Source organism: Sturnira hondurensis, unplaced genomic scaffold (assembly GCF_014824575.4).
Source record: "Sturnira hondurensis isolate 20B ecotype Veracruz unplaced genomic scaffold, ASM1482457v3 Scaffold0008135, whole genome shotgun sequence".
Classification (NCBI taxonomy): Eukaryota; Metazoa; Chordata; class Mammalia; order Chiroptera; family Phyllostomidae; genus Sturnira; species Sturnira hondurensis.
Genome location: NW_028080766.1, coordinates 100,534 through 161,481, shown reverse-complemented (window position 1 = coordinate 161,481; position 60,948 = coordinate 100,534). Strand labels below are relative to the sequence as shown.

General features: G+C 44.1%; 1 protein-coding gene and 1 pseudogene across 4 annotated transcripts; both read left to right on the top strand.

Annotated features, from left to right (window-relative positions):
• Nucleotides 1-230: 230 nt before the first annotated feature.
• Nucleotides 231-6,153, top strand: LOC118992191 (protein SET-like; annotated as a pseudogene).
• On the top strand, nucleotides 4,572-55,782 carry CLCN4 (Cl-/H+ antiporter 4). 4 transcript variants are annotated; one of them, XM_037053866.1, is made up of 13 exons: nucleotides 4,572-4,724; nucleotides 5,902-6,165; nucleotides 22,093-22,248; nucleotides 22,894-22,993; nucleotides 27,901-28,088; nucleotides 30,806-30,928; nucleotides 36,397-36,603; nucleotides 36,718-36,798; nucleotides 37,692-38,237; nucleotides 39,807-39,993; nucleotides 41,691-42,089; nucleotides 48,075-48,291; nucleotides 55,195-55,782. In XM_037053866.1, exons 3-13 carry the CDS (start codon nucleotides 22,123-22,125, stop codon nucleotides 55,283-55,285), a joined length of 2,265 nt encoding a protein of 754 aa, XP_036909761.1. In that variant the 5' UTR covers nucleotides 4,572-4,724; nucleotides 5,902-6,165; nucleotides 22,093-22,122; the 3' UTR covers nucleotides 55,286-55,782. The 4 variants fall into 4 exon arrangements, with proteins under 4 accessions (XP_036909761.1, XP_036909760.1, XP_036909762.1 ...); XM_037053865.1 differs by having other exon boundaries at nucleotides 5,902-6,199; XM_037053867.1 differs by lacking the exon at nucleotides 5,902-6,165.
• Nucleotides 55,783-60,948: the final 5,166 nt, after the last annotated feature.

Genomic DNA, 60,948 nt, shown 5'->3' with positions numbered 1-60,948 from the left:
TCACCTTTAGTAATTCTAAAGCAGGGTTTCCCCACCTCAGCACTATTGATAACCTGGCCTGGAACATCCTCCGTTGAGAGGCTGCCCCGGGCACTGCGGGGTGCTGAGCAGCATCCCCGCCTACCACCCCCTGAATGCCAGCAGCACCCCATCCTGTTGTGGCTGCCAGAAATGTCCCCATACATTGCCAGGTGTCCCAGCAGCAGATAAATAAAAGGAAAAGGATTCAAATGGGTGAAAAGCAGAAATCCACGGAAAAAAAGAAGGTGCCGGTGTGGAGAAATGAAAGCTCAAATGTATGACTTAAGTATTGAAAGAATCTGTTCATACAGGATGGGGACCATGAACTTTCTGTCCACAGGGCAGAAGAAGAAGTGAATTTAAGTGGAAGAGAACTGGAGCCTGGTCCTCCACACAACTGAACATTAACACCAGCTCCTGGCTTGCATTTCCCTTCCTGTAGATGTTTCTGAGCAGCAGTTCTCAGGGCTTCTTCCAAGTATGTAACTTCCCTGTGGTCTCATTCTCAGACTTGCCTCCCAGCAGGGCCCCCAAATGCCGGTCTTTGCTCCCACCTAGATCAAAGAAGGGACTGCCTCCTGTCCCCAAGCTAGAGAACACTGGGACCTCTCAACACTGAAGGGAGAAAAGGGACAGCAAGAAGCAATCGAACATATTGACAAAACAGAAAATGAAATAGACTTAACAAACAATCCAGGGAGGAGATTTTGAAAGTAGAACAGAATATAACAAACTCTGCCAACCATTTCTTTTTCCAGAACAGGTCAGAATTGATCACCAAAATCCCCAATTTCTGAGTAAGAACACTTGTCAACCATGCACAAGTGTCTGCACTACTTGGAAAAGGGGTGGAAACAATTATTTGACAAGAGTTCAAGTGACGGAATTTAAAGATAGTAAATCAGATTAGAGAATACATCATTATTTTCATGAAAATCCCTATTTCAAAACCAAAATTCTCTCTGGAGAATTTTATCTGAATGAGAGTGGTGATTTATTTTCAAAGCCCGCTGACATCAAATGGAAATCTTGGAAGGATATGAGAGAATGTTCAAGTGGAATGCAGAGTGAAGGCAGGCAGCGTAAGGAACCAGAGAACTTCTTCGCCCGCTTTACTGACCGTCCTGATGCAGGTGCAGATGAGTCAGGAGAAGCCGTAACGATGGTGCGTGGCCAAACCCGTTACAGTACTACTTGGTCCCTGACATGGATGATAAGAAGGGGAAGGAGAAGATGATGGTGATGAAGATGAAGGAGAAGAAGATGAAAGAGAAGATGACCGATGGGACACCGATGGATCCCAAGGTTCGTTTCTAACTTTCTCCAGTCCCTGGGAGCAAGCTGCAGTCCTTTTTGGCTTTGTTTTTTCTCGTGCTCAGTCTCCCTGTGTTTGAGGTCTCTTTTCTCTTCTTCACACCGTGGCTCTTGCCTCATTTGGGGGGTGCTGTGCCTTCAGCAGAATATGGGGGTGGGGAAGAATCTCTGCCCCTTTCTGTTCCAAATTCATCTTTGTCCCTTCCTGTCTCAAGAAAAACATTATGGAATCAACACACTGTGGGAAAAAAAGAAAAGCCTTCTGTTTCCTTAGCTCTGCTGGAAGCTGGAGGGTGCTAGGCGCCTGGGAAGCAGCGAACAGAATTCCAGTTTTTCCTCCTTTCTCTGTGTATTGGACTCAGGGATCACACTGTGTCTCTAAGTGAATATGGACAGTCAGCATTTACCAACATGTATCTGTCTACTTTCTCTTGTTTAAAAAAAGGAACTGAAAAATAAAAGGGGTTATAGGCCAGCTTCTCCTTTGGCATGTTTCACTGTGATGTTTAGTGGACATCCTTGCAATTGAGGATGACCCTTTTAACATAAAATTCTTTCCCAATGGAGACTTGAGCACTGCCACTCAATGGGAGGGTCAGCAGACCCTGTGCAATCTTATTCAGGATGGCCACTTCTCTATTGTAATTTTGTTCCTGTTCATTTTAAAATTTCTGTTTCACTGGAAAGGCAATGCTCAGTTTTAAATGTTAAAAGTGTGCAAGTTGCTTTGTTACAATAAAACTAGATGTGTACACCGAGGATGTGATGCTTCCCTCTCAGAACACATATGACTTTTCAAGTTTGAATCGCATAACTTATTGTCAGATTGCGTCAACCTACCCCTGACTGGTGTGGCTCCATTGCTTGGGCATCGTCCTGCAAACAAAAGGGTTTCGGGTTCAATCCCTGGTCTTTGCAGGCTGACCCCAGGGCTTATGTTCACGGACTAAAGGGATTGGAATCAATGCACAGCTGGAAAATATTACAAGTACAATTTGCTATCAGTTTCAGAAATCTCTAAATCATTCAGGATACCAGACTGCTTAAAACTCAGCTCTGAGTGTATTGTGCTCTTAATTTTGTATTTCAAGTTGCTATTTTAAAAAGGTGGGTGTATATATACCTGGGTATAATAATAGTGCCCGCCACCACCATCAGACAGACCTGCTGCTCTGAAGCTGAGTTACACACAGGGCTGTTGCCGGCATGTCTCCTTGGCTCTATAAAATGTGGCCAAGAAAACAGGTTTTCAGTGAGAAGTCTGAATTGGTGGCTAAGAAACTCAGATCGGGAGTACTTTTGTCCCTAAGTACCAGCTATTTAGCATATCATTCTCAAACGAGACCCATCTATGTGAGTCTGGGCAAGATGGTAGACTCTGCTCCGTCTGCTAAATGCCGTTGTGCACAGAGCAACATTACATAGAGCAACATTTTGAGAAGCTACCTAATACCTATGCTTCTTAAAAAAGATTTTGTTTATTTATTTTTAGAGAAGAAGGGACGGAGAAAGAGAGGAAGAGAAACATCCATGTGTGGTTGCCTCTCACACGCCCCCACCTGAGGACCTGGCCCACAACCCAGGCACGCGCCCTGACTGGGAATCGAACTGGCAACCCTTTGCTTCACAGGCCAGCGCTCAATCCCTTCCTGAGCCACGCCAGCCAGGGCTACCTATGTTTTTTAATGCTGTAAAATATAGTAGCTAGAAATGAAATGCCACTTAACTTTTTCAGAGATAAATTTATGGGCAGGCTGGTCAAATTAAAAACTATTTGCTGTATAAAACTTTATAAATGAAACTATCCCATCAGTAGGCAAAGTGTCATGTGAACCTATCTTGATGGATAGTATGTAATTTTGGCACAGGTCTCTGCTTAGTAAATATATCACTGTATACTGGTCAGGAATCTTGCTCCAGTAAAAGAACATAGCTTTTTTTTAAAAAAGATTTTTATGAGCAGAACAATCTAGGAAGACTAGGAATTGTTTTCTGGGAGCTTTGTGGTTAAGATCTGAGAGTCTTCAATTAAAATCTGCATTAAACAGTACCCCAAAATGTTTACTCTATGATCACATGTCTACTATAGTGCTTTTAAGAAAACAAGCAACAGTAACTGTTTCTTCTTACAAAAGCAATACATGTTAATCCAGAAAAATCAGAAAATGTAGCTAAACTAAAAAGAAGAAATGCACAAAATACCCTTCATTCCAGTAACCAGTGAAATACCACGCTTGATACTTTCATGAGCTCACTTCCTAATTGTTTTCCATGTTCATATATTTCAGTCTTTGGGCAGATAGAAATATATCACACCCAGTACCCTAGAAGGGTTGATCAACACATAATACTTTAGAGTTTGCTTTTTTTCCCATTTAATAAACTGTGAAGGGATTTCCACGTCAAAAAGTATCGACTTCCGTGTTCATTTCAAGTCTTCCATTGAACAGATATCTTATAATTTAACCCATCCTCTGTTTTTGGAGGTTTAACTCGCCTTCAGTGCTTTGAGATCATAAATAATAAATACCGCAGCAAACTTTTCCAAAGTGGTTGTTTGTATTCCCTTCCTGTTCCCCACTGTCAAAATTCCACAGTCATGGGGACCACAGTATTTGTCAAACATGCAGAGTTGTAAGGCTCTTGGTAAAAAAAAAAAAATGCTACACAGCCCACAAGGAAGATTGTTCAATTTGCATTCTCATGGGTGGTATCTTTTTCTTTTAATTAAAAAAATCTTTGCCAATTTGACGAGTGTCATGGTGGGTATGGAGGATGTTGGAATTGTTGTGTCATTCTGTTAAAAATTGCAGTTTTCCGGCCTTTTCTGAATTGCCTATTTGCTGTAATGCCTTTTACACTTGAGCAGTCACCTTGAAAACGGAAGGTGAAACTAAGCAATGGGCAAAACAGTCACCCAAAGGGAGGAAGGTGGTTCTACTTTCGACATTCGCACCAATTTGGAACACAAAGCAAATCACCTCCGACCGCAGGAGGGCCATTTTATAGGACGCCCGCCCCACGCTGATTCTTGGAACTGCGTCGCAGTGGTCTGCACAACCCCGCAGGGCTTGCTGTGCTGGGGACGCTGGGTGTTCTCTGGGCAAGAATGCCCCAGTGCAGGCGAAAGAAATTGGCCTGCCCGGCCTCCAGAGACAAGAGGTGACAGAGCCGAGTGGGCAGGGCTGAGTGGCTGGGCGGAGCACGTGACACTCCCCGGCTGGCTGGGGGTGGGGTGGGAAGGCCTGGTTGTGTGAGGCTGAAATCGACTGTCACCTGTGGCAGGAGAGTGAACCTGTCAATTTCTATCTCCATCAGACCCTGAACCCACAAGAGAGGGGATTTCGGTAACATTTTAACTCTATATCTCAGGCATCTGAAAGCAGAAGGTAAGTTGCTTATCACTCAAAGAAACAAACTTGAGAAGAGTAACCTAGGAAAACCTCACGGCCACTTTGTTGATCTTTAAAATCTGGTGTTGAAAATAATCGGTGGCTGAGAGAGGGTCATATTTACCCCCAAATTAGAGACTGGCATTCTGAACAGAAATTGTGTTCATCTGGAGGGAATGGCAGTCAAATGCCTGGGGTTAAATATAGAAGGACACGAAAGCTGCTGGAATAAATAGCAAGTAAGCCTGGCCTGCTTGTAAAACAATCCATTTCACATCCCCTCCAGGGGCACGATGAAGGGAATGTGAAAACGGTGATTCCAATGTAAGTGCAAGCAAACTAGTCTATGTGAAACTGGAATACAAACAAAAACAGTTCTTGCTCTTGTCCTTTCATAGTTCAAAAACATTTATGTGGTTTGGCGAGCCAAGTTGATACATTCACTGTTTGAGTTTGAAATATGCCATTTCTAATTTACAAAATGACCACAGTTGGAATTATCTCGGGCTTTCTAGGCAAGGCTGGTGTTGATTGTGCACGAGGAATGTTGACATTGTACATATTTTCTAGAATAGTACAATGACTCACTTCTGCAGAATGTGATGAAAATCAGAAAATGTGAAATAATGAGCTACTGTGAATTAACTCTGCCATGTCAAGACAGATCAAAGTCTTTGCCAGAAGATTTAAGAAAACACACAGACACGTGGACAGCCATGCTCATGCAATAGGACTTTATTTTAAATAATCAGATGTTCAAGGAAGTAGTATAAATATATGTTGTCACTACCTTTTTCTTTGGCAAATACAGGTTAATGCTGGAATGTAGCTATTGGGAGTCATTAAGAGCATTATTCATCGGTGCAATTAATATAATATTCCATAATGAATATGCTTCAAATGCAAGTGTTTGCTATCCTGTTTCACATGTGATTTGAAACATTGGCCCTCTATGTAAAGTATGTCCATGCACTCTATATTTTCACTGTCAATTTCATTTACAGAAAATATACTTATTTCTCCACTGCATTTGATAAAGACTTTTTAAAATAAAATGCTAAATTATTTCCTTTCATTACTAATCCCCTTACTGCTAGCTCTCTTGAAGTCCTATTACGTGCGCGGAGCCTGTAATAATTTGGATTTCTCCCCCTTTGCCGTTTGTTTCCCATAGTTGGTGGAAGGCCAAGCCAGCGGCGCGCAGCGAGCTCAGAGCCCAGAAGGGAGCCTGGAGCTTCCCGGCCACTCGTCCCTCACCTCCAGAGACACCCAGGGTCTCCCCCAAGCCCAGCCTGCCTGCCCACCACTTCTCCCCACCTCCCGTGGGCCGCCCCCATCGAGGGTGTCACGTGGCGGCGTGGGACCCGCCTCCGGTGACGTCATCGCGCTCGCAGCCTTGGCGTTGAAGAAAGGATGCTCTAGCTAGGATGCTGTGCAGGTGGGTGGCCAGGCTACGCCATGCGGCACTGCAGGTAAGGGGCGCGCGTCTCCTCGTCCCATCCGCGGGTCTGCAGCCTGGCAGCGCCCCAGGAAGGCAAAGCGGGGTCTCCGGTTGCTCCAGTTTTGCATGCACCAGGTGTGGGGCCGGGGGAGAGAGGGGCTGCTGCAGGCCAGCGTGACTTGGGTCTTTTGCATGCCCATCCCAGGCAAGTGGGCAGGGGCCAGGCAGGAAGACTTGGTCTCTTGCTCCGGAGGGGAAAAATCTGGAATGATCACTAGTACAGGCTTTAGAAGGAGAGAGTGGGGCCTGGTCAAGATAACTATCAACTATTTCCAGCTGTCATTGTGCTTCTTAAATAACGGTCCATTTACTAATTCTGACAGGGGTTTGCCCTCAGAATTGAGCCTGATTTCTTTCAAGAAAAAGCTGCTTTGCTTGGAATGGAATGGAAACTTCTTCATTAGCAGTTTAAAGAGCTAGGTATGCAATCCAAAGCATTTTGCCTTATTTTGCAAGGTTTCAGCCTTTAAAGGGGGTATCTCATAAATGTATTTTACCCCCTTCAGGTATTTTAAGTAGATTTAAAAATAACAGTATCCAGTAATATGAAGTACAATACAATGCAGCGTCTAAAGATAACACGTGAGGGAAAGAGAGAGTGAATCAGCTCTCTTAAGAACAAAATGGTCTTTGGAAGAGGATGGGGGTGGAGGCGAGCACAAAAACCCAAGAATTCCCAGCGTTGTTGTGAATCCCCTTGCAGAATAATGAGCTTGCTGACAGAAGGGGCCGACGATGACTCAGCGGCAGATGGAAGGGGGGTCAGGTGACTTTTCAGTTCAGTGGGATTTTTATGGACTCGAGAGGTCCAAACCTGTGTGTAGACACCTTCCTGTGCTTCAAAACCCACCCAAAGCTAGGACAGGGGTGGGCACACGTAGGAGGAGAAAATAGCTTTCTTTCCTGTAAACCGGGGTGCCCTCTGGGAGCTGCAGCGGCAGTGAACTCTATTGGAACTCACACGGTGAGTACTGTGACCCGCCAGCCACTGTTGGGGGACCTGCAAGGCAATGCCGTTGTTATTGATGAGTGAAGAAGGCATTCCCCATTAGCGCAGGTTGACTTCCTTTGGGTCCCCACCCTCACTTGTCCCCCAGCCCAACCCGAGCAGAACAGACAATGGAGACAGAGGTGATGGAGACCTGGATCCCACATCTGGCTTGGTGCTGTGTAACCTTGGACAAGTCACTTTATGTCTTTGGGCCTCAGTTTTCTCATATTTGAAGGAACCCAGGAATTTAGAGCAGGGTTTCCCCATCTCAGCACGAGTGACATTTTAGGCTGCATCATTCTTCGTCATGGGGCTGTCCTGCACACTGTATGATGTTTAGCAGTATCCCTGGTCTCCACCCACCAGATGCCAGTAACACTCCTTCCCGTCTCTCCAAGTTGTGACAACGAAAAATGTCTCCAGACACTGCCCCTCTGGTGGGGGTGGGCAGGGGGCTCCATTGGTCAGGTGAGAACCAATGATTCAGAAGGTCTCTAAATGTTCTTCTGGCTCCAGTATTCTAGAATTGATTTTCCCGTGGTTTGTTTGTTGCTGAGCCCTTGGTCGGAGTTCGAATTCCCTTCTACAGTGTTGTATATGGAGGAAATACAATGTGAAGGCTTTTATGTGCTGTGGGGTCCAGGAATAGCCTCTGTCAAAGAGGGGCAGCTTATTTGTGTACTAGTTGTAGCCGGGAAGCCACTTCAGCAGAAGGGGTACCAGGGGAAAAGGAACCTGCAGACAGTAGGTCAGTGTGTGCCCACCGAGGCTGGACTCAGCATTGTATGGGGCCACTTGGAACCTGGTGTGGACTAACGCTGAGTTCCTCTCTCTATCTGCAAAAGCGGGCTGAGTGGTGCTGGCAGAGGTGTTGTAAGCAGGGGCCAAAAAGACACGTGCTGCCGGCACTGATGGTGGGATGAGGCAGTGTGATGTAGACCACAGGTAGGGTAGGTCAAGGTGCACTGTCCCTGAACCTTGATGTGGGTACCCTGTCTGGGGAGTGGAGGTCACATGCTTTAAGCTTCCACATGGGACTTTTGTCTAAAGTCTGGCTTTGCCACTTGGCAGGGTGGCTTTGGCTGCAGCCCTTCCCTGCAGAGCAATTGCCTCACCCGAAAAATGGGACCAACTGCATGTGCTGGTCCTGCTTCTGTGCCTTTTTGCGGGGATCAGATAGAGGTAAGGGGTATACATGCTGGAAAATTCCCAAGAGGCAGGAAGCAGTGATGGCAGTGGCTTTGTGGGTGGGGGCATAGTTGTCCTTGTCCCCCTACTCGGGCCTGGGACTGTAATGTGTCCTTCTGCCCATTCCGCTGCCATCAGCTCTCTCTTGGACTCTCTTGGCCCCATAAAACTTGGTCTCCCATAGAGGGCCGATGTTCAGGGTGAAAGATGTGCAGAAGGATGGGCACCAGCAGCCCCCTTATCCTCTGCTGGCCATTGTCCTTACAGGTCACATTCCAGGCTGTCCAGGCAGCTCCTCCGTATCCTGTACCCCAGAGTGGCTCCTTGCACCCCTGTGTGCCTTAGAGGGCTTGGCACCTTCAGTGAGCCATTGGGCTCTGTCTTTGCAACAAGTCAATATCAGGCAAAAAAATAAAAAGGGAAGCTTCTTCAGCAAATGAGACTTAAAAGACTAACTGTCATGCTCATCTCTGCTTTTATGGGATGGTTCCAGAGACTGGGTGGCTTAACATCAGCATTTGTTTCTCACAGTTCTGGAGGTTGGAAGTCCAAGATCAAGGTGCCAGCATGGTCCATTTTTGGTGAGAGCCCTCTTCTGGGATGCAGATGGCTGACTTCTTACTGTGTCTTCACATGGCGAGAAGAGACCCAACCAGCTCTCTGGCCTCTTAGAAGGGCACCAGTCCCATTCATGAAGGTTTCACCCTCATAATCTGATTACCTCTCAGAGGCCTCGCCTCTTAACACCATCCCATTGGGTGTGAGGATTCAACATGTGAATTTGGAGGAGACACATTCAGTCCTTGACAATAATCAAATATCATTTGTAGCTCTTGATTGGCTTCTGGCCTGAACGAAGATCTATCATAGGCATTTAGGGACAGCTGGGTTATGTTTATGTGAGTGCCTATTAGCTGATATGAGGAAACTACTGGAAATGTTATGAGATGTGGTAATCTTATGGTGTGGTGGACACCTAGCTAAGCCCCTCCTGGATGGCAGGCAGAAGGAGAAACAGCCAGATGTTTGTTTCTGGTACCATATTTCAAGACACTTTGTTACGCAGCAATAGATAGATACGCTCTGTGTATGTAGAGCCTTCCTTTTTGGAGTTGCATATTGTAGTAGTCAGGGATGAAGTGTCGTGCTAGAATAAGTTACTTCTTACATTTTAAAAACCATTGATGAATGGCTGAATAGATGAACTCTCATACCTGCTTCTACATTCAACTTGTTGCAAAATTATGCGTCATGTAGCCTCTGAAAAATTCTGCCGTACACTCACAAGACAATGAGAATGGAAAGGGTAAATAATTTAAGATTATTATAAAAATATTTTGACAGCATAGAACCTCATAAAAGGTCTTGGGGACCCCCAAGGTGTCCTCAGATCATACTTTGAGGACTGCTGCTCTAGAGCAACAATTGGCTTTTAAATGATTCTGGTAAATAGAGACAGAATGAGATGAGGCAAATATGGCTCAAGAGAAACACTTGTTGGGTCAATCAGTGCTCTTCATTGGGCTCCTCTCGATGATGTTCTGTGTACTTGAAAATGTCCACAAGAAGTTTTTAAACAGGATAGGAAAGAAATGTAGACTTTTTGGACGTGCAGGAGATTCTGAATAAGGAGGTCTGGGGGTGAGGAGTGTTTTCCCCCTGAACTCCAGGTGCCTTTGCTTGGAGATCACTTTACAGCAGAACACTCACAGTGTGTCCTGTCAGGTGTTCATTTATTGAACTAGTTCCCTATTGCAGGACATGTGGCTCACTGAAGCTTTTGTAATCAATGCTAATGGTATTGTATGCATGTAAAAATGCTCAAGAGGAACTGATCCTCTATGATCAACTAAATCATAGACCTTAGATGTTGGAAGTGAGCTTCAACATCAAGGCAACCCTTACATTTTATGTGTGAGGAAGAGACGTCCAAAGAAGTTGGGTGACTTATCTAGGGTCATGTGACTGATAGTGATAGAGCTGGAGAAGCACCTAGGTCCCTGGATGCCTGTATGGAATCTTCTTTTTTCCCTCCAGGCTCAGAGGTCAGGGCCTGTGTGTGGCCTATTCACTACTGCACACACAGCGCAGAACCCTGGGCATAGTACGTGCTCAGTGAACATTTGTTGAATGAAGAGGTAAGTGAGATATTAGTATCCTGAGAAGAGACCATCGGTGTCATGAGAACTGCACAGGCATTTCCATAGATGTGAGCCTCAATGTTCATTATTTATTCACTCAAGTAGCAAATATTTGTTGGGTCCCTGCTGTGCATCTAGGTCAGGCTTCCTTAACCTTGACACCTGGGGCATTTGGACTGGATTTTCTATGGGGGGCTTGTCCTGTGCACAGCCATGATGTTAGACCGCATCCCTGGTGTCCACCCACTCAGTGCCAGTAGTAACTGCTGCCCCACCCCATTGACAGTAACTGCTGTCAATGTCTGTGACAACCAAAGGCCAGACATTGCCAAATGTCCCCTGGTGGGCACACTTGCCCCCGGCGGAGACCTACCACTCTAGGCAGTGGGATATACTAGAATCAAATGGGTAAGGTTCATTCTCCTGTGGAAATGACTCTCATGTTGAGGAAAGAGAAACTAAGTCCATTTTCTATATTTTGCCATCCAGTGAAACACAGGAGGAGGCCAAGGACTGACGGTGATGGATTGAGAATGCTAGTTAGGGTGGTCATGAAGGCCTCTTTGAGGACTAGCATGGGAACAGGGACCTGAAGGAAGTGAGGAAGAATTTTGTGAACATCGAGATAGCTGAGAGCTCAGGGCTGAGGAACGGCCTGTGCAAAGGCCCTGAGGCAAGACAGGGCCTTGCATGTTTCAGGAGCCACAGGGAGGTCAGTGTGTACAGATGGCGCTCACACTGAGGGGTTGCTGGGGCAGACCCTGTGGGAGCTCAGCAGTAGGGCTACTGACCCTGGATCATTCAGGTGTGATGGGAGGCCACTGGGTTCTTTTGGGTGGGGGAGTGACATGTTGAGACATGTGTTCCAAAGGGTGGCTCACTCAGAGGTGGCTGAGGGAGAAAGGGTGGCTGGCGAGCAGTGAGCTGGCCTGTGCCTCCCACTTACTTAGCAGCAATGTTGTGTTAGGCACCCGAGGGGCCTCCCCTATCAAAGGGGGCAGATTTTGCTCCTATAATTACCACGTTTCCAGGTGGGCCTCTCCCACCAGGTCAGGGCAGCATTATCCTTGAGGGGCCATGGCCATAGGGACAGCAAAGGAACTGGCATGTATGTCCTCCATATGATAATAGAAATGTCTTCTTCTGTCTGTCCTGTTGTGGATCACAGTTATGCCTATAGACAGAGTTCTCACTGCCCCTTGAGCACAGGACATTCTGTGAGTTCGCTGTTTTCAGGGCCTGAGGGCTAAGTCCCTAGGCTACTTACTGGCCCACCCAGATCATTCCTGGGCTATTGGGGCCTGACCTGAGCTCCCCCTCCCCTTGCTGGGCATGGTACAGCATCATCTTGGATTTCCTTCCTCCTGGACCTATTTCCCTCTGCGGCTTTGCTCACAGGGCACGTGCTTCCTGTCGTGCTGGTCTTTTTGCGGTTATCAGGAGCGGGGAACCTGGCCATTGGTTGGATGGGTGAAAGCTCCAGGCCAGAGCCTTCCCTGCGGGAGGTGACTGAAGTCACTCATGGAAGTCTGGGAGGGCCAGGCCAGGGCTGCATTCTGCTCTTTCCCCTTCCTTGGTAGCCTTGGTGGCCTTGGTGGCTGTGGTGGCCATGGTGGCTGGGGTGGTGACCAGGCCTCTTTCCCCTGTGCCCACGCAGCGGTTTTTGCGACTGTATATGGGCTGACTGTGCTTCCCTGCCTTTTGGTTCTTCGTTTCTTTTCTGGCTGTAGATGACTAAATGTGAAACTTATTTTTCCCCTGCACTGTAACTCTTGGAGGTGCTGGCTGCTTAGAAAGGCTTTGTGGTTAATAGTTAGGAGGGCTGACCTCCTCGATGACGGATGAGTCATTTTTCCTCTTAGCTTAGTCATGCCTTCTACCAGCACGTCTTTGGCCTCGAGCTTATGAATTGACTGCCACTTCAGTGCTGTCCTTGGCAACCCAGCTAGAATATGGTTAAGCCACCCTGTGGCCATGTTCCTCTGTGGCCTTGCTCCAAGGACTGTGGGAGGAACACCTCAGGGCTGTACTTGATGACTCCCTGCACTTAACCTTTACAAAGTTGCTAGCGATGAGGAGCTGTTCAAACCTGAAACTTCCACGAGGGGGTGTACCCCACGTGAGCAGAACAGAGATTGTTGTGGAAGAAAATGGTCCATGACAGGGTCAGTATGCAGGAGTTCCAGGTGAGTGAGGGACACAGAGCAGCTGTTATGGGCTGAATTGTGTCCCCCCAAATTCATATGTGAAGGTTGCAGCCCCTCAGAGTGCAACATTATTTGGAGACAGTGTCCTTACACAGGTGATCAAGTTAAAATGACATTATTAGGGGGCCCTAACCCAGTCTCAATGGTGTCCTTAGAAGAAGAGGGAGTTTCCATACACACAGGCCCAGGGCAGAGACCCTGTGAAAGGACACGGGGAGAAGACAGCCCCACAGGAACCAGGGAACAAGCCTGCCGCCACTGTGACCTCAGGCTTGTGGCCTCTGGCACTGTGAGGCCATCGTTTCTATTATTTGAGCCACCCAGTCACTGGCGCTGTCTGGCAGCCTCAGGGGATGAACGGGGCAGTGGTTTCAGGGAAGTATGAGCCATCACCCACCTGCGAGGTCACAGGAAGCCCAGCAGGCCTTTACTTGTCCCCAAGGCCTGCTAGGCTATTGTGGAAGAAGGGCCTTTGGGGCCTCTTATCTGGAGCCTTTGGGCCTGTGACCTCACCTTTCTTCCGCCTCAGTTTGCTCAACAGGGCTAAGGGTGACAGCCTATGGACTGAATGTGGGAGATGGGCTCAGAAGGGTGCCCTAGACCAACTCATCGTCATTGGTATTATGGTGAGAAGGAGTCTCTGGGGCTCAGAGCCCTCACGCCCCTCTCCCTGCCCCCTGGGGTAGGGATGTGACGGCACTGACTCCATCGTCCCACCTAAGGCCACAGGATTTCGCCCGAGTCCCTTTTTAATTCACACACCCTGTTCCAAAATGAGACAGATAGCCACGTGGCCCTGGAGCTATAGGAACCGTGCCCCAGAGAAAGGGCCATGGGTCACACCGGCTCCTTAGTCATGTGGCACCCGGCTGGGGCTGAAGGAGCACAGAACACCTGGGCCTGGGAGGCGGGCCAAGGAGGAAGGAGGAGGAGGAGGAGGAGGAGGAGGAGGAGGAGGAAGTGACCCTCCCCACTCTACTGGCTTCAGGCCAGATTTTGAAATGGGAAAATTTTAATTCTCACATCTGTTTTTGCACGTCCTTTGTCTCTCAGCTTCCCTCTTATTGGGACTTGAGACTGTCCTGGGTCCTGTGGCCCTTGGCCCCTCACCACGTGGCCACTGAGCTCTGCTCTGTCATTACCCCTTGGTCTTTGCCCTCCTGGGGATCCCAGCTTGTGGTCTGGAGGGTTAGTTGCAAGGGGCAAATGAACCGCGGCCCCTCAGTATTCTAAAGGTGTCTGTGTCGAAGAAAGGGAGGCTCCACGATTTCAAGTGAATAATGAAATTGGTGACATTGCCGGCAAAGCAAGGGGAAAAGATGGGCTCTGATGACCCTGCTTCCTGGTGCTCATGCCCACAAGTAGTCCCCTCCCACCCTGGTCACTCGGAGCTGACCTATGCCACCCATAGGATATTGTGGAAGTGATGGTATATGACTTCCAAGGCTGGGTCACAAGAGACCCTACTGCTTCTGCTTTGTCCCTCAGATTACGTGCTCTGGAAAAAGCCAGCTGCCGTGTCCTGAGGACACCAAGAAGTCCTGTGGAGGTGCAGGGTGGAGCATAACTGAGGCCTCCTGCCAAAAGCCCATGCCAACTTGGCAGCATGTCTGGGAGCCACCTAGAAGGTGGGACCTCCTTCCCCTCTTAACCCTTTAGATGGCCATAGCCAGGGCCAGTATTTGGACCACAATCCCCTAAGAGACCTCGAGCCAGGAAGACCCAACCAAGCTTCTCCCAACTTCCTGGCCCACAGAAACTGTCAGATCACACATGTTTATGTGTAGCTACTGAGTTCTGGCCTAACTTGTTATGCAGCATTGGGTAGCGAATACAACTGGTAAGAGCCCGAAGTTTTCTGGGGGAAGAGGCCAACTCCCCAGCCTGTGGCTACCGCACTCTTGCCTTTTTGGAAACTCTGCCATTCTCTGGCGGCTCCATGAGTGTTCCTGGTGTGTGTCCTGTCCTCAGCCAGGGGAGGAGAGGAGCTTCATGCCAGGTCTGAGTATATTGATGCTAAGTTAGGGCATATTGATGATGACCCTGAGTGTATGGATTTGAAGTTAATGGACAATTGCCTATATGTCATGAAAATGTATATCTGCATATCCATCTTCATGGCCTGGAGACTTTGGTACAGTAGTCCCCAAATGCCAATGGGGTTTGGATGTCTGGCCATTCCTTCTGTCCCCTGGCATTTCTATGTAGCATTTCCTGTGTTTTCCTCCTCCCTAGTGAACGTGACCCGACCTGTAACACCATGTCCTGAAAAAAAAGTGTGCCAACCCCAGCTTTTGACCTGAATCATTTCAGTGGGAGATCATGTTTGTAAGAGATGATGGGAGAGGCACTTTACAAGAGAAGGAAAGTATTCCACGGGCACTTCTGTTGAATAATTGTGCTGGTGCACGTGTCTTTTTTTCCCCTTGCTGCTTTTCAGCTATCTCCTTTTTCACTGATTCAACAATTTGATCATGATGTATCTTGTTGTTTTTTTATTCTTTTTTTTTTGTGATTGGGATTTGTTGAGCTTCTTCTATCTGTGGGGTTGTGGTCTAACACTCTGAATCTTTGTATAGGAATGAATTTCCTGCAGTAATGTTCTAATCAGCTAATCCAAACTGATTTCAGAGAAACTTCTTGAGAAAGTTTTTCTTGAGAAACTTTTACACCAGTTCCCCTCTCACGTCCTCCACCTGGATAAGAACAAAAGAGGCCTCAGGCCTCAGGCCTCAGGCACTGGAATGCATCTTTCTGTATCTCTTCCTTGTTTGTTCAGTTTCTCAACTTGTCACTGGTGACATTTCAGATGGGGTCATTCTTTGTATGGCACTGTCCTACGCATGGCAGGGGGTTTAGCAGCATCCCTGGTGCCTATCCATTAGATGCCAGTAATGCCCCTGTTGGATGTGACGACTCTCTCCAGACATTGCCCAGCATCCCCTGGAGGCAGAATCGCCTCTGTTGGGTATATTTTCATTGGTCTCTGCTGCCTGGCTTCCTTCCCCTTCCTGTAGACACCCACTATGGCTGGTGGCTCCCGGGTTAACTAGCCCTAGGAAGAGAAACTTCCTTTTTTCCATCGCACTTGCGTGGCCTCATGTGGGTCTCACGTGTACCCCATAGGCATTGTGCCTGGCTGTTGGAGCTGTGGAATGTTCACCTGTAAAATGGGCTGGTGATTCACCCGCACGTGACTGCAGGGCCCACACCTGCCTGTGGGGCTCCGGGGCTTCTCCGCCCCCAGCAGCCCCACTCTCAGCGTTGGTGCTTTCATGCCCCCTTTACGTCCTTGCCTTCTCCAGGCCACACCCCACGTTGCTATCAGATGCCCGTTTTCTTGAAACAAAAAACCTCAACAAATGACAACAAAAGTGTGCCTCAAAAGAAACTGAGCATTTTTTAATCTTAAAAAGTACATATTTTATTTATTTTTAGAGAGAGGGGGAGGTAAAGAGGGAGGGAGAGAAACATCCATGTGTGAGATGGACATTTATTGGTTGCCCCTCGCATATCCCCAACCGGGGACCTGGCCTGCAACCCAAGTACATACCCAGACTAGGAATCAAACCGGAGACTTTTTGGTGTTTGAGATGATGCTCAACCCACTGAGCCATGCTGGTGAGGGTGAAAGTGAGCATTTTTAGACGGCCCAAAATGTCTTCCCATATAACCAGGGGTTTTCTTTCCAGCATAGACCCCTCTACCTGAACCCCAAGGACCTAGAGAGTGGGGACGAGTTTGTGGAAGAAAGATGACAATACTGGTGCCAGAAGAAGGGATGGATGCCCCCGAGCAAAAACCACACATAAAAACAGTGCCTAATAATCTACATTTACTGATGGGCAGGCCACACTTTCACACTTCTTAAAATTGCAAAATATCACAAATTTGCCAAAAAGCACATAACATCTAAATGTATGGCGTCACGGATTGTAAGAGACACATTTGTGTGGCCACCTGACACCTGACATCACTGATAATGATTCTATGTAGGTGGGATCCCACACTGTATTCTGATGGGTCTGACTTGATCGCCATGCTGTGTTTAAGACTCTTTCGTTACCAGTACATTTGGGGGACCATTTGAGGTAGAGGGAGGCAGAGGAAGAGAAGCCACTGAAGTGTGTGAAGGTGTCCTGCCATGTCTTGAGTGGAGGTTGGAGTTACATATTGGAGCACATGGAGAAAGGAGGAGGCATTCCCTGCCTGTGTTTTTCGCCCCTCCAACCTACTACAGGCAGAAGAATTGCTTGTAGGGCACCATCTAGTGGCCATGTGATGCAATGACACCCCCTGTGAGACCAAGAGCACCCAGCATGGTGGCCTTCGGAGGAGCAGCAAGCACCAAGGAATTGGCAGCCAGTAGATGTCAGCCTTTGAGCTCAATGACGTGTATGATCCATGTAGGTTGCAAGGAAAGCGGGTCTGTAAGCCATGCTCGTGATTTGTTGGTGGAGCTTCTGGCAAACCTGTGAGAAATGAAGCTTTTGGGAAGTGTTTTTTTTTTTTCTTTAGCAGCAATTTAACCAAGGTCTGGCTCTGAACTCTGTGTTCTCAGGTGCTCTCCTCCCTGTGTCCAAACCTTTCACGGTGTCTTGTACTGTGGGTGACCTCCAGCTCTGTGGGCTGTGAACAGTTTGTAGAGCAATGGTGTGGTCATATTTTTATTTATGAACCAAGGGTATCTAGGATCTTGCAGCATTTAAATAGCTAAATCATTGGAGAAACTTTTCTGGTTGTAGGATATACAAACCTCAAACTGTGTGTGTACATGTATGTGCAGGTATGTATATGCATGTGTATGTGTGTGCTTGAGTACCTTTAATTTTCCCAAAGCTTCCAGGTTGACATATTGTGACTGGGGTCTTTTAGTTGCATTTCTGTGGTCTCATCCCTCCTGCCGGTACCTCTGTGAGGGATGACCGTGCCTAGTCACCTCTGGCCTTCTCCCAGTGGGTCATGGGGCTTTCTTTGCTGGCTTCCGTTGCTCGGTGAGGGTTGTAGGTCTGCCGCATGCTCTGGTGTCTTGGCCTGGGGCCTGATGAGTCACAGATAACAATACACGCTTGGCCTAAGGCAGGGGCCGTCGAACCACAGCCCACCCCACCCTGAGTTCCCGTAAATTCTGTGTCACAGGCACACAGCCACGTGCCTCCATTTACCCCTTGTCTAGCGCTGCTTTCCACTCCCGTGGCTGAGTGGGGTAATTATGACAGAGACTGTATGGCCCACAAAATGGAAAATAGTTCCTGTCTGGCTCTTTGCAGGAAACATAGCGGACCCCCACAGGAGAAAGGCGATGAGGACAGCTTTTTGGAAAGGCTTCTGAAACCAGGAGGAGATGTTGGTGGCAAAGGAATCTGCTGGCATTTACCCCTGCGGTGACCAGTCTTCCTTGCTGATCAGAGACTTAGGCTTTTAATCTGAGTTCTGACTTTCCAGTCCATTTACTCAAGTCATCTGGGGCTCAGTGAAGAGAGCAAGGTGGGAGATAAGGCGACATGGCCTGGTTTGGGAGAGGGACACCGGCATAAAGGCGGTCAGGTTCTTATGGCACCTGGTCACTGTTGGGCCAAGAGAGGAGGGGATGGCGGAAAGCGTACAATGACACGTCTACGGGTGGGTGTCAAAAACGCCAAATGATGGCAGCCCACATGTCATGGTTCCAAGTGGAAAGGTATGCAAATCTCTTTCTCTCCAGAGTATAATGGGGAAACCCACAGGGGTTTATTCCCGCACTCGATCACCCTGAGGGCCCAGGCGAGTCCTTATGACTCCTGAGCTATGAATGTTTTTTACAGTTTTTAATGATTACAGAACAACTGAAAGATTTTGTGACCCATGAAGATTATATGAAATTTAAATGTCAGTGTCCATAAGTCAAATTTTACTGAAACAGCTCCAGTCATTGCTTTGTGTATTATCTCTGACTGCTTTTGTGTGACAGTGGCAGAGCTGGGTCATCCCAACAGAGGCCACATGGCCCACAAATCTTCAAATATTTGTTATCTGGCCCTAAATAGAAGACGTTTACAGTTATAGGAGCCAAGACAATGAAGAAATGATAATTACACTCAACAATGTGGATGGATCTTATTAAATAATGTAGAAAAAAGAAGAGGGTAATAAAACACTCCATTGATATGAAGTTCAGAAACACGAAAAATTAGTCTATGGTGTGAGGGTCAGGATAGTAGGTACCTTTAGGGGTGGGGCAGGACCTGGAAGGGGCCACAAGAGGGCTTCCAGGGCTGTTCATATTTCGATCTTTGATCTGGGTGGGTGTATTCTTTTTGCAAAAAAAAAAAAAAAAAAAGCTTAAAATGCTTACCACGAGCTAACCCGGCCCTATCTCCCGCATTCGGCTGGTTGAGTAGCTCAGAGTACTTTCTGCAGTGTAACAAAAATGGATGTGTTAGATTTACTCCTTGTGCTTACTAAAACTTTAATTCTACAGAAAACAGGACAAACTAAGAGGCTATGGAGAACTCGATCCTAGATGTGCCCTGTGATGATTTCCCAACTCAGTCCCTAGTTCCCTAATGTCTGTCTTCCTTTGGTCTGAGGAGGGAGAAATCAGAGTCTTTGTAGCAGCTATGGTGTGAATTCCCATTGACAAGCATGGCCATGGACTTGGGCTGGTTTCTACCATATTCTACAGCTTACCTGCCACTTGCTTTTTGTATATATGTGTGTGTGTATTTAGTGATCTCTTCTGCATCACACTTTTGTGTGCCCACTGCTAAGTGTTATGGTCAGTAAGGGTCGCAGGTTTTATGATAGCTTTTGAAGGAGTGGGATTATCACAGACGCTATCCCAAGTTTTAATTTTTCCAACGGCAAGGAGTATTATTATTTTTAGTATCTTTAGTGATTTTCTGCTTTGTCATGACTGATGTAAAGAGCTAGCAGTGAGGATAGCTCTGAAATTTCTGGAAAGCCCCATGGGCTTAACCAGTATCTGGGGCAGAGACAAATAATTTTAATTAATTAAAAAACATTTGCTTGTTCCTGAGGGGGTGAAAGGGGCTGGTACTAACGTTTGGTCTCTGTGTCATGAATAGATGGATTTCTTTTGAACAAAGAGAATAGTCTGTAATAATGTAAGCACTCTGAGGAGTTTTCAGGAAAAGATATTTAAAACGCCAGACATATTCATGTTTTCATGCTTTTGGATCGCAAGGGAGGAAGCCCCCGGCTCCCTCTGGAGAAGTTAATGCACATTCCACAGATGGGGTCAAACAGGTCAGAGTCACGAGGGTGAATAGGAGCTTTTCAGATAGAGGACAGGAAAGCTGGCCCAGGTGGAGGAAACAGCACGCTCAGAGCCAACTCTGCGCACACATAAACTCATCACTGAAATTCTGCAGCGCACCAAAAAATATATTCTAGTTCTGCTGATCTGACAAAAATAGGTGTAATTTTCATTGATTCATACCGGACGGCTTTGTTGTGTTAGCTGTTGTCATTTTTTTATTTGACAAACTTGGGGAAAAGAGGTCAGTGCCCCTAGCTGACTAAATCGTCAGCTATTGCGCGTTTTAAAAATTCTTGTGGCACTCTAGTTGAAAATCGCCATTCAAATGTATGGGCCGGACGTTTTCGGGCAGAGTGAGTTTTTGTTTCAACCATTATTGCCTGGAGTTGTGGCTTCACTAGAGATTTGGTTCAATCTTAGGTAACATGAACTCCTTTTTGATACAGTGCAAGTCTGCAATTTTTCCATCTGCAGGCCGAGTCTTCCTCCCGCAGGCTCCCCTTTGGGGGTCAACAGTCTGCCATCTTCTTTTTCCCATCAGAGATTTTCTTTACCACATATAATACCAGGCTTATTCCCATCTTGTTTTTGTAAAGATGAGAGTGAAATCTTTGCTTTCTAATTTTACTCTTTCCCTTTTATTATTGGAGGCTACTTACTTATGCAACATGATTCTTCCCTGGGCACTCATCAGCCGGTATATGTTTCAGCTTGGCATGGCTCAAGCCTCAAACTTTTAAAGTTTTAAGGCAGCTGAGTTGTGCAGATGGCCGATAAATCAATCACTATAGCCACTTTATTGCTTGTAAGGTGATTACCCCACTTTGCCCGTAGTGACTTTTCAATTTGATTAAAATGCAGTTTCATCAGGTCGTGGTTGAAGCCTGCACTTAAATATTTTTATAACTACCCCTCACCTCTTTATTCAGCACTTTTGTGGTTCTCGTCCTATAATTCGAATTTCCATACTCCTTGCCAAAGGAATTTTTATTTAGTGCTTATTCCAACCTCTTGTCTTTGTAAGAGTGCGATATTTTTCCTGCTAACTGCTGGTAAGCACTGGCCCTTCTGCAATGCATTTTCTCCCTCTCAAATTAGCTCTGATGTGATTTGTAATCAGGCTCTGATGGTCGTATAACATGGCTGATGTCTTGGTTTATTTGCAATTGTTTTTCAGAGAAGAGGAGCCAGAATAGTGGGAGGGGAATTGTTATGCAGGAAAGGAGTAAACCCTCAACTCTGCCACTGTCCTGGCAGCGAGAGCCCTGTTGACTGTATTTTAAGAAAAATGAAAACTGAGCACATGCACCCAGAGCTCCTGACCCGGGGCAGTGTCGCCTGCTTGGCATGGCTCTCGGCTCGTCTTAGGCCATTCAGGCCACTGTAAGAAAATATCATAGGCTTGTGTCTGATAAACAACAGATATTTATTTCTCACAGATCTGGAGGCTGGAAGTCTGATGAGATCCAGGTGCCAGCGTGGTGGGGCGAGGACCCTCTTCCCAGTCACAGACTTCTCACTGTGTCCTCAGATGATGGAAGGGACGAACAAGGGAGCTCCCTGGAGTCTCTCTTATAGGGACACTATTCCCAGTCATGGGACTCTGCCCGTATGACATGACCACCTTTCAGAGACCCCACTTCCTAATACAATCAGAGTGACAAAGAGGTTGAGTCTCCGGCAATGCAGATGACTAGCGGAGGTCGAAGAAGGCAGCACTCTGCAGTCTTGTTTCAGCTTCCACACTGTGAACAAGCATCTTGTCACAGTCTGTTTAGGGCCCCATGTTTTACATTTTTGTGCCTTTTTATTGGTGATTTCACTGTTGACAATGGTGCTGAAACTCAGTGTGGGAGTACCTCTAGCATTCTTAATGCCACCCAATCTAGGGTATTTTTGTCGTAGCAGTCTGTATCGACTAAGACAGACTGTGTGTGCATGCGTGTCTTTCATTACAGCAGAGACGCCTGTGCTGAAATAATTCTTCCTCTATGAGAAAATAGAACAAGCGGGTTATTCTGCTGGGTGTGTGCAGATATCCTGCTTGCGTTTTTAACCACAGGTTTTCTCTCTCAGGTGTAAGTAGCATGGTTCCATGCGTGGGTGATGAGCAGCTCTGGAAACCTGATGGATTTTCTCGATGAGCCATTCCCTGATGTGGGGACATATGAGGACTTCCACACCATTGACTGGCTGAGGGAAAAGTCACGGGACACCGACAGACACAGAAAGGTAGGTGGCAGTCATAAGAGACATGTTGAAGGGGCTCCCCTGCTTTCATTGGACAGTTATCGAGATCTGACTTAGGTTCCTATGTCATCCGTAGGCTGGGATCTCAGGAAGGGAAGAACTGTGGGAGAGGCAGCCTGAAAATATTGCCTCTCAGAAGAATGTGGGCTTCTATTAACACAGGGAGGCAAATGGGTATTCTTGCAATGTGTGCACCTGTATCCACCTACCTTGTGAGTGTGATCCATGCTGGAGACTCCAGAGTTCTTGTGTTTAACATTGAACGTGGGAAACAAAAGAAGTTAGTCATGTCTTTGTTAAGGAGGTTCTTTCGTGGGCAAGGTGTTACGATATAGATTAAAATAAGAATTCTATTCAAAATGGTGGCACTGAATCGATGTCTCCCTTTAAAGTGGCTTTTGAATAGGATCAAATCACATTTAATAAGTTTGTTTAAGTAAGTGACTTGTTTCAACTAGAAAGCCTGTTTTATCATTGTGACAGGTTACTGCAAGAAGGGTGTAGTGGGAAATTGGTTGGTCAGTTCCATTTGTTTTCTCAAGCACCTTGTTTCCTGAGGAAGGTTTCAGGCAAGGAAGCCTGAACTGGAAAAGGTACACAGATGATCCTGTGTCTTTCTGTTTCTAGATAACCAGCAAAAGCAAAGAGTCTGTATGGGAGTTCATCAAGGGTCTGCTGGATGCCTGGTCAGGATGGGTGGTCATGCTGCTCATCGGCCTGCTAGCAGGTATGTGGAAGGGGGCTCCGGAGCAAAGCTGAGCTACTGAGCCCCAAAGCGCTGGCTGTTTGGGTTGGTCCTCTGAAGAGGGCGTGTGTCTCTTTTACCCCATGCAAGGAATTTAGTGCTTGAAATGCCCGACAGCAAAATACATGACCATACGTTGAACATAAAATCCCCAACCCAGCCCTGGCTGGTGTGGTTCACTGGATTGAGCTCAGACCTGTGAATTGAGAGGTTGCAGGTTTGATTCCCAGTCAGGGCACAGGCCTGGGTTGCAGGCCAGGTCCCCAGTAGGGGGCGTGCGAGAGATAGCCAATGGATCTATTCTTTCGCACATCGATGTTTCTTCCCCTCTTTTTCTCCCTCCATTCTCCTCTCTAAAAATACATTTAAAAATAATAAAAAAATCTGTCATCTGTAAGGCATGCTCTGAAGGCAGGGCCCAAGTGTGGTTACTGCAAAGCAGTAATTGGGGAGCTGGCTGGTCTTTCCACATAGGATGAAGGTCTATGGGCCATACTGGATTTCATTAAAAGCACACATTTTATATTCTATACTACTTAGTAATGAATTAGTAAGACCCCTTAGGAGCTGGAGGTATGTCCAGCCCACACATTGTCCCGATCCTCAGGACCTCTATATCCTTCATTTTTATAATCCTAACACTGTGTTTCCAGAGTGAGTGGTAGAGTCTGTGGAGGAGAAACCTACCCTTTTACTATCCAATGCACCAGCTTTCTATGGAAATTCTTTCCTGAAGCTTACTTCCTTTTAGGAGGCTTTGAATGTTAATGTGTACAACAAAGAATTTGAGCACGCTAAACACATGCCCTGCATAAACCCCCTACCTATAATAACGTAAGAGTTACGGTTATAGGATTGACCAGACAATTACTGTAATACAGGCGGAATATAGCAAATGCTCTAAGAAAGACAGAATGCTAATGGGGCACAGATATAGATATTGTGATTACTGAGAATTTCAGTTTCTGGGTGCTTCTTCATTTGTTCCATATATAAGTGTAAGAGGGGCTCCATCAGCTTCGGCATGTCACAAAAAGCCAAGAGGAATGTGTAAGGGGAACTGCTTTCCTTCTAGTCACAGGAGCTGTTCGTTCACTGCTCCCAGTCTGTCCCCTCCCAGTGGCATTCCCAGTACATAACGGCAGCAGCGTTGGAAGGGAAATTCAATTTTATGGATACACAGTGTCTTGCCACCAATTTGTTTGACTGCTTCTCTGAAGACCTTTGAAGGTAGGCAGGGTGCAAGTTGGTTATGAATTTTGAAAGTCGGCAGGGCATGAATTGGCTATGAATTATGAAGACATACCCTTTATAACCCCCCCCAATTTAGAATAGATTTATAAAACCGTACACTGTATCATTATCTTTGGCTCCTAGGAAGGACACACGAATAGAGAAATGAAGAAATCCAGAATAGATTTTGTGCCATCCTGCTGGAGTAAACAGCACAGTGTAGATTTATTGACTAATCTAAGAGTCTGATTGGGCTGTCTTTGACCTGATATTAACCAGTTGGCTTCACTATCAACCTTATTTTCGTCACTTCTTTTAGGAAGAATCACCTGGGGAATTAAAAAAAATAATGCTCCCCGAGGCTTCAAATAGTATGTTTGGAGATGATGTCTTAGCACTGAGTACAGAACCCTACTTTCTCCTCTCCTCCACCTGTGATTCTAATGTGCAGCTTACACTCACTGGAGAAAGGTTAGCCCCTGGGTACTTCAGCAAATGAGTATAAGAGGAAGGCAAGAGTGACATGATACCAACAGTGAAGGTGGCCAAAGTGTTCTTTGGATCTGAATGTACGTAGCTTGAAGGGAAAGTCAGCAAAGTGCACCCCATTGACTTTCCCATTCCCCAGTAGCGCCCCGGACATTATATTCTGACTCCTGAGATGGAGAGGTCTGAAAAGGGTCTCCTCTGTAGAACATTTATGAGAACTTGCCACTGGGTGTCGCTATTGCTCCACCAAACAAAACTTCACTAAAACATTAACGAAGCATTTATTATGAATCACCACTGGGTGTCACTGTTGCTCCACAAAAGAAAGCATCGACGGAGCATTTATTAAAAGTAATCACTGGGTGTCGCTGCTGCTTCACAAACGAAGCGTTTATCAGAATTCACCACAGGGCGTCGTAGTTATTTCGTATTTAGAAGGGAGCTAAAACTCCCAGCTCTGTGAGAAGCGGAGTCAGCCTGGAAGATTAGGTGCAGGATAATGTGATGAATGAATGAATGGTGGTGGCATTTGGGGTGTCTGTTCCCTGGCTATGAGCAGGACTGTACCCTCACCTTCTTTAGTTCTTTGTTCAACTGTCATCTTTGCCTTGAGGTATTCCCTGATCACCTTTTCTAAAAGTACACCTCTCCTTGTCTGAGCCTCATCCCCCTTGCCCACTGGATATATGTGTTGTATGTATGTATGTAACAGCTTTATTGGGGTATAATTTACATACCATATAATTCATACAGTTTGAGTATACAATTCAGTGGGTTTTAGTGTATTCACAGAGTTGTACAGATATCACCACAATCAATGTTACAACATTTTGATCACAGTCAAAGAACCTCCATACTGTTTAGCTGTCAAGTTCCAGTGTCCCCAGCCTCTTCCCTGCCCCTGGCAACCACCTGTCTATTTTCTGTCTTTCTATGGTTTGCCAACTCTGGAAGTTACATGTAAATGGAATCATACAATATTTAGTCTTTTGTGATCAGCTTTCATTTACTCAGCATAATGTTTTTAGGGTTTATCCATGGTGTACTGTGCTCCACTCCTTTTTGTTGTCAAGCACTATTCCTTTGTATGAATATAACACATTTTATTCTTCCATTCAGCTATTGATGGACATATGGGTTGCTTCTACTTTTTGATGTTGTGCTGCTGTGAACATTTGTGTGCAAGTCTTGGTGTGTACACCTAGAGTAGAACTGATTGATCAGATGGTAACTATGTTTAATTTTTTGGAGCAACTTCCACACTATTTTTCAAAGCATCTACAGCATTGTAGTGTGCTATACAGGTGTAGGCAAAAGTAGGTTTACAGTTGTGAGTATACCAAACATAGAGTTTATTCGGGTATTATCATTTAATTGTTAATTATTATATTATTTATTTGTATTATGTAAATCTACTTTTGCCCACCCTTTTATTTTTCTCTCCACTACTAATCACCTTCAAACAGAGCTCTTGATTTACATACTTACTTTGCTTAGTGTTTCTTTCTCCATCCGTGAAAGCAGGGACCCGAGTCAGCTTTGCTCATTAGTGTGTGCTCAGGGCATGACATAGTGACTGGTATATAGTAACTAGGTGCTCAACTAGTGGCCAGAGTAAACTGATGGACCTGAGTTTTCTGATGTTTATTCATTTATTACACTCCTTCACTCAAAATGTATAAATCTTTCTAACCGTGAACCTGAAGGCACACAACAATGGACAAGGTACATGGCCTTTGTCCAGTTAGAATGGACACAGGGCATGGACGTCTGGCCTGATCCCCACTGTGGCATGCAAACCAGACAATAGAATCTCCCTCGACCCCAACTTAGACACTAGTGGAATAAGCAGGCATACCTCAGAGATAGTGTGGATTCAGTTGCAGACTACCACAATAAAGCAAATATGGCAATAAAGCAAGTATCACAATAAAAGCAGGGCATACTCTTTATGCTGGAAGAGGGTCTTGTCTTCATTTGCAAAATATGTAACATCTGTTGAGTGCAATAAACAAAGCTCAATAACATGAGATATGTCTTTGTATATATACATATATATTGTAATAATAATATTATATGTTAAATAGATATTACAATATAATACCATGGCATTAGGATGTGATAGATATGGTGATAGGTGAATACCTGGGAAGTATATGTAGCCCAAATTTAGGAAATCAGGGAAGGCTTCCTGATGGAGGTGATGTAAAGGAAGATAAACAGGAGATTGCCAGGTGTGGGGAGAGCAGTGCTGCCTGAGATGGTGTAAAGAGTAGAGCTGCCGGGCTCCATGAACATGGGGTGGGTAGGTATGAGAGTTAGTGATGGAAAGCAATGAGGCTGGCGAGGTAAACTAGACCAGCTGTTCAAGTCTGTGACCTATTGAGAATTCAGGCATTCTCCTAAGAACAACGTGTAGCTTTACTGTAATGGGAAGAACGGGGAGGGGTGAGCCCTGATGCAGGTGTATGGATGACTTTGATGCTGATACAGGTGGGGAAGTGATATTAAAAGTTTGGAAAATTTAGTAGGCTGAGGGTGTCCTTGCCATCATAAGAGACTAGAGTGACTTATTTTAGAAAGAGACCCAAGGTAGCCCTTTGTGGCCTACTGTATAGTTTATTATATCCTACTTCTCTCAACCTTTAAAGTAGTTATTTACTTATATAGACCCACAATCCCTTATACAATAATTTAAAAAACCCATAGAGTCCTAATAAGTGAGGCTTTCCAAGTTAATATGTGTGAACCCAGCATCGTGCCCCAGAAGCTGCTATGGGGTTACATCCTTTGTAGGGCACATGTACTCTATTCCTGAAATTTGTAAGAAATATCTTCTGCAAGCTGCTTGGCCCCAGTGGCTTGTGATGAGTGAAGACCTGCATGTTTTCCTCTCCTGCATGGTTAAAGGCATGCAGAGACCACATATCCATTGGCCTTTGTGTCTCATTTGGCTGGGCACTGCCTTGCCCATATCCTAAACACTCAAGGGACTTCATGGCTAATGAAGAAACTTCCTATATGTGTGGCAACCTGGGACGTGTCCATGTCCTTCTCTGGTGTGTGGCCTTCCTGGCTGATGTGCTCCTGCACTGGCCCCATGCTGTGTGTTCTTACCGTGTCATCATGTGGCAATCCCTCTAGGTGGCTCTTGCTGTCTCTTCCAGGTACCTTGGCTGGGGTCATCGATCTTGCGGTCGACTGGATGACTGACTTGAAGGAGGGAATCTGTCTATCTGCCTTCTGGTACAGCCATGAGCAATGCTGTTGGACTTCCACTGAGACCACTTTTGAGGACAGGGACAAGTGTCCCCTGTGGCAGAAATGGTCAGAGCTGTTGGTGAATCAGTCAGAGGTGGGTTTCTGGGCAGGGCCTTGACTGGAAATGCCTGCCGTCCAACAGGTGCTTTGGGGCACAGCTGGGTGCTGTGTGAATGTCTGCGCTCTCACCCTGATGTCTATTCTGTTGATCACCCACAGCTTCATACCGGTACGACTTCACTTTTTCTAGCTCTAGTGTTCAAGATTCAGTTGAAAAATGCTGCCCTACTGTTTCTTGCGCACAAGACTTGTATATATTTCTAAAAGTCTTGTGTCTAATTTTATTTTTCTTACCAAAAATAGTTTCCTGAAGAAATAGGGTTGATTTTTATACTTTCCAATTAAGGAATAAGATACGATCTTAAAAAAATAACAGCTTTGGTACTCCGTTCCTTTTCATGGCTTAATAACATTCCATTGTATGGGAAGACCACTTTTTATTTATCCACACATCAGTTGATAAACATGAGTTGCTTTCACTTTCACTCTATTATGAATGATTTTGTTTTGAACATTTGTGTGTAAGTTTTTGTATGGACATGTTTCCATTTCTCTTGGGCATATATCTACTAGGACACAGGTGGCAAACACAGGCCTGCAGGCTGAATCCGGCTCTCCACATTGTTTCATCTGGCCCAGCACCTTGTTTCTACCCAGCAGCAGCGCTGAGCTCCTTGCCCCTAGATAAGGAACAGTTATATGTATACAGTCTTAACATTTCATTCAGCCCCTTGAAGGCAACCACGAGGCTGATGTGGCCCCCGGTGAAAATGAGTTGGATGCCCCTGCACTAGGACAATTCCTGGGTCATACGGAAACTCTATGTTTAACTTTTGAGGAACTGCAGGACGGTTTTTCAAAGTGACTGCACCATTTCACACCCACCCACAATGTATGAAGATTCCACATTGTTCACATCCTTACCCATACCTGTTGTTATCTGTTCTTGATTGTAAACATCTTACCACTTGTGTGAAGTGGCATCTCATTGTGGTTTGTTATCTCTCAATACACTTTATGAGTAGGTGGCATAGGATGTTTCTGGGTTTTCTATGGTGGGAATGTCTGGGTACAGGTGGGAATGTCTGTAGCGGTGAACCACAGACCGGGAGCTGGCATTCATGGCACCAGAAGCTTCAGATCTGATTAAAAATCTTAGTTTGGGAAAATAGTTAATGTTTCACCAAATGTAGTAGTTATAACAATGACTATGGGTCACTAATAGATCAGAAACCCTGGTGAGGGGAGACTAAGTTTCCAAGATTCACATTAAGGGTAATGTGAAGACCACTCAAGCTAGAACTATTCTTGGGAGATGTAATCTATTTCTTTATTTTCTCATGTTCCCCCTTTTTAGCTTGCAGGCCAGTGCGCAGTCTACTGAGCCACACAAGCCAGGGCTTGCCCCCACTTTTTGTGCCTGATAGACTTAGTTCAGCTGAAGACATTTGCAATGCCCTTTGCTGTTTTGCTAAACTTGTTCTTGGAGAGCTGCAAATTCATTTGTTCAACTCTCAGAAGTAGACAGGATCTTGAAATCTCACACATTTTCAGTGCTTGCCATTGCTTCCAAAATAAATTCTCTTGGGTTGATGGCAGTGGACAGGCAAAATTGGCTGAGTGCCCTATTTTATTTTTTCTCTTCTACTTGCAATATGTTTTTTTTTGGGGGGGGGAATATGGCCGTCCATCTTTTCAGTCATTTTATAGTTTTATACTATAGAGATTTAAGATTTATATTTTGATTCAAAGAATTACTGTTAGCAAGAGTGAGAAGTTATTTTTAGACTGAAAAAGGTACAGTTTTAAGTGGGTGACATGTGTTCCTCGGTCTGCTTTCCCACCACATAGGTGTGAATGTATGTGACTGTAAAGGCTGAGCAGTCTCCTGGAATGTGTTTCTGCATTTAATAGGCACACATGTGGCCGTGTCCATGGCCTGACTTGCAGGTGACCTTGCTTTCCCTCCCCCTCTCTGGAAGGTAATTTGGTCTCCATCCAGCGGACCAGGTCCTCAGTGCCAGGGAGCCCCAACTGTGTGTGTGCTTGAGAAAGCTTTCTCCACACATCAGACAATTTGGAAGAAATGGTTCAATGACCCATTCTGACTGATGATCCAACTCTCCCTGCAGAAGTGCCTGTCTAGCATTAGCATGTATCTGAACCTTCTGGAGAGCCCGCTAAGATACTTTGCCAGTCACCTGTTCTGGAGTGTCTCATTTAGCAGCTCCGGGGCAGGGCCTGGGATTCTATATTTCTGTCCTGCCAAGGGACATGGAGGTGCTGACCACCAGGGGTCCAAGGCACATATTTAAGCGGCAGTTCTCATAGTCACTGGCACTGTGGGTGCCGTGGCTGTGGCCTCAGTGAAAGCAAAGGGAGGTTGATCTACTGTAGACAGGACAAAACAAACCTTTTAGGGGCTCGAATACAGAACTTTCTGCATCACACCTTTCACTAACTCTAGCGCAAGTGGTGATTAAAAGTAAGTGTCCTCCCTAGTTTCTATGGTCACTGAGGTATCACCCGGTGGAAAGCTTGTGTAAACTGCTTGTGGAGAAGCCCTGGCTGTGTGTGTGGGTGCAAGTATGGCAGTAGCAAGAGCTGGTAAAGGCAACACTGCCTTTCATTGACACAGGACCCGAACAGAAGCCACCCAATCTGGTCAGTGCTTCTGCTGTCACAGTGGACAGCGGAGCTGTCAGTCTGCTGTGGCTTACCAGTTCTCTCTTGTTTTGTGTCTGTTTTTAGGGTGCCAGTGCTTACATTCTGAATTACCTATTGTACATCCTGTGGGCCTTGCTGTTTGCATTCTTGGCTGTCTCCCTGGTACGCGTCTTTGCGCCCTACGCCTGTGGCTCTGGTATACCGGAGGTGAGTGCTGGCTGAATTTCTTCTGTGCCCATAATGAGAACAGCAAATACTTTGTAGCACTTACATGCCAAGCACAGTCCCAAGCATTTAACATCTCTTAAGTCATTTAGTCCCCATAATGAACCTATGAGGTAGGTACTACTATTCTTCATTTGGTAGTTCAGGAGCTGAAGCACGCAGAGGTTAAGTGACTTGCCCTAGGTCACTGAGCTTATCAGTTGGGACTTGAGCTCAGGGTTCATGCTCTATATTCAGGATTTAGGCTCTAGTGCTTCTCAGATGATTAAAGTCTTGTCTCTGCAAACCATGCATAACCCTCAAAGCCTGTGGAGTCAGAATTCATTAACCACACACATACGTGTGGCACTTTAGTAATTCATGAGTACATCTATGATGTAATGTGGAAATAGACAATAGTGGAGGTTTTTTGCCATGATTTGCTCTTGTGGCGACAAGGCGATAGCAATGTTTATAAAACTTAATTCCACATTCAAGGCATGTGCTGTGAATGCACCCCCATGAGTTCAGAGTTCTTATATTTTTCGGCAGTTTCATGTAACCAATGCATGAGGGAAGTGACCTCATCGATTAGAAGGAATGCCTGGGACTAGACTTGAAACCTAGGATGATCTCTTGGTAGAACAGCAGTAATTGAGCTAATTCCTGAAAAGCCCAGACACTGAACATTTTAGCCCGAAACAATTCTTTAAATTATTATAAGATCACTGTAAGCAGTCAGTTCAGTTCTCTTTGGGTTGGTGCCCCAGCCACGCCCATAGGCAGTGGGGATGGTAAGTTTCAAGATGTGAGCAATTATCGTGACAGATGCACGCTACTCCTCACTCCCTGCACCCACACTCTTCGTTGGTGCTGCCAGTACTGCTGCTGGCCCAGGCAGTTCATGGAAAGGGCTGGAGTAATTAAAAGATTGTCAAAAGAAAAGCTTGACATGTCTTGTTTCAGGAACAATACAAAAAAAAAGACTGAATATATCACACTGACTGTTTGATGGTTTATGTTAACATATTGCTTCAGGAACCCCCAAAACAAGCTGCAATACCATCCCATTTCTTTAATGCAGCCAGTTCTGCCCTAGCACAGTCTGCATTCTTCACAATCCCAATGCTACGCACCATCGCATACTATGAACATGGAGCTGCTGGCGAAGTGGGCTTAGGGGCACAGCCCTCGGAAACGTTGTTGGTGACACATGGAAAAAGAGGAGCCTGATAAAAACAGTAGCACCATTTTGCACATGTTTAATGGTTAAGGAATACATGCATGCTCCCTAGTGCACATGTGACCTGGTAGGTGTTTGAGGCACGTGCCTGTGTGCGTTTTGTGCATTCCTGCATGGCTGGGTTCAGCTGGTGCCATTTTTTGTGTTCACGCCGTGTTTCTCCCAGATGAAATTGTGCATAAACAGACGCGAAATTTGTTATGCTCAAGTTCTTCCCTAATGCCTGAAACGTATTGGAACAAATTTGTGTTTTCCAAACAAATGTTATGGCAGAACTGACTGTATTTTATTTGATACCTAAGATGTAAGGCACCCTGGACGTTAAAAGGAACAGATTGTTGTTGGCATCTCGGTTTGGGATCCTGCTGCCAACGGTATGCATTTTCTGATTTAAGCCACCTTGTCAAAATAAAGAGATGGCCAATGGGGAATTGGCAGGAAGTTTAAAGCAGTCCTGAAAGGTGTGATGGGCACTGCCATCTTCCCCTTCCATGAAGCAGGCATGCTAGGCTTAGCTTATGATCCTGCAGACAGGGAGCTGGAATCTGAGTTCTGTGTGGGAAGTGCTGTCCGAACTTGGTCTTTATCTGAAGTGGGCAGGTATCTTTCTTTGTGCAACCTTTCTGAAAAGGGGTAAAATGCTCAGCATTAAGCTTCCTATGTGACAAAGTGCAAGGAACACATTGATGGGGATGAAATGCAGAAAAGTGAGGTCAAGATACAGAACTAAGTCACAAAGGAATATATAAAATATGCTGTTACATCTGTTGATGTAACAGCATACTTCAGTACATCTTTAGTGATGCACACAGGTGCCAAAGCTATAAAGCAAGGCAGGGAGGGCTTTGGAGTCAGGGAGGAAGGAGGTTCTACTGAAGAAGCTGACGCAGGGCTTTCAAAGGCCCACATTCTTACCCAGGGTGGAGGGTATGTGGGTGTTTGTTTTATTCATATGTTGTTAACCACATATACTATACACCACCCATTTCTGCATTCATAAAAGAGTTCATAATAGTCTTTTAAAGTATCAGAAACCCAGTAGAGGTTTTATAATTAAATTTTGATTATTATGACTCAGTAACAGCAACATTTTCATTACTATAATAGAGTTTGAAACTTGCAACCTAAGGGTGCAGTACCTACCCTCAGTTTTTGGAGAGAAGGGGCAGAGTAGAAAGTAAATGTCAATAAATAGTTCCTGGATGGAAAGAAGCTCCTCCTAGTCAAGACCAACTAACTACATACAGTGACTTCTCTCAAATTGAGACATGGCCTCTCTCCTTGGTTTTAGCAAAGATACTCACTGCGATACTTAGAAACTGTACCTGGAGTTGTTTGAGTAGATCTTCTTGAAGCTGCTACACAGGGTGCGCAGTGTCAGACAAACAGTGACCTTGCTGAACTTGCGCACATTTAAAAAACTGCTTGTCCTCCCCAGAATTTGCCTCTGAAGCATTTTGATTACTTAGAATGAAGATTCCTTTGGAAACATTTTTTAAATGCAAATTTAGAGAATGGTTTTCTTTGTAGGAAATACTCTTGTCTAAGCTGTCTAAAGCAATTTACAAGTGAACACTTGTTCTTAGACTTGGGGATTTAGAGAGGACCAGGCAAGGGGGGCCCACTTTCTATTTTGTTTGCTTCATTATCAGAACCACTATTAAGTGTACAAGAAATCCTGTCCTCTTAGAACTTACTTTGAGTTGCTCTTTCATTACAAAACCTGAACACTCTCACAGATATTTGTTTACCAGAAAGGGTTTAAAGTTAACCCTACTGAGTCACAAATCTGCTGAAGTTCATCTCATTAAAGCCTTGCTTAACTTGGTCTCTATTCAAATTAAAGCAAGTGATTGGATTTTGGCATTTACTGGGAATGAATTTGCTTTCTTTAGTTCCCAATTTGATCATGACAATTTTATAAAATCATTTCAGAGAATTACAAAATACCTATTACATTGTTCAATTTACCACATGTCATGGCTGGCGGAGGCTCAGGTAATTGAGATACTTGTAGTTTTCTAAATGGAATTATGCTTTTAAACTCTCCCCTAGGGTCCAAAGCCACATTAACCAATGGACAAAAAATTCAAGATAATTTTATTCAAGGCAACACAAAAGGGCAGGATTGTGGCAGGCATAATAAAACATCCCTTAAATAAACGGATCACAGATGCCCAAAGCACAGTCTTAAATAGGCCAAGTACTATGAAGTGAAGGCCAGTATAACCACTGCTAGTTTGTCTGCTGTTAGTTAAAGGCTAGGGCAAGAAATACCATCTGATCGTGTCGCCAGAACACCTCACTCATTTTCTATGGGAAGGACCACCTTGAGTTCTTTGTGCACACACGCCTGCACACTTGCTCTCGATCTTTCCCCTGGAAATAAAAGACAGGTCTCTATCAATTCTGAGATGAAAATGGTCCATTCACACCTCTTTAAAATTTTGAGGATTAGTTCATTTCATGACCCTCTCCAAATTGCCAAAGGTGACATGATGCCGAAGAGGGTTTCAGGGTGGTCCCTTAACTATTGAGAAATTAGAAATACTTGTACTGCTCTTTTTGGGAACAGGGCAGTGAGTGCTTTTTTACCTGGGCTGCATTTTAGAATAACCTGGGAAGGCTGTAAAAATCCTCAGGTCCAGGGTACACCTCAAACCAATTACATCACATCTCTGGGGTTCTTAGTCCTTAGGTGAGTCCAGTAAGTGCTAAGGTTTACAAGGATTGTAACAGCTTTTGAGAAATTGATTCCTTTGCAGAGCAATGCCTACCTGGAGGCACTTTGAGGTGACATAAATGTCCTAACACCAACAAGAGTTGACACTGTCTCAGTATGTATTGATATTATACAGTGGGAGAATGGAAATTGACCATGAATTTTATTGGCTGATTCGCTCGGTGTCTTAACTAATTTATAATTGCAAGTTTCTAAATTGGTAGCTCAGCAGTAAACATTCACTCCATTTCAGCCATTCAGGTAAAAAGTTGCGCCCTGGCTGGTGTAGCTCAGTGGGGCGCAGGCCCGCGAACCACACGATCATGGTCCCATCCTAGTCAGGGCACATGCCTGGGTTGCAGGCCAGTTCCCAGCAGGGGACTCATGAGAGGCAACCATACACTGATGTTTCTCTCCTTCTCTCCTTCCCTCTAAAGATAAATAAGTTTAAAAAATCTTTAAAAAAAGTTCTTTACCCACTGGTGATGCTTCTGTATCCCAAATAATACAATTTTCCAACATATGGAGTTTGTCACTGAGATTGGCACCTAGTTGAATTCTAAAAGCATTAGGCAAATTCATGTGCACCTTTAGGAAGAAAGCCATTATTTGGCACTTACAAAATATGGCAGGTCTGAAAATGGAGCAAGACAACTCTACCACTAGTCAAAGTCCTGTTTAACACAAGAGGGCAGGAATTGTTGGAAGAAAGGAGGTTGTCATGGGTTCAAACATCTTTAAATCCCCCAGAGGTGTGTTATTAGAAAATATTGAGCATCTCCTTTCCCCAACATGATATTAAACATATTTCTCACACATATAGAAAAGTTGAAAGAATTGGCTTTAAAGATCCTTATACTCATGGCCTGCAGCAGGGTCAGTAGACTTTTCTGGAAAAGGACAGAGTCAGTATTTTAGGGTTTGTAAGCCAACAGGCAAAGTTGAGCAACTCTTCTCATGACAAGGCTAGGAGTCTTGTTTATGTATTACATATAAAAATGTTGAAAGCACTCTTAGCATGTGGGTCATACAAAAATAGCCAATGGGCTGCTTTTAGGCCATAGACTTGACCTAAAGTCCCATTGACATTTTGTTCTATGTGCTTTGTCTCCATCTGGAACATCTTTCAATAGTCAAAAATTAACAGTTAAATCAATAGCTTTATGTCTCTTTTCAATATAACAGAGGGTTAATGTGAATGGGATAAAATGCATGAATAAAATGAGACCCTGATAATTAACTTATTTGGTCCTCATTATGATCTTACCTGTCTAGGAATAATTAAGATTTACTGTGCATTGTTTCACATTTCTATTAATATAATATTAAATTATATATTAATATAAGTTCAGTTAATGTAAAAGCATAGCTAAATCAAACTGAAAGCAGGCTCTCTTCCACGTAATTTAGTGACTCTAAGCTTGAGAACCGCTTCTCAGGGGAATTAGTTCCCGGCTGTGGCATTGAAGTAGCTCATGCATCCTAGTTCTCCGTCCTCTGTTGCAGATCAAGACCATTCTGAGTGGCTTCATCATCAGGGGCTACTTGGGCAAGTGGACCCTGCTGATCAAGACTGTCACCCTGGTGCTGGTAGTGTCCTCGGGCCTGAGCCTTGGGAAGGAAGGGCCACTGGTACATGTGGCTTGTTGCTGTGGCAACTTCTTCAGCAGCCTCTTTTCCAAGTACAGCAAGAATGAGGGCAAGAGGCGTGAGGTGAGCATGCCCAGCTCCCATCTTCTGGAGGGTGCCGCACCCTCTTGCACTCCCCCCTGCACACGCTTGTTTTCATGAAAGGCCTTGGGCTACACAGAATGCTTTGCCTTGCAGGTACTTTCAGCGGCTGCTGCGGCTGGAGTCTCTGTTGCCTTTGGTGCTCCAATTGGGGGTGTGCTTTTCAGTCTAGAAGAGGTGAGCATGGGAGGCTGTGGAAGTGTGTTTTGGGGGCGGAGGGATACGTGGATGGTTAGCTCAGCAGTAGGCCTCCATCTAAAGCCCTCTGAGGATTAGACTCAAAGGAGCATTGACATGATTCCTGCAGCTCATTAAGGAGCCATGATTTTTTGCTGCTAAATATCTGCTTTCGAGAATTGTTTGAAAAAAATTATCAATATAAATTTTGGGGAAGATTTGCAGTGTCCTCCCTTTCTCATAACCAATTTAATTAAGCATGTTTGGTTTTGGCAACCCAAAAGATCTATTCAATGGGTCAGTAAACATTTTCTCTAAAGGGCTAGATAGTAAATATTTTAGGCTTTGTGGGTTTCCTGGTCTCTGTCACAGCTACTGAACCCAGCCATGTGGCAGGAAAGGTGCCACAGACAACACATATGTGACTGGGCATGACTGCATTCCAACACAACTTTCCTTATGAACCCTCAAGTTTGAATTTTATATGATTTTCACATGTCACAAAATAGCATTCTTTTGAATATTTCACATGACACAAAATACTCCCTGTGAACCATTTTAAATTGTAAAATTCATTTTTAACTCATGTGTCATTTGCTGGGCTAGGGTTTTCCAACCCTTGGTCTAGTCTGTTGTGCGTAGAGTCAAATTCAGAGGTTTATTTACTTTTAGGAGGGTCTCTGTGCCATAAACAGAATTATGAGTCAGTATTTTTATTTTTCTTAAAAGTAGCTCAAAAACACCTTGACTAGTATCCATTCCACTTTTAGACAGAGTCACGGAGCCCTCTAAATATCTTTGTTGGTGCCTTTGGGTCATAATTAAACCTAGACTGAAGAAGTGAGTACTGCCCATCTTTGGCTCGTCTTTAATTTTCTCCTTGTTTGTCCCAGGTTAGTTACTACTTTCCCTTGAAGACCTTGTGGAGGTCCTTTTTTGCGGCCCTGGTGGCGGCCTTCACGCTGCGATCCATCAATCCCTTTGGGAACAGCCGCCTTGTTCTCTTTTATGTGGAATATCACACACCCTGGTACATGGCTGAGCTCTTCCCCTTCATCTTGCTGGGGGTCTTTGGGGGCTTGTGGGGAACCCTCTTTATCCGCTGCAACATCGCCTGGTGCAGGAGGCGCAAAACCACCAAGCTGGGGAAGTACCCGGTGCTGGAGGTCATTGTGGTGACTGCCATCACAGCCATCATCGCCTACCCCAACCCCTACACACGCAAGAGCACGAGCGAGCTCATTTCTGAGCTGTTCAATGACTGCGGGGCCCTTGAGTCCTCCCAGCTCTGTGACTATATCAACGACCCCAACATGACCCGGCCTGTGGATGACATTCCTGACCGGCCAGCTGGGCTCGGGGTGTACACAGCCATGTGGCAGCTGGCCCTGGCGCTGATCTTCAAAATCGTCATTACCATATTTACCTTTGGCATGAAGGTAAATGAAGGGGAAGGAAGATGTGGGGGGGCACCCATGTCCTTTTGGGGACAGTACCCTATTTGCTAAAATAAAATTGTGTTGGTAGGAAAGGGGAATTGACCTTTATTGAATGTTGTCTTGTGATGGGCACTTGACATTCTTTTAATCAATAAGAAAGTATGCTTTTGATTAACAGCAAGCATATGAAATAGAGGTTTTAATCACATTTTGTGAGTGAAAACCAAGGCTCAGAGTATAGTAATCATATAGAGATGTATACAGCTTGGTGAATGTCCATGAAAAACACACGCCTGTGTAACCAGCATCCAGCACCAGAAGCAGAACATTGAGACTCCTCCATACCCCCCGTCGTTTTCCATCACCATTGCTTTCTGTGTGCTATTTTTTTCATTTGTTTCTTTTTTTAAAAGTGTTAGAAACCATGTATAGAGTTTACATGGAGTGGGTAATGGTCAAACTCAAACTCAATTTTTGCTCGGAGAACAAGGTTGGACAGACTTTCTTAAACAACTGACTGTCTCTGATCTATCCTCTCCTAGCAAAGGGATTTATGTTTGTGTGTCAGGAAGACATTAGCCACATCTTCTGGTGCCTACTGGGGGAAGTTGACCTTGAAGTTATAGGGGAATAAGTGGTCATGGGATAAGGGGCAGCTCAGAAAGGAACTATTTCCTCAGGAATGTCCCAAATTCTAGAAATCACACTCAAGGATCCAGACTCACCTGGAATGTGGTTAAAGATCCACCTCCATCCTGAGATTGATGACAGTCTGGGCTGGATATAAATGTAGCTCCCAGTCAGCATTGCATTCATATGCAGTCTTCATGTGTGTTCCATAGCGCATGTCTGATCACTAAGTAAATTAGAATGTATTTTCACACAGCAAAATAGAAAGCACACTATTACCAAGATCTTTTAGTTCACATAGTCTATGTCTTTGCTACCTCCAACCTGGCTTGAAAATATTCACTGTACTTTTTGGCAAATGGACTTTGTTGGGAAAAGGGCACTGCCCCCTGCCCCTGAAAGGTCTTTCACCACTCTGTATTCAAGAGGTCAGTAAGCCGTTGAAAGCTTTTTAGAAGGTCCAGGTGGCTGCACTGCTGCTTTCAGCTTCTTTATTCTACCTGTGAACAGTCTCAGGCCCTTCTTTTCCGTTTTCATGCTGTGGCTTGACGTTTAATTTTAAAAGCTAATTTGGAGGACACGCAAGGGGAGCAAGAAGTGGTGAGTATCTCAAGTGACAGGTGCTTGCTCTGAATGCTGTTTGCAGTGGAGCTTATCATTCTTTAATCCACAGCAGGCAAACCAGGCCAGCTTTTGAAGGCCAGGAAATGAAAGTGTAAAATTGCATTCTCTCCAAGTCACGGTAGATAGGACTGACTAAGTAGGAGCAATCACTTGTCCCACCTTTTCCCAGGTGACCTACTTTGAAGTGCTGCACCTCCTTTGAGGATGGAAGCAAAATGCAAGCATTTTGAGGGGGCAGAGTGTATACTGGGAGTGAGGAGGTGGGAATTTGGACAACTTGCCTCATGCTTCTTTTTCTGTGTGTGCTCCCTGGAGATCCCATCAGGCCTCTTCATCCCCAGCATGGCTGTGGGAGCCATGGCAGGCAGGATGGTGGGAATTGGCGTGGAACAGCTGGCTTATCATCACCATGACTGGATCATCTTCAGGAATTGGTGCAGACCTGGAGCGGACTGTGTCACCCCAGGACTTTATGCAATGGTGGGAGCAGCAGCCTGCCTAGGTACAGCCAGAGGTGGGATGAGGTGGGGGGTGAGAGATGCAAGGAAAGTGGAGACAGACCAAGCACAGAGGCTGATCTTGGTTAGAGGACTGGTCACAAGGAATACACGAGTACTTGCATTCTCAGGATAGGAGAGGTTGTGCTGCTGTGACAAATTAACCCCTAAATCTCAGTGGCTCAACACACCAAGGCTAACATCTGGTCCATGATAGGCAGTTGATCTCCATTATTCATGGATTCCATAATTGGGAATTTGTCTACTTGCTAAAATTTTATAATCCCTAAATCAATACCTGTGGGGCTTTCACAGTCACTCTTGGACAGTCACAGAGCAGTGGAAAATTGGAGTTATCCAACACACATGTTTATCTTCATTGGAGGCTGACTAAGCTGAAGGTCTACCCTCTTGGTTCAGCTCTCAGATTATACACAAATGTCCTTCTAATGGCCTATTTAGTGCCTGCCATGTGTTTTGCACTTTTGTGCTTCTTGTTAATCATTTGCTGTTTACAGTGGCCTCCAAGCATAGCACCGAGGTACTGTCTGAGGTTCTTAGGGTGAGAAGCCTGGGATGTACCTTAAAGAAAAAATATATGTGCTACAGAAGCTTCCTTCAGGCACAAATTACACAGTGCTGTTGGCTGTGTGTTCAACATTGTTCTGACATTCATCATGTCAGAATCAGCCACATATATGAAATAAGATGTCTCTGAAGAGAAACACACATAAAATAAAATTTTGTATTGATTCTGACAAAAATGCTGTGACCAGAGGCTCACAGAACCCTAACCTTATGTCTCCCCTAAGGCAATGGTTCAGAATTTGGTAATTCAGTGTTTGTGGTGACTTTATAGATCATAACTACTACAAATAATGAGAATCATCTCTTGTGTGTGGGTGTGGGTGTATAGTGTGAGTTAGCAGGTGGTTTCTCTCCACTTAGTCATCATTGAGGGATTCATGGATGCTGATGAAGTCTCTACCATCTGGCAGCGGTACCATCTAGAATAGCGGTTTTGAACTGGGGGCTATTGTGCCTCTCAGGAACACTGGACAATAGAGGAGATATTTTTGGCTGTCACACCTGGGGTTAGAAGCCCTATTTATATCTAGTGGGTGGGGCCATGTATAGTGCTAAACATCTTATAGTGCACAGAACAGCCCCCACAACAAAGAATGATCTGGTCCCAAATGTTTCTAGTTCTGAGGTCAACAAACCCCAGTTTAAGCTCATTGAAAGATTAGGAGTTGGTATGGATTCTCTCTTTGAATACTGAAGGACACAAGGGTGGGTCCCTCTCCAGTCTATAGCCCATAAGAGTCTCTACAGTTTTCCAGCTATGGGTTCCAGGTTTCATGCTTGCTTAGTCAGAAACCTGCATAGCCCACATAAGATCCACTTACCAAAAAGCAAGGCATGTAGTCCTAGGTGACTAGAGGACGAAGTTGTCCCTCACTGCAGAAGAGACCTCCAGTCAGATGTGACTCATGGCTCCCTGATGCATTTATCAGAGCCTGGCAGCAGTTCCAGAGGTCTGAACATTGACAACATGTGGAACTGTCTCCTTAGAAGAGACAGGGTGGGACTGTTTCCTTACATACTCTCCTGTCAGGAGAATTTACAACCAACTTGACAATTCCTGTCCTCCTGAGTGTCTGGGGTTGTTTCAGAATTTCACTCCTCTCTTCACTTACAGGTGGAGTTACCAGGATGACGGTGTCATTGGTCGTCATCATGTTTGAATTAACAGGTGGTCTAGAGTACATTGTACCCCTGATGGCGGCAGCTGTGACCAGCAAGTGGGTAGCTGATGCCTTTGGGAAAGAAGGCATCTACGAGGCTCACATCCACTTAAATGGGTACCCATTTCTGGACGTGAAGGATGAGTTCACTCACCGCACCCTGGCCACTGATGTCATGCGGCCTCGGCGGGGAGAGCCACCACTGTCTGTGCTCACCCAGGACAGCATGACCGTGGAGGATGTGGAGACGCTCATCAAAGAGACCGACTACAACGGCTTCCCTGTGGTGGTCTCCAGGGACTCTGAGCGCCTCATTGGATTTGCCCAGAGGAGAGAACTGATTCTTGCAATAAGTGAGTAAAGAGAAGGAAGCTCTCGTGCTACTCAGAGACAAATGGCAGCCTCTGTACCCCTCACATTCTCAAAGAAGGTGGAGAGAATGTACAAAGGTCAGAGGGCTTTCAGCCAGGGGATCCCACACTTGAATGTATATTTGTGTCACCTGGGGATCTGGTTGAAGTGCAGATTCTGACTCAGTAGATCTGCAGTGGGGCCCAAGACTCTGCATTTCTGTCAAGCTCCCCATTAATGCTGTGCTGCTGGTTCCCACATTACACTGAGGAGAAGTATCTCGAGAGGGCATGCTTAGCTGGAAGATGACCACCATGTTTGCAAGCAGCTGCCTGGGCCCCAGTCCTGCTAGGAGGCAAGCATCAGTGGCTGCCTTTTATGGAATTCACTGTTGGGCAAAGCTGAGAAGGAAGCTGTGGGAAAGCAGGGCTGGCCTGGGCTGAGCTGCTGTCAGACAGACTTTCAGGCAGGCTAACTACTGAGGTGGTGTGTTGTTTGCCTTGGGTGCCTCCCTTGGGTCAACACAAGCCTTTTACTTCATTTTATGACATTATGTCCCATCCCACTAGTTTGAGGCACACATGGGTTAATGAGCAGAAGTCATGTTAGTTCTGTGTGATGCTTTTCCTCCTCATGTGCTAACTAAAATCAGCTGGGCTGAAGGGTAGGCTGTTGAGATGGAAGAGGAAAGAGGGGACCATGCCCAGGTGGGGTGTCCTGAAGACAGGTGGCTCAGGCAAGCATGCCTGTGGGCCCCATCGTTCTAGCAATGACTGCATTAGAAGGGGAGTAGGAAGAGAAGGATCCCAAAGAGCAAAGCCTAGGGGTGAATGGTTGGAGGCCCAAGCCAGGAGGAACAGTGAGCCTTGGGAGGCTCACTCCATTGAAGTCCCAGTGGACCTCCTGATGCAGTGGGGCAGGGAGCATCTGAGTGTGTCTGCAATTCATGGCAAGCACAAATGCTATCCTGCTCATGTGCCCTCCCTGTGACCAATACACCATCCCAGCATCTCACAGTAGGCTGGGGCCTGTGATGTGGCTGAGGCATGCAGTCAATGATTTTACTATATATTCCATCTTTCAGAGTGTTTATGAAATTTGCCAGTGGGATTCGCCTGTGTATGAAGGCAGAACATCTCACTGGATGGCCCTTTATTTCACCCTACCCCTTGTTAACTATCTCTTAGGCTCTCCCTTCAAATTCCCAAATCTCTTTACATGTTAAATAGCTTTGGAGATATCTTTAAAGTGTGTTCATCAAAGGCTTTATAAAATAACTTTATATAAACTATATCCTGTAATTTTAGGTTATTGCTCAAACATATTACCTGTTACAGAGCAATAACCAATTGTCTATTTTAGACGTGATAGCACATTTGTGCTTAAGTGCTCAGTGAAGCTTCTCTTATAGGTCCTGTTGCTTAACAGGTAGGTGCCTTTTATCCATAAATATCATCTTACAAAAATCCAAAAAATTTTAAAAAGCTCTATAAGAAGGATTGGGTTTGTTTTAAAATAATGTAATCAGCAACCTTTAAAAAATGTATTCAATTCCTAAAATCCTTTAAGCAAAGGTTCAAATTAAAAAAAAAGTAATAAATGTCATAGAACCCATTACCTGTTGTGTAGCTCCAGGCACACCTGCTACGAGACAGTTTACTAATTTTGCTGAAAGCCATTACTGTAATCAAGTAGGAAGGAGCAATTGTCATCAACCAGTTAGAGAAGAAATTTAAGCTTGCCAACTGAGTGCTCCCCTAGAAGCTATGTTTGGAATGTCTGAAGAGGCAACACACAGTGTAAATAATACCTATATGCTTTCAATCAGACTAAGGATAGTATAGAAGCTCCTATTTACATGGTTTGTGGAAAGGCAAGGAGTGTTTCATTCTGAGCAATCAGAAAAGCTGTTTTCCTGGTCTGTGGAAATAGAAGACTCTCTGTATTCTGGTGGAGAAATTTGTGACCTATATTTGCAAAATCATATCCCTTTTCGTGAATATGGAAATATGACATTAGCATTTAGCTAGTAATGATTCCATGCAGATTCTACTTTCAGGGGAATTAGGAGCAAAAATGATAGATACATCTGAGATAGTCTAGATAAGAAAAGAATGGTAAATAAGGCAAATAAGGATTTTTCTTACAGGTCATGTTAAAAATTGTAGCAGCTGCTCATGTGACAACCATGGCCGTCATCTTTGTTAGAGAATAATTCACTGGCACCATCTTGGAAGCCTGGCCCTCTTTACCATCATGCACTAGCATATGGGGCCATATGTGACCCCTGTTCAAATTCCTGGTAAATGGGACTTTACCCCTCAGTGCCATTTGCAAATATGAGGCTCTTTCCTTGCTCAGCAGGGCTCAGGCTCTTCCAAGTCTTGAGTTCCGCAATTAAGTGAGGACCAGTTGAGAGAGGACTCAGTGGGAAGCCACAAAGATGATTAAAGGGATGGAAAATTAGAGTTATGGGCAGGATTTAAGGGAACTCTGATTTTTTTTGTCTGGTGGATGATTTAATGATGATTCTCCAGCATGTGGAAGATGCTTACTTGCAGAAAGGGATCTATGTTCAGAACTGAATAAGAAGATAAATGTCAGATCTGTTAGAAGGGCTGTTTAGAAGTAAAGACATTTTTTTTTTGCCAGAATAGTGGTGTTATCTGCTTCTTTCCACTGGGGACTAACACATGTATATAGAGAGACTTCTCCATGCCTTAGTAGGCTATAACGTCATAAAAAATCTGCTTTCTCTTCTAAATACTTTTTACTTTGTTATCACATCATCTTTGTACTGACCACCGCTATAGTTGCTTCCCATTTTCCATTTTAATCTTTCCTGTTAATTACAGGTGTTCTTGTGGAAACATTGTTAATGAAGAGGATGATAGAGTATTACTACCCTAAAAACGTAATTAAAGTAGAGTTTCTTGACCTTAAACTGGTGATATTTGGGGTTGAATTAGTCTTTATTGAGAGGGGTTTTCCTGCACACTGTAGGGTGTTAAGCAAAATCTCTGCTTTCTACTCAGTAGATGGGAGTAGGAAACCTATCCCCCAGTTATGACAACCAAAAGTATCTGCAGATATTACTAAATGTCCCCTGAGGGTAGGCAAGATTGCTCCCAATCAAGAACCATTGCTCTAAAGCCATTGGAATAGCTTACTCAGTTGGTCTGAAGGTTGTGGGTTATTGTTAAGCTGTAACAGCTTACTGAATATGTGATTATTTCTAGTCTTTTAAAATTTTTTGGCTTATCATAGTTTGTGAAATTCACTTTATCAACACTTTCTTACCCTCCCTGCACCTGGCATTATGATCATATTGCTGCTAGAAAGTGGAATGTCAAGTGAAATGACCTTAGCAGGTGCTCCTAAAATGTACGTCATTTTTCAGAAGCCATGGGCACTAATACCAGTTATGGTACAATGTACAATAAACCTCCTTATTAACAACAGTTTAACTACTTGATCTTGAAAACAGTTAAAAATAAAGTTTACTACGTTTTTTAAAGTGAAAGTAATACATTCTTAGAGAATATTGGGGAAGTAAGAAGTAAAATAGCAAACAGAAAAAGGCCTCTACATTCTCAAAGCCATAGAAGGCCATGGTTAATATTTGGTGCATTTCTTTCTTGTCTTTTACATGTATAAACATTGGGTGTTTGGGGGGGATTATTTTCTAACACGGGCTCCCACGAATGTTTGGGGTGTGAGAGTTTCTTATAGCACGAGATCTTTCCCTGGGAGAGGAGTCAGTGTATCCTTTCACACAGGGAATATTTCTTGCGTATCCACCATGTGCCCTGACAGTCTTAGGAGCTAGAGTTCAAGGGTGACCCTTTGTGAACTTACATGTTAAAGTTTGTTGCGGGCATTTTGGTGACTAATGAAGATTTCTTGTCCAAACTGAGAGTGGATGGTTCACCCTAATGAAGAGATGTGCAGAGCTTTCTTGCTGGTTCTTCTTCTGTTCACCAGCTTTTGGCCTGTGCATAGGACCTCTACCCCCAGAGTTCAAAGCTTTAATGTGTCTTTGTAATAGAATTCTGAAGTAGCCTAGAAGAGCTCATCTGGAGAGAGAGCAGCCGTTGGTGCTCTTGGAATAGCAAGGAGCACAGCTCAGACCTCTGGCTCTAACCCTACCTGCTACCTTTTATTCCTTGTCCAGCATTGACTAGCTCATGGGCTTTCATTCCTAATGCGTCCTACGTGCAATAGGCTCTGTTCTACATGATAGGCAAAGCCAAGTCCCCTGACATTTAGTAGGCTTACTCACTCCTCACTCACTTGTTGATTGATTGGTTTGTGCGTGCATTTGGCAAATATGTGTTTGGTGTCTGCTGTATCCTAGGTATCATCCAGGCACTGGGAATGCACTGGTAAGTAAGAATTCAATGAATTAGCTGTTGTTAGAATCAGGGCTTCTAACCCAAACAGTAGTTTGCCAAGGAAATGGAAGCTCATTTATTTCAACAAGTGGACTGCCAGTGTACTAAGTTGCATTTGGTTTTATAAGGGATTCAGCAAATTCATGTGATCAGTCTTTGATTGAGGTATGTGGATTGATCCATTTCTAATGTTCTACCTGATTATTGAAAGAGATGGGGTTCTCGTTATGTGGGTTTTGGAGAATTAATTGGTGTATGAAAATGAGCCAATGAGTATGTGTTGACTTGCTCAGGGTGGAAGCATCTTGATTTAGGAGAGAAGTGGGCGGTACGCATCATGCAGCATCTCCATTGAAAATGTGTTGTGCCTCAATGTCATCTGGCATTTGTGGTTGAATCATATCCCATTTAAGGTAACGAGATTTAACCTGACCCAAATAATGTGCAGGAATTTGCCCAGTGGGCCTCCTGTTTCTCTTTTAAACAGAGGCCCTTTTTCCAATTTGCCTGACCCTGAATGCTGCCAGTTCTCCATTAGAGTATTCTATGCAGTTAATGGCCTTAGAGCAGGCAGTTCGAACAATGTAGGTGAACTGTAGTCTTTGAGAAAGCAAGAAGGATATTATAAAAACCAGGATTCATTTTTAAGGCAAGCCTTACTGTACATTTTCCCTAACCTTTTCCCATGAACCAAAAGAAAGATTAAAATTCCAACAGAAGGAAAATTGCCTTGGAGAAATATCTTGAGACCGATGGATTTGTTTCATGTGTGACTTAAAATAGCTTGGGTTTCTAGTACTGCATAAAGCTGTATTCTAATGAGTTCCTGTTACCCCACTTTTCTTCGGCTCTCTTTCACATGGCCTTGCCTATAGATAGAAATAGGCTAATTGTTACCATAACAGTTTTACTATATTTCTTTGAGAAATCCTCAAAATGGCCCCGCTTTAAGAATGGAGATCCAAAGGGAGGGAGATGTGACTTCTCTAGGGGTATTTCTTTGGTTCCAAGGGTCATATTTGGAATCGAGCTACATTCCTGGGCTGTGAGCCTGGGATGGCCCTATTAATTTCTTGTTTCTTTCAGGACTCAAAGTGCCATTTGGGCCAACTGTGAGTTAGTTTGTTTAAAAAAAAAAAACAAAACCAATCTGTTAACGTCACTAGGCAGCTAAATGAGGTCTCTTGTCATGTCAAACTTTAGCCCATGATATGAGGTAAAGAAGTGTTAGAAAGGTGAGGGATGCTCTGGGCCGTCTGGGTGCCCTGGAGTTCAGGGGAAGCAATGCACTCTCCCAAAGGAGCCATCATGGTGAGGCCCATGTTTTAAGACTTTGACAGTGAATGGTTGGGTCATAGGAGAGGGACTGTAGTCCAGCAATGGCTGATTTCACAGATTGTTTGAAATCTGTGAAATTGAAGGGTTTGGCTGAAGCCCCTCATTTAGGATGTGGAGTTTGCCCTCTGAACCCCTTTTCTGTGGGATTCTAGGATGTGGGTAGTGGGAGGATGTGTGTTCCTGTGGGTCTGGGGTTGGGACAGTTGGTAAGCAAGGGATTTTGGTGTGGCTCATCCTTCTGCTCGCCTATTCTAGAGAATGCCAGACAGAGGCAGGAGGGCATCGTGAGCAATTCCATCATGTACTTCACGGAGGAGCCCCCTGAGCTGCCGGCCAACAGCCCCCAACCCCTGAAGCTGCGCCGTGTCCTAAACCTCAGTCCTTTCACAGTCACGGACCACACACCCATGGAGACAGTGGTGGATATCTTCCGGAAACTGGGGCTCCGGCAGTGCCTGGTGACACGAAGTGGGTGAGTGGCTGGACTAGTGTTGATAGATTGTGTACTGTGGTCAGACTTGGGAGAACAAGATGAATGAGATGTGGTCTCGGTCCTTAGGGCACTCAAGGACCAGCAGTTGGTAGAGGATGGCATTGAGAAGAAATGGCTTGGGAGCTTGAGAAGAAAATGATTGGGAGCTGTGGGAACTTAACACAGGCACTAGTGCAGCACAGGAAGGTGGGAGAAGCTTCCAGGTGGGGCTGCTGTGTGGCATGAGGCTGTGGGTTGAGCCAAAAGGGAAGGAGGCAAAGGAGAGAGCTTGGGGCTGGTTTTGTACTACCCAGGTGACACCTGGCTCAAGGAGAAGGTACAGCCTGTTCTGCTGTAATGTGACATATACATTCCTTACAATCATGGTGTTGATCATATGCAAAAATGAGCAATGAAAAGCACAGGGCTTGTGAGAAAAAATAAAGTTAGGGGCGTAATGCTCGAAAACTTCATCAGTGACGTATTAAAAAAAGAGAGATGGAAAGATAATAAAAGTGCCAGTACCATTTTAGACACATTAAATGATTAAGAAATATATCAATATGACAATAAATATGTCACTTTACTTTGAGAGACCTGGAGGGTTGGCTTGTGGACCTCAGTGTCGGCCACAGCTCCTGAACATTTTGTGTATTCCTGTGCCCTGGGGCTCAGCTGGATGTAGTTGTCTGCACTCACCTGGAGTACCTCATGGATGAAATCACCAGAAGCAAATGTGAAGTTCTGTTATGCTCAGTTTGTTCTCTAATTTATCAGTGTGGTCAAAACAAGTCCATGTTTTCAGCACAAATGTTATGGGAGAGCTGAGAGACTTAGTGGCCCCATGGTTTTGTCTCTGCAGTAATATTCGTTTTGCTCTGTGTTTATATAAACCAGGCAAGCAGCACAACAAAGACCAAGGGGTCATGATGGCATGAGCAGTGAAATGCCCCTAGGGCCATTCTTTGGGCTCAGAGGTGTACCCCAAATTCCATGGCCTATGAAGCTTGATAGGAGGAAGAGGTTGGCTGTGTTAGGGTAGTCTCTGGTTGTCTGTCTGCCCAGTTCATTCCTTTATGGGCTGGGGGTAGAAGGTGTGGGGTGTGGCTTGTGAAGCCATTGGTCCCCTAAGTATAATTTAGGCCTTTTAGACTCCAGAGGCTTTACTCCCTGACATATTTATATTTCCAGAGCCAGCATACTCCAGTTTAATCCAGCACTTTTCAACCTGGCTGATTTTGCCTCCTCCCCACCACAGGAATTTGGTTGCCACAACTGTGGGGAAGGGATCCTGCTGGCATCTAGTGGGTAGAGGTCAGGGATGCTGCTCAACACCCTACAGTGCATAGGACAGCCCCCATTGCAACAAAGAATCATTGGGCCCCAAATGTCACTAGCATTGCAATTGAGTGACCCTGGACTGGATGCCAGAGAATAATAACTAAGTGAGCAATCCTTACTCATTCAGCCTTCTTCCCACTGTCCTACAAATAGCAGCACAGGGCTCTGCAAGCATTTGAACTTGCACATTGACCCAGAGAACTCCTAGCCAACAGGACAGGTGTCCTCCTAGCTCTGACAACAGCTGGGTAGTGGGTGTCTTGCACTTGGGAAAGGCAACCAATAGGGGACAAATAAACAGATAGTTGAGGCTAGAGATTATTTTTGCTGTGACTTTGAAAGGAACTCAGTGGTTCACAAACTTGAGTGTTCATCAGAATCCCCAAGGATCAAACCTCCAAGTGGACCCCAGAGTGCTGGGCCCCAGTGCAGGTCTGGGTGTGTGTGTGTGTAGAATATATATTTCTAACAAGCCCCAAAGGGCTGCTGTTGTTCAGGACACCCCACTTTGTGAAACGCTGAAGCCCATTTATATATTGTACTTGAATTTCCAGCACTTGGCATAAATACTACTGTGATCATCCATGTTGTCTCAAGTGCATGGCAGTTTCGCTTTCCCTTTAAAATAATCATCCAATGTCAGTTATTATTGGAATTTCCAGTTCTGGCAGGAAATTCTGTTCCAAACACCCGCTCACACCTCATGGAGCCCCATGAGGTTTTCCTGTGAAGATTTGGGTGCTGAAATTGGCTCCGAATGTGCTATGAGAAAACAAAATCACTCTCTCTTGCTCTCTCTCACTCTCTCTTTCGCTCTCGCTCTACATATTTTAAACAAACACAGATGCTGATAAGTTAGTGCTGGCAAGGGGTCCTTGTGTGCAGGGCCTTTCATCTCCCTGGGCTTTCAGCCAGGGCAGGCATGTCTTAAGCCAGTGCGCGTTTTTGATTATTCTGTTGCTGTGTGCCTTTCTTGCTTGTAGCTGAGAGCCCAGCTCATCCTGTTGGCCTGCATCATCCACAGGATTTCTTGGGGTCTTGGGTCCAAGGTAGTGAAACCAAGTAGTAGTGAAACCAGACCAGGAACCAGAGAAGTCTTTGTCCCCAGAATGCCAGAGTCTTGGAAGCCTATAGTGGCAAAGAGTGAATTTGGGTGGGATTTTCCATACGTGGGATCTAGAAAGAAGAAGCAAACTAAGGAGATGGTGTCAGCTTTTCCCAAGATCTGCTAGGTGACCCCAGAAGAGTTCAGCTGCTTTAATCTGAATTATGTTCATGGTCATGGATTGGCCATTTATTAGTGATTGGATTCATTTAAACTACTACCCCAAAGGGCTGGAAGTACAAACTCTTGATTTAAATCAAGTGGGACATTTCACAGTACTAATGAACCTGTGTGATTTGATGTTGCCTCCTTCCAGAAGGATGTGCAGTGTTCTTCTGTGGTAATTATTGTCGAGGGCCAGGGCACAACTGATGCCTGCACGCAAGGCAGCTCCTAAATTTGTATTTCCCCTGCTGAACTGTTGTAACCAGCTTGACTTTCAGACATTGCAGTTGCAGAGCTGGAAGGGGGTCTTGTCAGGACTGCTTTAGCCAAAGGCCTGATCTTTGATGCTGTCTCCAGGGTAAAGATAAGGAAATAAAAACCAGGCTTTAAAGATATGGGAGGAGTGGTGTATGTGTGTGGTATAGTCAAGTTCTCAGCACTTTGCAAACACCAACAAGTCATATTTTTAAAAGCAACATTGGTTTGATCATCTCACCGAGGATCTATTTTATTTGAGACCCGGAAAAGGCTCAAAAAGTGTTTAAAAAATAAAGCCAAGGGGCTTGTCATCTACTGAGGGCATGGGTATAATCTAATCTAAGTGGTGTTACCCAGGTGCTCCAGATGCACATGTCCTGAGCTGTGCTTCCAAGTAGAAAACAAATTTCAAAGAGAACAAAAGAGCATTTGAAGTTGAGAGATTATCTATCAGCCAGCAATTGCCAGCAGCAGAACTTCTTCCCACTGTGTCAGGACACACCTTCATGAACCCAACTGCTCACACCTGCTCCCATTTCTGTTGTGATCACACTGTCTTAGTGGTGTGTTATAGGCATTCTTTTTGCCTTCTAACCATTCATTTTTTTTATATATTAAAGGGAGTTGAAGGCTGTTATGCACTGAATTATGTCATCCCCACACTCCAAATTCTTATGTTGAAACCCTAACCTCTGATGTGACTATTTGGAGATGTGGTCTTTAAGGGAATGATTAAGATTAAATGAGGTCATGAGTGGGACCCTAGTCTGATAGAACTGGGGTCGTCATAAGAAGAGAAAGAGACACTAGGGATGCTTAAACAGAGAAAAGGGCCATGTGAGGTCACAGCAAAAAGGCAGATGTCTGTAAAGCCAAGGAGAGAGATCTTTGCAGAAATCAACCCTGTCAGCTCCTTGATCCCAGCCTTCCAATCCCCAAAACTGTGAGAACCTCCATTTCTGTTGTTTAACCCACCCAGTCTGTGGTGCTTTGTTATGGCAACTCCAGTAGACTGAGTAGGACTCAGACTCAGCTTGGCAGATTTAGTAAACAGCATCTGGTTTTCTGGGGCATCATCAGTTTGACTACATTTTGATAAATTTCAGAAACATATTTAATGTACCATGTGAATATGTTTACAGTCAAGTAGCTTTAAACAGCTAGAATAAAAAAACAATTCCAGACTTTATCCTTCTTCACTATCCACCTCCCTTCAGCCAAACCCTCCCCCCTAAGGGTTTTGTTTTCTTTAATTAATAGACTTTCTTAGAGCAGTCTTAGGTTTACAGAAAAATTGAACAGAAAGTACAGAGTTCCCATATTCTCTCTCTTGCACCTTCAGTTTCCCTTCTTGTTAATATCTTCATTGGTGTATTGTATTTGTTGCCATTGATGAACCAATAGCAATATATTGTTGTGAAAAGATCAAAAAGGGTCACTTGTAGGGTCAAAGTGACCCTGTAGTTGACATTAGGGTTCACTCTTAGTGTTGCGTGTTCTATTGGTTTTGACAAATGGAGAGCAATGTGCACCCACAATTATAGTATCACACAGAGTAGTTTTACTGCCCTAAACATCCTCTGTGCTCTGCCTTTTCATCTCTCCTTCTCTCACCTTCCCACAACCCCTGTAAACCACTGGTCTTTTTTACTATCTCCTTAGTTTTGTCTTTTCTAGAATGTTGGAGAATTAGAATCACACATCCTTCTCAGACTGGTTTCTCTTAGCAAAATACATTGAAGGTACCTCCATGTCTTTATCTGGCTCAATGGTTCATTTCTTTTTAGCACTGAACAATATTTTATTGTCTGGATGTTTGTTTATTTTGTTTACCTCCTAAAGGACATCTTGGTTGCTTCCAAGTTTTGGAAATTATGAATGAAGCATATATCTTCCAAGAGTAAGGTCAGTCTTTCCGTAATCACTAAACCATAGTTACACAAAATTAATAATAACTCAATTTATCACTCAATATCTAGTTCATACCAAATTTCAATCCAGAATTCCTTCAAGGTTCATACATTGCATTTTATTGTTTTGCCTCCTTCATCTTTCATTTAAAATAGTTCCCTGCCTTTTTTGTTTGTTATTTGTGGCATAGACTTTTTTTTTTGAAGAGTCCAGACCAGTAGTCTCACATTCTGAATTTGTTTGATTGCTTCCTCATGGTTTGATTTGGTTTAAGTAGTTTTTGGCAACATTTCAAAGTAGATGATGTCATAATGTCAGCTTTTCTGACTTTGTTGGTGATAAGCTCCATCACTTGGATGAGGTGGTGATGGCCGGAACCCTCACTTGTACAGGGATATTTTTCTTTTTGTAAGTAATCTGTGGAGGTATACTTTGAAACCATGTGAATTTTCTGTTTTCCAGCAGCAATTACCCAGTAGTTTTGGAATCCATTGGTAATTATTGACTGAACTAATTCTTACATCGTGGTTGCAAAATGTTCTAATTCTATTTTGCTTTCTACATTTTTTCCTATTCTTTTTATTATCATGATAGAGTCATGATGCTTTATTTCAGTGTTTTGTCATCCATATTGTCATTATTTGTTTTGCTTAGCATGCTTTTAAAGGCCACTTTTTGCTCTTTTGCTCTCTCCTGAGTTGTTCCTATGTGATAACGTGGAAGGGGTAGTGTTTGCCATCTCCCCCCGTGTGATAGAGATGGAAACTAACACAAGAAATCAATCACTTTTTTAAGGTCCAATGTGATCAGGGACAAAGAAGTCAGAATTTTAGTGTGGCAATTTCACAGACCAGTGTGCATTTTACTAGATGTAACAGACTTGAATAATGCTCTGAATACTTGAATTGCCTTTGAATATTTACTTTCCATTAGTAAGAGATGAGTTTGACTGATTTGGCTTTAATTAGACAAATGGCAATGTGTTAGTGTTTTCTGCTTTTTTTGTGCATCATCATTTTACACAGATACAGAGAAGCTGATCATTTTAATAACTATACAATATCCCAGTGTTAGACTGCCATAGTTTACTTCTCCATTCCCATTTTCTTGGTTGTGATAGAGATATGGTGAGCAGCATTTTGCAAACTAATTTGGCAATGGAACTTCTTTTCTCCAAAGAAGTTGTGTATATTGCCTTCTTTCAAGCCCTTCACTGTACCTAGCTAGAAGGCATGATTTGTTCCAGAAGGTGGTCATTTAAATATTTAGTAAAATCAAGAGCAAAGCAAGGGCTGCCGTGAATGGATGTCCAAGTGTGTACTGCATAATTCAGGGGGGCACTATTTACACTGTAGTGTTTGTGAAGAGCTCTCCCTGGAGTTGTGCAATGTACTGTCTAGGTGGCCCTACACAAGTGACCCTGGCAGGTGGTATTGTTTTTCTAAGTTGAAAGCAATGGAATTTTGGAAGAGGAGGTAATTTACAGTTATAATCAGAGATGAATGTAAAACTTTACCCTTCTAGTAAGATAGATTTAAAATAGAATTAGTTACTATACTTAAAATACCTTATAGTTGGAATTTCTGTGGGGTGGGCAAGTTTTGACAATGGCTTTGATAAAACCCTTTTATTTTATTGATTATAATCTTGAAATTTAGAAGTATTAGTCATCACAAGTTTACTGCTGGAATAAACAAGTTTGCAATCTCAGTGGCCTAATGTGTCAGGTTTATTTTTCCCCTGTGTCACATCCAGTGTGTGTTGTAGCAGGAGTGGGCTGTAAGCACATAGTCATTCAAGGATCAGGTCTTTGAATCTGGTGGCTCCTAAATCAATCCCATGTGACCTCAGAGTCCTTCACTGGCTCCTTTGCCTCTAATTGATAGATCAGGAGAGAGAGTATGAGGAAATCTGTGGGCAAATTGGGAGGGGCATCTCTCATGTCTACCCATATACTGTTGGCCAGAGCTCACTCAGTTGGCCACATCCAACTGTAAGGGAAGCTGGCAATGTTGTCTCTCTGTATGCCCAGGTGAAAAGTGAAAAAGGCACTGTTTTTTAGGGACAGATATGAGTCAGTACTGCCAGGTTGACCTCTTTTCTCTATTTTGTTCCTTCTCCAGGAGACTTCTTGGCATCATCACAAAAAAGGATGTTCTGAGACATATGGCCCAGATGGCAAACCAGGACCCTGAATCCATCATGTTTAATTAGAAACAAGATGGCAATTATTATGAGAAAAATACAACAACTGTGTCATTTTAAAAGAAGTAAACAAATGATGTGTTATAATTCTAAAGAACAATTCAAAAGCTTTGTTTGAAAGGAAGGGAAGAAAGATGAAACCTTTTGTTAAAAGTACATCCATGAGTAGGCATTTTATAGCTTTAACCCCTTATAAGTTTCAAGTTGTGTTTGTTAATGACTTTACTAACTGCTGTGGGGGCATGTGGGTGGGTATAAATTATGTGGTTTGTACAGGGACATGGAACACAAATGCTGAATCAACAAATGTTTGCCCTTCTGTTCAAGGCTGATGTTTGTGAAGCTTTGAGTCCATAAGGCAAAGGGCTATTGGTGTGTTGGTGTCCTTATTTATTGATTGGTTCCTGAAGTTTTGCTGCTATGTTATTGAATCAGACTAAAGATATATGCACTTACTTTGTTGGAATAGAAAAAGAAATTAAATTCGAACATAGTGAAAACTGTAAGTATGGGTTCATGCATGTCTATCCCATTTCTTGCTTCTGTTCTCAGTCTGTTATTTTACTTATCCATCAGTTTCTGAACCCACATTAGGATTGCCTGTTATGATAAGTATGAAGAAATCATTTCTCTCTGCAAGTCCAGCATCTTGGGACTGCCTGATGAACTGTTGGAACATTTAGTGCTGCACCGTGTCCCCTTCCGTGCAAAGGGGTTCATTCTTATTTTGAGAGTATACACACCCAATCACTGATTTGCATCCTCATCACATTTGCTTATTTATTGCTGTTGCCTGTGCATTCTTAAATATTGATCAGTCCAGCACTTTCTATGGGCCATATCCTATATGCTGCCAGCTTGCCATACATGTGCTTTAATTTCCAAATAGCCTATACAAGAATCAGAACAGGCTATCCAGTGTTACTACTTGTTTTCCCTCTCAGATCTTAAGAAATATGGCTGCGGAGAGGGTGAGGCATATGAGTTCTCAGTGGGAACTCCTCCAAATGGATTGCAAGAGAAATACTAAATTGATTCTAAATCTGTTCCATTCTCTTCTCTGTAGGATGCAAAATGCCCAGCTTTAATGTATAAGCATGCATTTTCATACCAGCAATCAAAGCACAGAAGGACAGAGTTAAATTCTAGACAGCCAATTTGTGTATTGGGCATCTTTTGTACTGAATGTAATGATGCATTTATTCTTCCAGTCAGGACTTCTGTCTTTTCTGGGGGAAGGAATTAAGCTATGTTTTTTAGGTCCACTGTATGATCTATGTGAACAAGAGTTATCCTGTTTGCTCTTTCTCTCTAGTCTGTTCTCTTTTCACTGTGTCATCCTCATCCTTCTCAATATCATTATTGGATATTGATGTATCAGGTGTGCATTTGGCTGCAAATCAAAGAAAATCCAATCAACAGTGATGAGCTGAATAGGAAACCTGGGATTGCGTACCCAGGACTATAAATCTCCATGGTATCATCAAGGATCCACACTCCTTGGTATTTTTTCTCACCATCCTTTGTGGCATAGTCTGAAGATGGTTACTGAACTGCTGGTATGGTGTCTGCTTTCTAAGCAGGAAGAGGCAAATAATAGGTACAATGATAATGTCAAGAAAGCAAAGCTGTCCCAGAAATGCCCAGCTTTCACCCATTGGCTAGAATTCTGTCACATGGCTCCCCCAGCTGCAAGTGTATTACTCTCTGAACAAGATTTAGATTCTCTTAATGAGGAAGAGGGTCCTTGGGAGGTGGGTGTTGTCTGCTGTATTGGATGCCATCATTGTGCCCCTGTCATTGTCCTCTTTACCTTTGTTTGCTGAAGCCCTTTGAACACTCTCTTCTAACCTTATAGTCCTCACTCCTCTTTCAGATGTGACACAGAATTTCTAACTGGAATCCATAATTTCTTAGCCTAAATAAAAATGTTAATCTTGGATAAAAACCTACCTAAAAGTGGTTTTCTATGACAACGTCTAGTTGATATGTTTAAAAAGTTTAAGAGTTAGATCATGCTAACAAACTATGGAAAATTTGTTTCTGTAATTGGCTCCCTCCAAAATAATATCAGATGGCTACTTCAGTATGGACATACAGAAGTAGGGAATTCAGTGCTCACTCTTATAATAGAATGAAATTTGTTGTTTCATCCATGGCACGTACATATTGAATAACAAATCCTAATATTAGTATTGTTATTGGGTTTCCATGACACAAATGCAAGTGAAGCTGGAGTTTCCTGGACTTTAAATCTGAAAAAGTCTTAAGGATTGCTTCATGTAGTTCCCCTCTTATTCCCATGTGGCGTTCCAAAGAGTATTAGTCATAGCCTGGATTTAGATAATCCGGGACAGCCTTTTAGCTGAAAACAAGGAGCTTCAGTAGGGAACACAAAACAGTGAAAAGACAGCCAAAGGTCAGTGACACCGGAGAATGCCCTTCTCTTCCAGCTGAGGCCATAGAAGGATAAGAGGGTACTTTCCTCTGGGCCAAAGTCACGAAGGGAAGTTATATCTTTCACCCCAATGCTTAGCATAGAGTCATCTGTGAATTCACAGGGAAAGGGTGGGAGTGTTACTTGACTTGACTAACCTAACCTTGTTTTCCTTCATAAGTTGAACCTCCAACTTGTTGTGGAGGTTGAACCTTGTTGAACCTTGTTGAACCTTTTCAACTAAAGGCCAGGGTCAGACAGGCAGGTTAAGGTCAAGGATGGGGGAGTTTGCAATAGGGACTACAAGAGCCAATTGCCTTCCTTACCTGGAGCCCCAACTCAGCCCTGCAGTCCACTCACCCACCCATCAGACTCCATGGGAAGCATGCTGCTCAACTTGGTCATTCCTTGTTAAAAAGCACACAGGTAGGGATTCACAAAGTATTTACTGTAGCACTTCATCACTTAACCCAGTGATCTAATGAGCAAGAGGAGTAGAGCTGGAATGTGGATGAAATAAACATTTTTCAGATGAACATTTACAGAACCAAAGGCTTTAGACATTTGTAGAACTTACTGCATTCTTTCTGAATCTTTTTTTTATGTGAATAGACATAAGTACACAATGGAAAAGGAGTTCTCTAAGCAGGCTCATCAACCTATCTGTTGCTCTCTCTGTTATGAAGGAACTGTGTCATAGAAGTCAGACACCACCTGGAAATGCAGGTGTGTGTGTGTGGCTTTTAGAGAAAGGGAATGTGCTAGAAGCAAATAGCATTCAGTGTTTGCTGTTACTTACAGAAAGGCAGTCTCAAATTTTTCCTTTCAGTCCTTCCCAAAGACCTCACAAAGGAGAAGACAGGTCTGTAGATACATTTTTGGCCCTAATAAGTCACAGAAATTGAAAAACTTTGAGCAGTTTGTTTTACTTAGGTGAGAACTGGTTACTTTAAATGATCAACACATGCAGATACTGCTCAGTGTTCATTATCAGGTGATGAGCTGGAAGAAAAAAAGAAACTCAAGTTGGAGAAGTGAATTACATGTTTGTCATAGTACACCTCTGTTTTAATCTCACTGGGCAGTGCCTTATCAGACTCAGCTTCCAACCTCTGCAGTGACACAGGAGGGGAGAGCCTGTGTGCCTAACTCGGGGAGCTTGAAGCAGACTCCATTTTCACCCGTGTGGTCACAACGAGCTTTTCAACAGCCTCGGTGTGCTGGGAATGAGCCTATGTGTGATTTTTATGAGATCTATTTGCATTTGGTGTTGGAGCAACCACAAAGCAATTTTTTTATTGTAACACTCTGTGTAAACATTGGCACCTTATGAAAAATTAAATATTTAAGCTCTATTTTAAAAGATATAACAAGCACAGACTTCTCAAGAAGCAAGATGTAAATGGAAGAGATGCTGATTTCACAGCATTTCTACTTGATTCTGGTGACTGCTGAAGTATCTGGCCAAGTTAGAGACCTGTCTTAACATTGTCATGCAAGATTATGACATTAGTTTGGTCAGCTTTAAAATCCATTGTTCTTAGCCTGGTAGATGATGGCCAGATAAACATTCAGACTGAGGCTACAAGTTTCCCAAGATGGGGTAGGACCATTGTCCCTAGGCCATCTGTGTGTCTGCTCTGTGCATGGAGCCTGGGAGCACAGCTTCAGTAATGGTCTAACATTCATTCTTTCACTCTGTCAAAAGAAAATTTTCATTTATTACTTTGAGAATGTAGGATTTGAATTATGTTCTTTCCTACCATTTTTTTAAATTTTAAAATTTCAACTTCACAGAAAATTTGAAACAAAATACCACAAAGAATGCCCACATATGTTTTACCTAGAAGAGGCAGAGAGAGAGGAGTCTTCTCTGGTTAAGGGAGGGAGCCAGGCCCAGGGACAGCTTGGGGAAGATTATCCTCAGCAGAGGAGACAGCAAATGCAAATGTCCTGTGGAAACAGGCCTAGCCTGCTGAGGACCTTCTAAGGGTGAGTGGCTGTAGGATGTGTGGTCCTTGGGGAGGGAGTGGAGTATTTAAAATTGGTTTTGTTTTGCCTTGTGGGGAAGGGTAGACATAAGTAGATGCTTCAGGGACCTGTAGGGCCAGGTAAAGACATGGGACTCAGAAGGATGACATGATTTGATTTGCATTGTACATGAACCATTTGGGATGTCATAGAACAACACTAGAAGTTAGGAGGCTATTGCCAGTAAGTGAATTATGTTGGAGGCTTTTCCCAGGGTTCTTGAATTCTGGATATATTTCTAAGATAGAGTCAACAGATTTGCTGGTGGAGTGGATATAAAATGGTACAACGAGTTTGCCATTTACTGAGATGTGCTAGACTAGGTGAACACCTTTATTTTGGAAGAGTTATATTGGAGATATTAGTTGGACACTCAAGTGCAGAGTTCAGGGGAATCATTAGGGTTGGAGACATAAATCAAGCCATTGGTATATCAGTGGTGTTAAAGCCATGTCTGGAAACTTCTGTGGCCTAATGGTATCCTAAGACCAAACAACCAGCATTCTAACCAACTTTCAATACTGTACTGAGCTTTCAGGGAGTTATACTGACTTAGACGATTGCACTTAGAATTCCAGCTCCATTGCATCTTAGCTGTGTGATGTTGTTAAAGGGATTGAACCTCTTCAAGCCTGGGTTTCCCCATCTCTGTAGAGTCAACTACTGTTCTTGACCAGTGACATAGCTGTGAGAATTAAGTGATTTAATTATTGTAAAGCACTTGGCTTGGAATAGACCACACAAATGGTAGATATTATAATCTCCTGTTATGAAGCCCTCCCAGTAGCTTTAATTGTTAATTAATTAACTTTATGTCCTTAAAGAACACATTACACTTTAGTTTAATTACAACACCCTTACAAGTAAACACAAATTGGGCTAACCAGTTGCTTGTGTTTCCAACTCTTTCTGAGGTCATTTTTTTTCAAAAAGCAAAATGAAACAGAACAAGCTAAACCTCAGATCACTTAAGGAATGTCAAAAAAAATTCTTTCAGACTCCAAATTAGTGGGAAATCGTTAGAAAAGAAAGCACTTTGTAGGAAATTCCATTTCTCTGTAGCTTTGTATTGTCTTGGGGGGCAAAAATGCATAAATATGTGTAAATATTGAGCTCTTGATTAGCTTAAAATTTGGAGCAAGAGTTCATGAAACACAAGACTGTGTATAACTTGCTAATTTTCAAGCAATGTAAAACCCAATAC

Coding starts and splice junctions, on each gene's coding strand:
- CLCN4 (XM_037053867.1), top strand. CDS start 22,123: ATGAGCAGCTCTGGAAACCTGATGGATTTTCTCGATGAGCCATTCCCT. Junction 22,994..27,900: donor GCTCATCGGCCTGCTAGCAG/GTATGTGGAAGG, acceptor TGTCTCTTCCAG/GTACCTTGGCTGGGGTCATC. Junction 36,799..37,691: donor TGCTTTTCAGTCTAGAAGAG/GTGAGCATGGGA, acceptor TGTTTGTCCCAG/GTTAGTTACTACTTTCCCTT.